The 71,439-nt window shown below is 43.7% G+C and overlaps 6 protein-coding genes and 2 pseudogenes across 7 annotated transcripts; 3 read left to right on the top strand and 5 right to left on the bottom strand.

Moving 5' to 3' along the window:
- Positions 1-16,744: 16,744 nt before the first annotated feature.
- Positions 16,745-20,830, bottom strand: LOC125542262 (beta-glucuronosyltransferase GlcAT14A). 2 transcript variants are annotated; one of them, XM_048705222.2, is made up of 4 exons: positions 19,959-20,828; positions 18,071-18,146; positions 17,886-18,001; positions 16,745-17,794 (listed from the first exon to the last, which is right to left on the bottom strand). In XM_048705222.2, exons 1-4 carry the CDS (start codon positions 20,458-20,460, stop codon positions 17,280-17,282), a joined length of 1,209 nt encoding a protein of 402 aa, XP_048561179.1. In that variant the 5' UTR covers positions 20,461-20,828; the 3' UTR covers positions 16,745-17,279. The 2 variants fall into 2 exon arrangements, with proteins under 2 accessions (XP_048561179.1, XP_087402078.1); XM_087545952.1 differs by having other exon boundaries at positions 17,886-18,146; positions 19,959-20,830.
- A 2,180-nt stretch (positions 20,831-23,010) lies between these two features.
- Positions 23,011-28,458, top strand: ABCG7 (ABC-2 type transporter family protein). The gene is made up of 11 exons (XM_048705384.2): positions 23,011-23,375; positions 23,913-24,103; positions 24,185-24,335; positions 24,499-24,631; positions 25,265-25,466; positions 26,112-26,388; positions 26,844-26,975; positions 27,122-27,342; positions 27,469-27,681; positions 27,773-27,857; positions 28,102-28,458. Exons 1-11 carry the CDS (start codon positions 23,157-23,159, stop codon positions 28,276-28,278), a joined length of 2,001 nt encoding a protein of 666 aa, XP_048561341.1. The 5' UTR covers positions 23,011-23,156; the 3' UTR covers positions 28,279-28,458.
- Positions 28,459-33,540: 5,082 nt separating this feature from the next.
- Positions 33,541-34,961, bottom strand: LOC125547602 (acyl transferase 15-like). Its single transcript, XM_048711422.2, has one exon. It carries the CDS (start codon positions 34,941-34,943, stop codon positions 33,663-33,665), a length of 1,281 nt encoding a protein of 426 aa, XP_048567379.2. The 5' UTR covers positions 34,944-34,961; the 3' UTR covers positions 33,541-33,662.
- A 3,815-nt stretch (positions 34,962-38,776) lies between these two features.
- On the top strand, positions 38,777-40,285 carry LOC125547601 (tryptophan decarboxylase 1 pseudogene; annotated as a pseudogene).
- Positions 40,286-44,938: 4,653 nt separating this feature from the next.
- Positions 44,939-45,719, bottom strand: LOC125547600 (uncharacterized). The gene has a single exon (XM_048711420.2). It carries the CDS (start codon positions 45,564-45,566, stop codon positions 45,069-45,071), a length of 498 nt encoding a protein of 165 aa, XP_048567377.2. The 5' UTR covers positions 45,567-45,719; the 3' UTR covers positions 44,939-45,068.
- LOC147977777 (uncharacterized) lies at positions 45,669-49,297 on the top strand (annotated as a pseudogene).
- A 3,534-nt stretch (positions 49,298-52,831) lies between these two features.
- Positions 52,832-53,714, bottom strand: LOC125547599 (uncharacterized). The gene has a single exon (XM_048711419.2). The coding sequence runs from the start codon at positions 53,473-53,475 to the stop codon at positions 53,011-53,013; it is 465 nt and encodes a 154-aa protein (XP_048567376.2). The 5' UTR covers positions 53,476-53,714; the 3' UTR covers positions 52,832-53,010.
- A 5,494-nt stretch (positions 53,715-59,208) lies between these two features.
- Positions 59,209-59,942, bottom strand: LOC125547598 (uncharacterized). The gene has a single exon (XM_048711418.2). The coding sequence runs from the start codon at positions 59,940-59,942 to the stop codon at positions 59,478-59,480; it is 465 nt and encodes a 154-aa protein (XP_048567375.2). The 3' UTR covers positions 59,209-59,477.
- Between the last annotated feature and the right edge of the window lie 11,497 nt (positions 59,943-71,439).

Genomic DNA, 71,439 nt, shown 5'->3' with positions numbered 1-71,439 from the left:
CCTTTAGTATCTTTTAAGTCCAGGCATTGATACAAAAATCATCGTGATGTGTGAGATGAGAGTTCGAACAAATAACTTATTTGAATGATGCTAAATTGAAATCAGTTAGCTGGAAGATAGCTAGGGTGTAAAGTTACCAAGACAAAAATGCGGAAATAATTCTATGCAGAAAAAATAAGTGGATTATGGGTCACCAAAAAGAAGTGCCTTTTATGGAGCAACTATGTCTTTCTTGACATGAGACGGAATGCATTGTTACCTCAAGGTTGGTTTTAGTAAGCGGACCCAGTATTGTTCATGTGTTAGTTCTTTCTTTTTTATTTACATTTCATAAACAGAAAAATATTTTACTTAATTTTAGAAATAGTCATCTGGCATTAAGAAAATGTTCATGCAGTGTAAAAATATGTCAGCGCAACTTTTAACAAATGTTGATAGAATTCCAAAAAAGGTTCATGGCATTTAAAAAATATGTTCATGATATTTTTTAAACAATTGCTAATATAATGTTAAAAAAATGTCCACATAAATTCGAAAAAATGTTATCTACCATTTAGAAAAGTGTTCATGTATTTCAAAAGTACGCTCGTGCCATTTTCAAAAAAAAATGCGTAATTAAAAAATGTCTCATACTATTCAAACAATTCGTAACATTTTAAGAAATGTTCATGCATTTCAAAAATATGTTCATGATTTTTTTAGAAAATATAAAATGCTTAGAGAATTTAGAAAAGTATTTCATACCATTCAAAAAACCTTCAACATGTGTTTGAAAAAATGTTTATCATCTATTTGAAATATGTTTAACATACATACAAAAAATTATACCTCATATTAAAAATTAAAAAATACACATGTTTGCTTCTGCGAGAGGCACAGTTGTGTCTCTCAAAAAAAGGAAAAAAACAATCTTTTATGAGGGGCACAGATTTACTTCTTGTGGTTTGTGGAGGAACAGGTTTACTTTCGTATGAGGCACTTTGCCTCCCGGAATGGGAAAAATATGTTTTATTCTCTTTTTTCTTCCATGAGAGGCACAAATTTGATTCTTGTATAGGCACAGGTTTGCTTCCGCGAGAGTTGTGCCTCTCGAAAAAGGAAAAAAATGTTTTTCTATCTTTTCTTAAACAATCGTCAAAATATATTAAGATGAGATCTAGTTTCGAAAACCTCGACGTGAGGAATACAATGATGAAAATGGTTCGGGATTCGGACACATGGTACTATTATGTTTTCAAAAACAAATCTAGGGAAAAAAATTGAAAAACTCCGGCATTAGGGTTCCTGCACGCACCATCACCAACGGACTGAGCGGATTGGGGTTCTTGCACGCACACTGGAGCGGGGGGCAGGCGAGTGGGGAGGAGGGACGAGCCAGAGCAGGGTCGTTTGGCGCCGGACCTGCGGCTTCAGGCTGGTTGGCGCCGGAGCTGAGGCGTCGGCGGCCCAGCCAACGCCGATGGGCAGGATGGATGGGCGCCGGGCTGCCCAGCCACGTGACCAGCGAGGAGAAGCCCGGGCGGCGGAGGAGGCTCAGGGATGGATAGCGAAGAGGATTAGCTAGAGGGAGGGAGGAGATGTAGGGAGGCGCCGACGAGGGTTGCGTCCTTGCGCCACCATGGGTGCCTGTTAGATGTGGGAGTGATACATCTCCGTCGAATCTACTTTTCCAAACACTTTTGCCCTTGTTTTGGACTCTAACTTGCATGATTTGAATGGAACTAACCCAGACTGACGCTGTTTTCGGCAGAATTGTCATGGTGTTATTTATGTGCAGAAACAAAAGTTCTCGGAATGACCTGAAACTTCACGGAGACTATTTTTGAAAATAATAAAAAATACTGGCAAAAGATCAAGACCAGGGGGCCCACACCTAGGCCACGAGGGTGGGGGCGCACCTGCCCCCCTGGGCGCGCCCCCTACCTTGTGGGCCCCCTGGAGCTCCTCCGACCTCAACTCCAACTCTATATATTCACTTTCGGGGAGAAAAAAATCAGGGAGAAAGATTCATCGTGTTTTACGATACGGAGCCGCCTCCAAGCCCAAAACTCTCTCGGGAGGGCTGATCTGGAGTCCATTCGGGGCTCCGAAGAGGGGAATCCGTCGCCATCGTCATCATCAACCATCCTCCATCTCTAATTTCATGATGCTCACCGCTGTGCGTGAGTAATTCCATCGTAGGCTTGCTGGACGGTGATGGGTTGGATGAGAGTTATCATGTAATCGAGTTAGTTTTGTTAGGGTTTGATCCCTAGTATCCACTATGTTCTGAGATTGATGTTGCTATGACTTTGCTATGCTTAATGCTTGTCACTAGGGCCCGAGTGCCATGATTTCAGATCTGAACCTATTATGTTTTCATCAATATATGAGAGTTCTTGATCCTATCTTGCAAGTCTATAGTCACCTACTATGTGTTATGATCCGGCAACCCTGAAGTGACAATAATCGGGACCACTTCCGATTATGACCGTAGTTTGAGGAGTTCATGTATTCACTATGTGTTAATGCTTTGGTCCCGTACTCTATTAAAAGGGGGCCTTAATATCCCTTAGTTTCCGCTAGGACCCCGCTGCCACGGGAGGGTAGGATAAAAGATGTCATGCAAGTTCTTTTTCATAAACATGTATGACTATATTCGGAATACATGCCTACATTACATTGATGAATTGGAGTTAGTTCTGTGTCACCCTAGGTTATAACCGTTACATGATGAACCACATCCGGCATAATTCTCTATCACCTATCCATTGCCTACGAGCTTTCCATATATTGTTCTTCGCTTATTTACTTTTCTGTTGCTATTGTTACAATCACTACAAAATACCAAAAACATTACTTTTGCTATCGTTACCTTTTGCTACCATTACCACTACTATCATATTGCTTTGCTACAAAATACCTTGTTGCAGATATTAAGTTTGCAGGTGTGGTTGAATTGACAACTCAGCTGCTAATACTTGAGAATATTCTTTGGCTCCCCTTGTGTCGAATCAATAAATTTGGGTTGAATACTCTACCCTCGAAAACTGTTGCGATCCCCTATACTTGTGGGTTATCAAGACTATTTTCTGGCGCCGTTGCCGGGGAGCATAGCTCTATTCTTTGAGTTACTTGGGATTTATATCTGCTTATCATTATGAAGAACGTGAAAGATCCAAGAACCAAGATTTATCCCTCAACTACGACGGGAGGTAAGGAACTAACATCTAGCTCTGCACTTGATTCACCTTCTGTTTTGAGTAAGCTTGCGACACCTAAACCTGCTTCTGCTATTGATTCTGATATGTCGCATATTATTGATGATGCCACTTCTGCTATGCATGATACTTATGATGAAACTACTTCTATGCCTGATACTACTATACCACTCGGTGAATTTCTTGATGAACAACTTGCTAGGGCTAGAGAGAATGAAATTATTGAAACTGATAATACTGATGAAAGTGATTATGAAGGCTCTCCTAATAAATATGAATTACCTTTTGTGCCTGAGGGCTATGTTATGGATGAAGAAACTAAAAGAGACTTTCTTGCTTGCAATGATAGAAGTGATCTTAAGAAATTATTAGCTAAGCTTAAACAAAAATACTCTGAATGCTAGAATGAAATATGATCCTGCTTATGCTACTTCACCTATCTTTGTCACTGATAAAGATTATGAATTCTCTATTGATCCTGAGATAATTACTTTGGTTGAATCTGATCCTTTTTATGGCTATGAATCTGAAACTGTTGTGGCACATCTTACTAAATTAAATGATATAGCCACCCTGTTCACTAATGATGAGAGAACTCGCTACTTTTATATCCTTAAAATATTTCTGTTCTCATTAAATGGTGATGCTAAGATATGGTTTAATTCTCTTGATCCTGGTTGTGTGCGTAGTCCCCAGGATATGATTTATTACTTCTCTGCTAAATATTTCCCTGATCATAAGAAACAAGCTGCCTTAAGGGGTATATATAATTTTGTGCAAATTGAAGAAGAGAGTCTCCCACAAGCTTGGGGGAGGATTCTCCAATTACTTAATGCTTTGCCTGATTATCCTCTTAAGAAAAATGAAATACTTGATATCTTTTATAGTGGACTAACCGATGCTTCCAGAGATTACCTGGATAGTTGTGCTGGTTCTGTTTTCAGGGAAAGAACGCCAGATGAAGCTGAAATTCTTTTAAATAATATGTTGACTAATGAAAATAATTGGACACTTCCTGATCTAACTCCTGAGCCTATTCCTAAACCAACTCCGAAGAAAAGAGGTGTACTATTTCTCAGTCCTGAAGATATGCAAGAGGCAAAGAAATCTATGAAAGAAAAGGGTATTAAAGCTGAAGATGTTAAGAATTTACCTCCTATTGAAGAAATACATGGTCTTAATTCACCGCCTATTGAAGAAACGCACGGTCTTGATAACCCGACACAGGTAGTGAAGGTAAATTCTCTCTATAGATATGATAAAACTGAAATCCCATTTACCAAGTTTGCTAGCCCATGCTTAGATGAGTTTGAAAAATTTATGGGTAAGCAAGAAGACTTCAATGCTTATTTTGGTAGAGAATTAAAACACAGTGTTGATATGCTTGAACACTTGGGTAATTATATGGCTAATGTCAAAGGTGAACTTAAACTTATTTGTAAACATGCTTCTATGGTTACCACTCAAGTAGAACAAGTACTTAAAGCTCAAAATGATTTTCTCAATGAATTGAATAGTAAGAATAAGGACTATGTTGTTAGAGTGGCTACTAGAACTGGTAAAATGACTCAGGAACCTTTGTATCCTGAAGGCCACCCTAAGAGAATTGAGCAAAATTCTCAGAGAAATAATATAGATGCACCTAGTCCTTCTAAAAGGAAGAAAAAGAAAAATGATAGGACTTTGTATGCTTCTAGTGAACCTATTGCTGAAACACTTGAGAATCCAAATGATATTTCTATTTCTGATGCTGAAACACAATCTGGTAATGAACCTGAAACTAGTGATAATGTTAATGATAATGTTCATGATGATTCTCAACCTAGCAATGATAATGATATAGAAATTGAACCTGCGGTTGATCTTGATAACCCACAGTCAAAGAATCAACGTTATGATAAGAAAGACTTTGTTGCTAGGAAACATGGTAAAGAAAGAGAACCATGGGTTCAAAAACCCATGCCTTTTCCTCCCAAACCATCCAAGAAAAAGGATGATGAGGATTTTGAGCGCTTTGCTGAAATGATTAGACCTATCTTTTTGCGTATGCGATTAACTGATATGCTCAAAATGAATCATTATGCTAAGTACATGAAAGAAATTGTTACTAATAAAAGGAAGATACCAGAAGCTGAAATTTCCACCATGCTTGCTAATTACACTTTTAAGGGTGGAATACCAAAGAAACTTGGAGATCCAGGAGTACCCACTATACCATGCTCCATTAAAAGAAACTATGTTAAAGCTGCTTTATGTGATCTTGGAGCCGGTGTTAGTGTTATGCCACTCTCTTTATATCGTAGACTTGATTTGAATAAGTTGACACCTACTGAAATATCTTTGCAAATGGCTGATAAATCTACTGCTATACCTGTCGGTATTTGTGAGGATGTGCCTGTTGTGGTTGCAAACGTTACTATTTTAACGGACTTTGTTATTCTTGATATTCCCGAGGACGATAGTATGTCTATTATTCTTGGAAGACCCTTTTTGAATACTGCAGGGGCTGTTATTGATTGCACCAAAGGCAATGTCACTTTTCATGTTAATGGTAATGAGCATATGGTACATTTTCCGAGGAAACAACCTCAAGTCCACAGTATCAATTCTATTGGAAAAATTCCATCGATTATTTTTGGAGGTTTTGAATTTCCTCTTTCTACTGTCAAGAAGAAATATGATATTCTAATTATTGGGGATGTGCATATCCCCGTTGAGGTAACCTAGTGTTATAGGAAATTTCTCCGGTTCCATGTTATTCGGAATGGGTTTGTTAACAAGACTTGATCAACCTTGTTAATGGATTCCATTTGATGATCATGAGATGGATCAAGTTAGAAAGCACAACCTTCTATACCCTCCTTTTACTTTCTGTTATTTAGCCGAAATAAAGTAAAAATAGTATTTTCTGTGTGTTATCTGAATTATCCGTGCAATATAAAACTACCCTGAAAATAAAAGTTCTCCAAATGCCCTGAAATTTAAATATGATTTTTTCTAGAATATTTGGCACTGAGAACACAGCAGGGGGCATCCACCTGGCCACGAGGGTGGAGGGCGCGCCCCCTGCCCCGTGGGCCCATGGTGGCCCTCCTCCACTTATTCCTGCACCCACACACTCCTTCTTCCTCCCACAAGCACCATTATCCAGCTCAAGCACGAGTTCTAGCTCATTTTGCTGCGATTTTCAATCTCTTTGCTCAAAGCACCTCTCACAAAACTGCTTAGGAGGATTGTTCTTTGGTATGTGACTCCTCCATTGGTCCAATTAGTTTTTTTTCTAGTGCTTTATTCATTGCAGATTTGTGCTGCCTAGGTGACCATGTTCTTGAGCTTGCATGTCAAATTTATATGGTTCCAAGTAGTTCTAATGCATGATATAGGTTGTAGGCACTCATAGGAGTAGTTGCTATCAATTTTGTTAAGTTTGGTTTACTTTTATTTTGAAGTTATTAAAAATTTCAGAAATTTTTCAGAGGAAGAAATATGTTTAGGAAAATGTACCAAGGTGGTTCTTCAAGGAAACAAGGACACAGGCTTGCAATGCGTGATGCTGATGATGAGCCACCAAGGGACGCTCCAGTGCGGTCTTGTGAATGGCCTTCAGAGGACTTTATGGATCGAGTAGGAATTAAGGAAGAATTTAACGCGTATTTGCGTAATGCTGATCTTGTGAGCTTCGAGGCATAAAAGTGCTATCAGTACCACTATCTCACTAGTTCCTTTGTGAGGAGGTTTGAATTTTCATCTTCACGCAATTCTCAAACTGTCATGTTTGATCTTTATGAAAATTCTTACACTATGGACTTAGAGGACTTTACCACTGCTTGCAAACTTCCACAATGGGGTAGTGCTAGTGAACCTCGCAAATCTGAATTTAGAGATTTTCTTGCCAGTATAACTGTGGGGGAATCTAGAGATATAGCACAAGCTACCATGGGAGCATTCACTTTCCTGCTATACATTATTTTGCTCTCTTCATAGGTAGATGCATTAACGGTAAATATGAAGCATGTCACATGTGTGTCCCTGACCTCAGTATTCTTAGGAGTGCTGTGTTAGGAGATAAATCTTATAATTTGGGAGCCATTGTTGCACGTAGCTTGCATCTTAATAGATTTAATGGAAAATTCTTTGGTGGAATTTATGCAACCCGCATAGCTAATTTTCTTGGTATAACCATACATGAGGATGATATTGAGTTGCCTCCTGCTTATTTGGATTATGAGGCTATGGTTCGTCATCAGTTTGTTGAGAGGAACGATCAGTTCCTCCAGTACCGACTAATCTTTGACAGACGACGCACCTATCACGTCGCTCTCCCTGCTTCTACTTTCTTTGATTTTCAGGCAAAGGGGAGATATTTTATAACCAGAGAGGAGGCGGAAGAGTATAAGAAGAGGGCTGAGATAGCTCGCCTCCAAGCTGCAGCCCACGATGCAATGACTGTTGCATCTCAGTACGACCCCAACTACAACTTTGGATATCCGCCAGGCCATCCATGGCATTAGACCAACTTAGGCCAAAAGCCTAAGCTTGGGGGAGTACGTATTTCTCACCGACATTATATTCTTGTTCACACACTCATTGCTAGTTGTCAGTGCTCATACTTTTTCATTGTAATATCCATGCTAGTTTATTTTCTTTTTTATGCTTTCTTCTTGTGTGTTTAATAAACCTTAAGAAAAACACAAAAATTAGTTGTAGCTTTTAGCTAGCTTAATTTCCACGCTAGTAGTAGTAATTAAAAAGAAAACCCAAAAATATTTCTTATTCTTCTTTTTGCTTGTTGGGAGCTTTCCCGTGTAAATAGTTTTATTTCTTTTCTTTTCTTTGGGGGTCGATAGGAGAAGACCATAATTAAATTGTTGAAGTGGCTCTTATATGCATTATTGTTGATCTGACAAAAGAGCCCATATTGCCTTGTCTTCTCCTGTTTATTGAATGCTTGCAGATTCCAGCTTAGTCCAATGCACGTGCACTATTATCATTATTCACATCGTTCGGTCGTGCAAGTGAAAGGCAATTATGACGATATATGATGGACTGATTGAGATGAGAGAAGCTGGTATGAACTCGACCTCTCTTGTTTTTGTAAGTATGATTAGTTCATCGTTCCTGATTCAGCCTATTATGAATAAACATGTTTGCAATGACAATTAGAGATCATAGTTTCTTATGCCATGCTTAATTAGCTAGGAGCTTATAATGGTTTACCTTGCGTGCCAACATTCTATTAAAATGGTTGTGATGTGGTATGATAGGGTGGTATCCTCTTTTGATTGATTTAAGTGACTTGACTTGGCACATGTTCACGCATGTAGTTGAAACAAAATCAACATAGCCTTCACGATATTTATGTTCATGGTGGATTATATCCTACTCATGCTTGCACTCAATGTTCATTGACTTTAATGCATGTTCATGGCTATTGTCGCTCTCTAGTTGGTCGCTTCCCAGTCTTTTGCTAGCCTTCACTTGTACTAAGCGGGAATGCTGCTTGTGCATCCAATTCCATAAACCCCAAAGTTATGCCATATGAGTCCACTATACCTACATATATACGGTATCTACCTGCCGTTCTAAGTAAATTTGTATGTGCCAAACTCTAAACCTTCAAATAAATATTCTGTTTTGTATGCTCGAATAGCTCATGTATCAACTAGGGTTGTCCGTATCTTCCATATTAGGCGGCTTATTATCAAGAGGAGTGGACTCCGCTCCTCACTCACGAGAAAATGGCTGGTCACCGGGATGCCCAGTCCCATGCTTTATGCAAATCAAATCAAAATTTGCAAACAAAACTCCCCTTGGGACTGTTGTTAGTTGGAGGCACTCGTTGTTTCGAGCAAGCCATGGATTGATGCTTGTTGGTGGGGGGGGGGGTTATAAATTTTACCATTCTGTTTGGGAACCACCTATAATGTGTGTAGCATGGAAGATATCGCCATCTCTTGGTTGTTATGTTGACAATAAAAGTATACCACTCAAAATATTATTCATCTCTATTTCAAAACCGAGCTCTGGCACCTCTGCAAATCCCTGCTTCCCTCTACGAAGGGCCTATCTATTTACTTTTATGTCGAGTCATCCTCCTCTTATTAAAAAGCACCCCCTGGAGAGCACCTCTGTCATTTGCATTCATTACTGATTAGTTTACATTGAGTATGACTTGACTGGATCTCTTTTACCATGAATTACAATGTCTAGTATGTCCTTGATCTTTACAGGTGCTCTGCATTTATGTTTTGCGGTCTCAGAAAGGGCTAGCGAGATACCATCTTGTTATATCATATTATGATTGTTTTGAGAAAGTGTTGTCATCCAAGATTTATTATTATTGCTCGCTAGTTGATTATGCCATTGATATGAGTAAACATGAGACCTAAGCGTTATTGTGAATATGGTTAGTTTATAATCTTTGCTGAAATCTTGAATGCTGGCTTTACATATTTACAACAACAAGAGCAAACCGAGGTTTGTAAAAGTTTTTTTCTTTATCACTTTCAGTTTGTCAACTGAATTGCTTGAGGACAAGCAAAGGTTTAAGCTTGGGGGAGTTGATACGTCTCCGTCGTATCTACTTTTCCAAACACTTTTGCCCTTGTTTTGAACTCTAACTTGCATGATTTGAATGGAACTAACCCGGACTGGCGCTGTTTTCGGCAGAATTGCCATGGTGTTATTTATGTGCAAAAACAAAAGTTCTCGGAATGACCTGAAACTTCACGGAGACTATTTTTGGAAATAATAAAAAATACTGGCAAAATCAAGACCAGGGGGGCCACGCCCTAGCCACGAGGGTGGGGGCGCGCCTGCCCCCCTGGGCGCGCCCCTACCTCGTGGGTCCCCTAGAGCTCCTCCGACCTCAACTCCAACTCTATATATTCACTTCCGAGGAGAAACAAATTAGGGAGAAAGATTCATCGCGTTTTACGATACGGAGCTGCTGCCAATCCCTAAACTCTCTCGGGAGGGCTGATCTAGAGTCCGTTCGGGGCTCCGGAGAGGGGAATCTGTCACCATCGTCATCATCAACCATCCTCCATCACCAATTTCATGATGCTCACCGCCGTGCGTGAGTAATTCCATCGTAGGCTTGCTGGACGGTGATGGGTTGGATGAGAGTTATCATGTAATCGAGTTAGTTTTGTTAGGGTTTGATCCCTAGTATCCACTATGTTCTGAGATTGATGTTGCTATGACTTTGCTATGCTTAATGCTTGTCACTAGGGCCCGAGTGCCATGATTTCAGATCTGAACCTATTATGTTTTCATCAATATATGAGAGTTCTTGATCCTATCTTGCAAGTCTATAGTCACCTACTATGTGTTATGATCCGGCAACCCTGAAGTGACAATAATCGGGACCACTTCCGATTATGACCGTAGTTTGAGGAGTTCATGTATTCACTATGTGTTAATGCTTTGGTCCGGTACTCTATTAAAAGGAGGCCTTAATATCCCTTAGTTTCCGCTAGGACCCTGCTGCCACGGGAAGGTAGGACAAAAGATGTCATGCAAGTTCTTTTCCATAAGCACGTATGACTATATTCGGAATACATGCCTACATTACATTGATGAATTGGAGCTAGTTCTGTGTCACCCTAGGTTATAGTTGTTACATGATGAACCACATCTGGCATAATTCTCTATCACCGATCCATTGCCTATGAGATTTCCATATATTGTTCTTCGCTTATTTACTTTTCCGTTGCTATTGTTACAAGCACTACAAAATACCAAAAACATTACTTTTGCTATCGCTACCTTTTGCTACCATTACCACTACTATCATATTGCTTTGCTACTAAATACCTTGCTACAGATATTAAGTTTCTAGGTGTGGTTGAATTGACAACTCAGTTGCTAATACTTGAGAATATTCTTTGGCTCCCCTTGTGTCGAATCAATAAATTTGGGTTGAATACTCTACCCTCGAAAACTGTTGCGATCCCCTATACTTGTGGGTTATCAGGGAGGCTGGAGACGGATGCGGGAGGATGGATACGATAGGGTTGGGAGGAGGGTAATTTTGGAATAGGAAAAAGCTGATGTGTTGCCAACGGTTTGACTAACGGCAAATGTTTGACAATTAACGGAAGTGCTACTTTGACGATAAAAACTGAGAAGACAATAGCAAGAATGCCACTATGAGAAGCCGAACTTGCCAAAATACCACTATGAAAAACCAACTTGCCGATATAGCATTACTTTCAGTTTTCTCTAGCCAATATACCACTAGTGCCTAACTGAGACTAACACCATCCAAAAAAGACTTGTATACCCTTACCTCTTCACAGCCCAAGCATACATTTCCGCAACAAAAAAGCAGCTATAGTGCAACATTTCAACAGCCAATTGACATGAGAACATCACCAACTCAACAAAATCTTACTTTGCATCATCCAACAACAATAAGCAACATTTCAACAGCATTTTAACAAATTCCAGCAGCATTTTGACATAAAAACATCACAAATTCACCATAATCTAAGTTCACATCGTTGAGCATCAATATAACAACATTTCAGCTGCATTTTGGCAGTATTTCAGCAGCATTTGACATGAAAACATCATCAATTCAGCATAATCTCAATTTGTATCATTGACCATCAATATAGCAACATTTCAACAATGATACATAATGGTTCGAAATAAGATAACATCAGCAGATCACTTGAACTTCTCCTCCACAACTTCCTTTATCCGTGCCATAGACAAGTCCCGACCGACCATGAAGTCCCATGTTTTGCCCCTTGTGTACACTCTTTTGTCGTCTACAATTGTCAAGTAAGATTGAACATCTATTTCTACTTTGTAATCGCCCATCAAATCGACTCTGAAACACACAAAGACAGCAAATTCACCTAATGAAAAAAAATCATGAACACAGGGGGGAAATCGTACCTTCTGCTATTGTAGATGTAGTGGCAGCAAGTTGGTGCACGCAGAGGAGCCGGTCGAGGTCGACTATCGGAAAGTGCATGTAGCCTCGCAGTTCAGTGCTGCTATTGCACGCATGAGCTGTTGCCTGACTTCGATTCTTCTTAGGACGTTGATTTTTGTGTGCATCTTGACAATAGAGATTATTATTGATTTGCATTGTTAACCAAATTGTAAGAAGCGTTGCTTGCTTAATTTCTTGGGTTGGTCGCGACACAAATGTGATGAAACTAAAAGTTATACCAAAACCCTTCAAAACTCTTGTATCTACAAGAAATTAGCCTTGACCCACCATTCGACAGATCTCGTTCACCAGAAGATCCCAACACAGTGCCCTGATTAATCATCAAGGCGCGAGGAAGGTCCCCATGCAGCTAAAGAAATCGAGAAGGTTTCGGTCCGGCGGGTTTGGAATCTGACCTTGCGGTGAGGAGTTAGGCGGTTGCACGTCCATCAAGGGATTTCACGACCGCACCAACCACGGAATCTCGCAGATGACAAAGACAACAGCGGGCGACGGCTGAACAAAATAACGAAAGAGTCGGAGAGTATGTGTGGCGTGTATATTCACCGATGTTTTATATTTACAGAAAAATATGGAAAAGAATAAGAATAACTTGGCTAGAGTAGTTGGGTAGCAATAAATTTGGCTACAGTAGCAGTTAAAAATTATCTGCTATATAATAATTTCTGTGCATCTTAGTCCTGGAAGTTATCATCGATTTGTGCTATTAACCCAATTCTAAGAAGTATATGAAACTTTTTTCTCCTGATTTCCCCAAGCAGTAGCGTCACTAATTGTGAGGAAACTAAAAGCTACACCAAAGCCTTCTCAAGCCGCTCTCTCGTGTGCATGGTGTAATGAAACATACGAGGTAATTCGGTAATGGCAACCATTTTCAGCTTTCCACCCATGCAATTTCGAGGTCTCTCTCATCGTGGCAAGAAGGCGCATGTTTATTTTTCAGCCTCGTCGCAAGAGAGGTCATTGCTCCACCTTGGTTACCGACGCCTCCTATTCCCTGCCAATATTCTCATTTGTCATTTTTTGGCTTCGCTCATGTTATCCTCTGTTGTTTATGTAATTGGCACATAATTAGTGAACTAAGCTAGTGCTGCTGACAAGTTATAACAAAGCGAAACAACCTCATGTTATCTACTCTCATGACGACCGAAGAGATAGTGTTATATATGAAGGAAAATAATCAAAAAAAATCATGCATATTAAAGTTGGTGGAGCACTTATTATTTTATCTATATGTGATGAATTTCCTTAAATTATGATAGGTGTGTTGTTAATTCACATATACGTTGTAGGCCTCCCAAAAACTCGAGTTAACGCGATAAATGGCTAAGATGCAGCGTACATCACCCTACAACATACACAGGTGTAAGACGGGAGATTGATCGAATAACCCTAGGTGCCAAACAAGCGGTACATACATTAGTATGATCGTTTGAGAGAACTAAAAATGAACATGACTAGGGAGCAGGTCAATCCCTACCAACCCAACCATTGGATGGACTGTCTTGGTCATTTGGATTAGTACTGGTGATGTGCACAATTTCTTCTCCCTGTAGTTTCATCTTAAGCTCCCAAGATGAGCCTCTCACCAATTACGAGTGTTTCAAAAAATAAGGTCTTCAAAGCATTCAAAATAATAGTTACAATTTCATTTATTCCTTACTCTTCTGATTTGATCTTCTCTTATTACTGAAAATATATAAAATTCTCGGTGCTACAAAAAGTTGCTTCCATTTATCCTTCTTCCTCCTGCAAACACGAAGCCACACATAGGCATCAGTTTTCCAATTCGGTACCAGTTAGATTTACATTATTTAGTACTCCCTCCGTTCCACAATGTAGTGCGCTCGTGCTTTCCGAGATTCAACTTTGATCATAAATTTAACCGACGAGAGTGACTGCGGCGGGAGCAAAACTTATACCACTGAATTCGTATTTTTGATATGAATTCAGTGATATAATTTTTGGTCCCGCCACAGTCGTTCTCGTTGGTTAAATTTATGGTCAAACTTGAATCTCGGGAAGCGCGGGTGCACTACATTGTGGAAGGGAGGGAGTATCTTTTAAGTCCAGACATTGATACAAAAATCATTGTGATATGTGAGACATTGAGAGTATTGAACAAATAATTTATTTGAATGAAGCTGAATTGAAATCAGTTACCTGGGAGATAGCTAGGGTGTAAAGTTATCAAGACAAAATACGGAAATAACTCTATATATGCAGAAGAAAAAAAGTGGATTATGGGTTACCGAAAAGAAGTGCCCTTTTATGGAGCAACTATGTCCTGCTTGACATGAGATGGGATGCATTGTTGCCTCAAGGATGGTTTTAGTAAGCGGACCCAATATTGTTCATGTGTTAGTTCTTTCTTTTTTATTTCCATTTTGTAAACAGAAAAATATTTTACTTAATTTTAGAAATGGTCATCTAGCATTTAGAAAATGTTCATGCAGTGTAAAAATATGTCAGCGCAACTTTTAACAAATGTTGATAGAATTCCAAAAAAAGTTCATGGCATTTCAAAACTATGTTCGTGATATTTTTAAAAAATTGCTAATATAATGTTAAAAAATTTCCACATAAATTCGAACAAATGTTATCTACCATTAAAGTGTTCATGTATTTTAAAAGTATGCTTGTGCCATTTAAAAAAACAATAAAATTTTGCGTAATTATAAAATGTGTCATACTATTCAAAATATTCGTGACATTTTAAGAAATGTTCACGCATTTCAAAAATATGTTCATAATTTTTTTAGAAAATATAAAAATGCTCAGAGATTTTTGAAAAGTATTTCCTACCATTCAAAAAACCTTCAACATGCGTTTGAAAAAATATTTATCATCTACTTGAAATATGTTTAACGTACATACAAAAAATTATACCTCATATTAAGAAAAAAAAACATTTACTCCCTCTATTCCTAAATGTAGTGCGCATAAAATTTCATAGAAGTCAAACATTGTTTACTTTGACCAAGTTTAGTGAGAAAAGTATCAATAGAAACAATACCAAATAAATATAATATAAATATATGATTAATGATGTAACTAATGATATTTACTTAATATTATAGTTGTACATATTTGTCCTCTATAAATGCAGTCAAAGTAGGGGGAGTTTGACTTTTGAAATTTTCTATGCGCACTACATTTTGAAATTTTTCCCGGCTATTTAAGTCGACCTGCGGCACCGAAAGCTTATCATCTATACATATTTTCCTCCTCCTCCCGTTCGTCCCCGCCGTTGCTTTCCAATCCACCCGTCCGCCTAGTAGCCATGCCCCCACGCCGTTGGGTGAGGAGCGAGCCTTTTCTGACACCAGAGCGCCGACTCGAGCTCCTTGAGCAGATCCGGGCTAGGCACGAAGCCCGGATCTCTGCGGGGCTACCTCCGGATGCAGTGGATCCAAAGAAGGAGGAGGACGAGGAGGAGGAGGTTGAGGAGGAGAAGGGTGAGGAGGATCTACAGGCGGAGCAGCAGGCCATTTCGATTTCCTCCGCTGTCGCCGACAGGAGATGGAGGCGCAGGTGGAGATGCTCACCTACATGGATGAGGTCGAGCAGGAGGAGGATGAGTCGGAGGCCTCCTACCTGTCCGTCTAGCCGGCCCAGCACCAGATATCTCCGACGACGAAGCCTAGCTAGGATAGTACGTAGGATTTCTTTGCATGCTTTGTATGGATCTAGGGAATAAAATATGAGAGAGACGGATGCAGAGTTGCTAATTTGAGGCGTGACCGGTCATTGTCCGTGGACAAGCCCGGTCGTGTCTGCGGGTGTTTAAGAGGCCAGATTTACCAAATCCGGCTGTCACCCCCATCAAACCAAAACAGATTCTAAACAGAGCCAACGAGGCAGAGCAACCAATCTTTCTAAAACTGTACACATCATAGTAATAATTGTCCTAAAGTTTGCTACTTCCTCCATTTCTAAATATAAGACTTATTAGAGAATTCATACCAAAAATGTCAAACGAAAACCGAGCTCCATGAAGATCTTTATTTGAAAATTTCAAAATTCAAACTTTTCAGTTTTAAAAAATTCTGAAAATAAACACATATACTTAGATACATGATGTACATGTGTGGAAATTTTCGGGTCGAAATACATTAAAATTTGAGCTACACAAAAAAGACAAATCTAGGGCTTTTTAGCATATGTACTGTTCATCCTCAAAGTCCATTACTTTTTTCTTTTTATGCAGCTCGCAATTCAAGGTATTTTATCCTGAATTTTTTCACACATACACTTTACATCCTTGCATGCATGTGTATTTTTTCAGATTTTTTTGAAACTGAAATTATTGAAATTTGAATTTTTCCAAATAAAGGGCTAGAACTCGGTCTTCAAAATGCCCTACCCTTTCAATACGAACTACATACAGATATATATAGACATATTTTAAAGTATAGGTTCACTCATTTTGCTTTATATGTAGTGCGTAATAGAATCTCTAAAAGGGCTTATATTTAGGAACAGAGGAAGTACTTGTTTTTTTTGGAGGGACAGAGGAAGTACTTGTTAGATGTATACACATACAGTATTAGATTGGAAAAGAGAAACCAAATGTCAAATGTGGTTGATCGATCATGCATGGGAAATTTGGAACTTCCTCTGCAGTTCGAGAGGAGTAAAAAGAGTCTGTGAGCATTCTGTAAACCACAACAGCTACCAATCCACAACCACAAGGCCAACAAAATTCCCCACCCTTCATGTTTTTTTGCCTGCCTCTCGATTCAATTCCGTATGGGAGCACCAAGAATTCCACCAAAGGTTCTATAAACATCCTCACAAGGTCGTTCGACTGATCGCTACTAATTACACTCCCTACAAGCTCAGGTAAATCCCCCACCGAAAGCTCCCTGGCCTCCAACAATGCTGGGAGCAGTGAGCACTTGAAGCCATCAGAGTCACCAAAAAATCTTGAAAGAATAGGCACGCCCCTCACCTTGGCCCTGTGCGCACAACCCAGCTGCAGCAAAAATGCTCCCACGGGAGGCGGAAATGCCGGAGTTCTGAACACGTGGAGAGCCACTCGATCTGTGCAAAATGAGACGCGCTCGACTGCCGGAAAGTGCATGCAGCCTCGCGGTTCAGTGCTGCTATTGCGCGCATGAGCTGTTGCTTGACTTCGATTCTTCCAGGATCCGGTCCATGTATCTGCGGAACTTCTCGGCTTGGGGGCCGGGTCTTACGATGTTGACGTTGCTCCACTGGGAGCATGGATCGCTGAACCACCTCTTCCTGCCTGTGCACCACGCTCCGGGAACAGGTCTGTGACGCCATCGCTGGAGTATTTTCTCATCAATCCTGTCCAACAGATGCTCTTTCTCTCGGAACTTCCTAGCAAAGGGCACTCCGCTCTCCACAATCTCCTCATAATGTGTAATGTTTAGAAACCGGGGTTCCATCTGAGGTGGGTCGTCCCATGCCACGTACCGCAAGTCATTGTTCACTGTGAAGTTACGGAAGTCCGAGTTGCATGCGACTGAGTGGAAATAACCTTCCAGAGGCAACATCACGTTCGTGAAGTACATGAGAAGGGTCCGAGGGAGGTTCTCCCATCCAAAAATGCAGTACTCTATAAACCTCCGATTCAGAATGACCCAAGGAGAACCTATCACAGATGGAGTACACATAAGGATGTAAAATAATTGCTCGAAAGGAAGGCCAGGGAAGTGGAAGCAGAGGTATAATAATAATAATACCTGTGAAGAATTTGAAACCATCTGGGGTTGCCCGTTTCTCTGTGGATTGGAAGAACTGATTCCTGCCAGCCAGGTATATCCCAGCATCTACTATGACTGGTTGCACTCTCTGAGACCTGCAACAATATATTGGTGAAACTAATACCAGTGCAGCTAAATTCTTAGTAAGTTCAGATAGTACATACTCTTTCCATCCAATATCACTAGTGTGATCGATGAAGTTGAGGTGCCTTGGCACAGACGAGAAGACATGAACCAGGTCTGCAGCAAGCGAAAACATAAAAGACCATAAATACCAGACAAGTCAAGAAACCCCCAAGCTTCACTAATTACCATAAAGCTTCATCAGTTGAAACATATTCACACATGCGCAAAGCTGAAATGTATACATCAAGCTTAAATAACTCCAGACTAACGATAAGTAAGTTTTTTTCTTGAAACCATCTTAGCAACACAAATGAAACCAAACAGAGATCAATAGTGTGGGTTCATGAGGACCTAGGAACGAGAGAATATGACAAGTGGAGCAAAGTGTCGGAAAATTGCATATGCATGTTGGGGCTAGCATGCTACACATATTTTCAGCAGGAAATGATACATGAGATTTATCATATATGGAAAGACAAAATATATGATGAGGTCCAGGCAAGGATGACCGTAGTCTACATACTGTACTATGTGTCAGAGCAACAGCAGCACATAACTTCTAAGTACCAGATTATTATTATGTTAAAGCAAGCTAACCCTAGAAAAATTATGGACAAGCTAGGGAACAAGTATATGAGTGAGAGAGCAACAGCAGCACATAACTTCTAAGTATGTAGTGAAATCTATGAGAGCTGATTTTCACTTTTAAGCGACTGTCGCATTTCCACAATGACTTTGGAATTTCAGAGCAGGAAATCTGGAGACGAAGACGTGGGCATGCGACCACTTTGGGAGGAAGGAACACGAGAAGGAGACTCTCAGAAGTCAATTAAGCTAGGGAACAAGTATAAGAGTGAGAGAGCAACATGACCACATAACTTCCAAGTATGTAGTGAAATCTATGAGTTGAGTTTCAACTTTTTAGTGACTGTTGCATTTCCGCAATGACTTTGGAATTTCAGAGCGGGAAATCTGGAGATGAAGATGTGGGCTCGTGGCCACTTAGGAAGGAAGGAACACAAGAAGGGACTCTCAGGAGTCAAGAGTCAATTAAGTTGTTGTGTCTTTTGTCCGATCCATCAGTCATGTTTGCTTAAAATTTAAGGTTTCCTCATGCACAACTCATGGATTTTGGGATTAGGAAACACACAAGATTCATTTCTCAACTGAATGCTGATATTTTTTTCCTCCAATTTTTGTAATTCCTGCTTATTTATACAATTTCACCAAAGACCCCCTTATTTGTTAGAGACAACTTCCCCTAGACAATCAGCATAAATGAAACATGAATGCAGCTAGATGTTGTCAATTAGCATTTGGTCATATGCTCCGTATAAAACGGGTGATTGCTACATGCCCGAAACAAAGCTACAGCTAGAGTATAGAGTGTTGCGTAGAGCTAACAAGTTTGATGAGCTTCGATATGAAGAGAAGAACGGAGATAGGTAATTCAGTGGGTTTGGGCTTGACAAGAGGAAGCAGGAACACAGCAATTGACGAAAACAAGATGCCAAACTATATTTAGTAGTAATATATGTTGTGGTATACTACGTTCCTGTCAAGGGCAGCTTTCGTACCAGTGCCTAAAAACATTGTAAACAAGTACTCCGTTGTTACAAGTCAGCCAAACCTAACAGCAGCAGCAATACTCCTATTAGTCTACAAAGTATAATGGGACAGCAAGCATTAAACAGCACTTAAAACAAAGCAGCATCACAAGACAGATTTAATTCCGGGGGCTACAGCAACAGCTCAACCGAACTGCCGAAAATGTCCCTCTGCAGCTCGACAATTGAAGAAAGAAACGCCTCCCGAATCCCCAAAGCAAGGCACCAACCAGATTTGTGCTGCTAGATCCGGAGAGCGCAGGAAACTTCCCAAACTGATTGTGCTAGATTGGGGGAGGACGGACATTTGGAATCTTACCGTCCTGGGTGAGGAGGGGGTAATCGGCGGCGCTGAGCGTGACGAACCAGTCCCACTCGGCGTCGAGCCGGAGCAGGGCGGCGGCGGCGCGGAGCGTGGCGGCGAGGCCGGAGGAGCCCATGGGGGTGCCCGCGGCGGGGCGGCCGACGACGTCGACGTTCCCGAAGGCTGTGATTGCGGGGGCGGCCCGCGCGACGGCCGCGGCGAGCTCGAGGCGCTCCGACTCGGGCGCGTCCGCGGAGAGGTGGAGCAGGTACTGGTTCCGGGGGTGGTAGACGGCGAGGAGCAGGCGCAGCAGCCTGCGGCCGTCCCCGCGGCCGCCCGAGAGGAGGTACGCGAAGGAGGGGGGCGCGGCGGCCCCGCGGCGCACGTAGGAGGGCGGCGGGAGGCGCGCGAAGAGCGCGGAGGAGGCCGAGTAGCCCGAGAGCGCGGAGAGGAAGAGCATGAGCGAGACGAAGGAGACGGACACCAGCGGCAGCAGCCACTTGTCCGCTGCCCCCATCGCCGGCCCCGCCTCCGAGCCGAGCAGGGAGGAGTTGCTCTACGAAGCAGCAGGAGCAGCGCCGAGCTGCAGCTAGTCGGCCGCGCGCGGGAGCGGGCAGGTGTCGGCGTCAACGCCCGGGGCTAGGAGGACTCCGGCGACGGCCGCGGCCGCGGCGGGGTGGCGGCGGTGCTGCTGGTGGCGCGCGGGATCGCTGCTAGGGTTTGGCGGCGAGATCGCATCGGGGGGTGGGAATGGCGGGCGAGATCGGGTGGGCGCAGCAGCAGCTCGATCTCCTCTCCCTCTCGCGTACGTCTCTCTCTCTCTCTCTCTCTCTCTCTCTCTCTCTGCGCCTGCCAGGCCTCGCGTACGGAGGTGGGAAGGAGGGGAGAGAGAGCGTGAGGCGCCTGTCGCTATGTACCGGCGCCAACGCGAGGGGGACACGTCGACGGCACTGCTATAGCTCCATGACATGCCGGCCCTAAGCGTCAGGGCCCGCTCATCAGCCGGGCAGGGGCAGCTGGGTGGGGTTCGAACTGGGTCGCGTGGCGATGGGGACGGGGCGGGCGGGCCCCGCCGGGCAGAGGGAGCGGGGAGTTGTCGGATGGGGCGAGCGAACGGCGCTTGCTTCGGGCCGACGACGCTGGCGCGTGGGCCAGGTCGGGGGTGCCGCCACCGCGCGGTAAAGAATCGAGAATCCATCGGGTGGGGGTGGGTAGGTGGTGGCGAGTAGCGGGATGGTATCCATGGACCGTGGCCCGCCATGTCAGTGAGAGCTTCGGGGGGTGTTATAGTCATGGGCCCGGGTGCAAGTCAGCGAGGAGTGCAAATTTTAAATCTAGTTTTTTGCGTCGGATGGGAGGGGATGCAAAACTTTAACCGCAAGCGTTTGTCCCGCACGCGCGTGCATTTGACGTAAGTACGTACGTACGTCTTTGCTTAATTAGTGTAACTAAGACGACTTTGCCTTGTTCCTCGGCCTAATGTGGCCGCTAAAGTATATACTACTCCTACTACTAGTGCAGGCGATCTCTTTCTCCCTTTCGACCGAAACTCTACCTCCTTTCCCCCCTCTTTTCAAATCGAGTCTCTATCGCTTTGCTGCGAGCAGCTGCGTGACATCAAGTTAGCTGAAACGACCCCTGCCAACCATCCCTCCCATCTTGGATGAACCCGTCACGCTCAAAGCTCCGCTGGATCCTTTTCCTCCCCTCGCGCAAAGCCGGCTAGGGCAAAGTCCTCGCTCAATCGGATGGCGGCATTTCATCGTCAAGTTGGCATTTCGATCTTTGATCCTTCTCGAATTCGTCCATCAAAGCGGAGCCGACGGAGCCCCGGCGTAGATTTCCCCTACCTTCATGGGGCGCCGAGGTTAGGGTTTCTCTTTGCGCGTGCGCGAGAATGAGAACCGGTTGGTGTCAGACGCTTTAGAGATCAATTCAAAGGTTTCTTTGGGATGCGTGCGATAAGGCTTCTCATCTGTCATCGACAAAGTCAGGACGGCTCCAGCATGGGAACAGTGAAAGGGGCTCATAGAAGGCTCGTTTTGTTGATCATCCAGTGGTACAGGGACCTCGATGTTATTTTTATTTTTTTAGGGTGATTTATACATTTGATGAACTTTTTCTAATGGATCTGTGTATTTAGACCTCATTTTGTGATTTTTCTTCTTGCTGTTAAACAAACAATTTGAGGTGGGAAGGGGGATCTACGTTGACTAGCCCTCGCTTTAGAAATCTGATTTGCCACTAGTCGCTCTATCGCACAGAGTTCTGAGTGTGTTGGCAGTTGACACTTGCTATCTTCGGTTTTTATTTTTTATGTTATCTTGTGCCAGAGTAGGTATGCTAAAATTAAGACACTTATTTTAAAACAAAGGTACTCCCTCCGTTCAGAAATATTTATTCTAAAAATGATTGTATGTATATTTGTTTTAGTTCTAAATACAAACATTTTTAAGACAAGTATTTTCAAACGGAGGGAGTAGTAGTTAATTGGCCGTCTGTCCCCATTTACCTTGGAAAGATACCGCTAAAAACATTACCTTGGAAAGATCAACTGCTAATTTCTTGACACGGAAAACACCATGTCCGGTTTTTGTCAGTGAAGACGGCACATGAGTAGAGGGAGACGGTTTGTAATTGGATGGATCCTGTCGCAGATAGGAAGTACTAGTAGCACATCTCCATTCTGTAATCAACGTCACCGAATCACGGCTTGTTCTTTTGCGCGGGGGCAACGGCTACTCCACTCCACTCCACTCGCAGACTCCAGAACTAGCTGGTGAGTCAGCCTGTCGTGACCACGACGATGCTACTACTCCTTCACGGGTCACCCGCCACATGGGCCACGACGTGGATCCGATCTTCCTTTTCTTTAAGATGGGTCCGATCTTTTTTTTTCTTTGAGAAAAATTTATTAGGGGTGGACCCGATCCCTTTTTGTTCGAACCTGTCGTCCGCTTCGGACGACACGGCCCAGCGTGACAAACGTACGTTTCCAAGGCCCCGCCGTCCAGACGACCGGCCCAGCGGCGGCCCAGGTCGCCGATGGCAAGGCTCACTCTCTCTCCCATCCCATGCCACGCCGCAACAAACTAACCACCACCACACAACGCGCCTCGCTGGAGCTGGACGAGGAAGGACGGCGAGGCTTAAGCCTGAGGGCGCGACTAAACCCCTCCCCGTCCTCCTCTGCTCGTCGCCGGTCGCCGCGGGATGGAGATCAAGGGGCTGGGGCAGCTCCTGGCGGCGCTGGCCGCGGCGCTGTTCCTGCGGGTCGTCGCCGCGGGGGCCGGCCCCGCCCTCCTCCCGCCCGCGGAGGATGAGGAGGGGGACGTGGAGGCCGGCGAGGGAGGAGGCGGCGGCGGGGTGCGGCCGGTGACCATCCGGTGGGCCCGCGTCACCTGCGCCCTCAAGAACAAGCGCGGGGACATGGTGAGTCGCTCTGGTTGACGCCGCCCTCCCTCTCAAGTCTCTCTTCTCGCCGGAGCCCCGTGGCCGAACACCTTGCGCGCGCGCGCATTGGTCTTGTCTCTCTCTATCTCGTGCTAGTACATGGGTTGGGGGCGCACGATAGCGAGGGGCCACGTTCGGCTGGTCCGAGTGGCTGGCGCTGGGCCCTGCTGGGGCGTTGACTGGTTGACCCCGCGATGTGGCAGTGGCACTCGACAGTGAGGCCATACTGTTAATGCAGGTCAACCTGCATAATTTTGCGTTGTCTGAATCTTCCAGAGTATGCACACCCTACATTGTTCATCAATGTGCTGCGTAATTTTGCATCAGACAACGATTCAGAGTATGCACACCCTACATTGTGACCCCCGGGATGTAGCAGTGGCAACAGTGAGGCCAAACTGTTACTGCAGGACAAGTTGCATAACTTTGCGTGGGCTAATCCTTGTCTGAATCTTCCAGAGTATGCAAACCCTGTATCTATGTATTGTTCGTGATGTGCTGCGTGATTGTTTGCAGGCAAGGTTCCTGCTGTCGAATCTGTCCGGGGAGGCGAAACCAGGGAGGCTGCTAGCACTCATGGGGCCGTCAGGGTCAGGCAAGACGACTCTGCTCAATGTGCTGGCAGGGCAGCTCACGGCATCACCTTCCTTGCACCTCTCGGGCTTTCTCTATGTCAATGGCCAGCCTATGTCGCAGGGCGGTTATAAGTAAGCTATGCTAATTCACCTTGTGGTCTTAGTTTTCGCAAACATTTGTGGAAGAGAACTGATGTGTATTTCTTTCTGTAGGATCGCTTATGTGAGGCAAGAAGACATCTTCTTCTCACAGCTCACGGTGCGGGAAACACTCTCACTTGCTGCTGAACTCCAGCTTCATGACACCATGTCTCCCGAGAGGAAGGAGAAGTATGTTAATGATCTTCTGTTTCGCCTTGGATTGGTAAGTCATCATTGATTGATCAATAGCAACACACTTCTTTTTTCAATTTATCAGGGAATCTAACCTACATGATTGTTGGATGATCGATATATGTTACTCTCAGTTCATTCTGATTTGAGTTTTATTGTACTATAATTATGTATTCCTCTCTTTTTAATGAAAGGTCAACTCTGCTGATTCTATCGTGGGTGATGCAAAAGTACGTGGAATTAGTGGTGGTGAAAAGAAGCGCCTCTCGCTTGCATGTGAACTGATTGCAAGCCCTTCAGTCATCTTTGCGGATGAACCAACAACAGGTATTTTAGCCAATTCACCATTTCCCCCCGTAGTTTTGAATTAGCCTTTTATTTTACTTATGTATAGTTATTGTAGTTAGATTTACTTGCATGACTACAAGTGCTCGAGTCTCTTCTTTATGTAGCAAGTTAATGTAAATAGATAGTAATATACAAGAACTTAATAAAAAAAGTAGTAACACATAAACCTACTTCACTCAAATAGAACTATAGAAGGTTAACTAGGATTTCGTGGCACCTTGACAATGTCATTGCACTCCCAAAGGGCAGGGAGGTTGCCGTCCTCGTTATTCCCGTAAAAAGTACATAATTGTAATACTGTAGAAGTACAGAATCCCTGGTTGTAGTGTGGCAGTTTGTGACCAACCTAGGGTTATCTCAGGCAAGACAATCCACCCAAGTATCGCCCATGGTCCCATGAAGAAAAACGAGACAGACTGTTCTTGCAACTTACCGTTTTAAGTGGGATCCCTTATTGAAGTTTTGAATTTTCACATGGATCAGTTTTTTCTCCTGAGATCCTCTTGTGAATATTAGCCATGGAGTTTTTTCAATTGCCTGGTATGCCCAGCTGTAAAATATGAACTGGTTGATAGCACATGAACTTTGTGTATGTTTATTACTCTCTTTTAGGCCTTGATGCATTCCAGGCAGAGAAGGTGATGGAGACTCTTAGACAGCTTGCAGAAGATGGGCACACTGTGATATGCTCTATACACCAGCCAAGAGGTTCAGTCTATAGCAAATTTGATGACATTGTGCTACTGTCAGAGGGAGAAGTTGTATACATGGGGCCTGCAAAAGAAGAACCTCTGAAATACTTTGCATCATTAGGGTTGTTATTCTGCCATCACTTACGTTCCTTTCTGGCATTCAATGTTTTCTGGAACATAATATTTTCATGATTTCCACATATCTCAAATTCAAATGTATGCACTGCAATTGCTTTTTCTATAATACAGTTAGCAGGGTTAAGTTAATTACCCAGGCATAGATTGGATTTTGGTAACACATCCCAGTCATTTTGTATTTGACACCCTAGCATGTCACGTTCACTTTGTTATAGACATGGATATGGTGATGTGTCAACATTTTAGTAATATTCATTTGGCCAACACGGTACTGAAGCAAGTGTTACATAAGTAGGCATATAGGGAGGTACTCCATCCCTAGGCATACATTAGTCCTTCATGTTTTCAGCAGTTAAGGTTCTATTGTACATTTGATTTTTCGCACTTGCTTCAAACTTAAGTAGTTTACCATTTGGCTGTATGTATCCTTGTTAGGAGAGCCTTGAAATTGAACATTCACAATGTTGGAATTTTTGACACGATGACTGATGTTTGTTTAGCTGTTTACGCCATGAAATACTTCAGGCCTAGTTTAATTAGCTGCTTAAGTTTTGGCCCGTATCTCAATTCTGTTTATTCTGCACCTGTACTATTACTGATTAATAATTTGAGTTTGTTTACTTCATCAGGTACCAGTGCCCAGATCATGAGAACCCTGCTGAGTTCTTGGCTGATCTCATATCCACTGATTATAGCTCAGCTGAAAGTGTACAGTCATCACAGAAAAGGATTGAGAACCTAATTGATGAATTTGCAAATAAGGTTCTAATTACTGAATTTAACAGCCCAGTAACACAATCAGAGGGCTCTGAAATTTCTACCAAACTTGCTCAGAAGTCTACTAGAAAGCAAAGACGTGGTTGGTGGAGACAATTTCGTTTGCTGTTCAAGAGAGCATGGATGCAGGTTTTTTCACTAAACCTTCTTTGATAGTATCTTCCAGCTTTTGACCCTTTAATATGATTTTCCTACTTCTGCCTTGACATACGGTGATAGGTTATTTTGGCGTGTGTGTTTAGCTTAAAATAGACTGGACCTATACTGTACCAAATTCAGGGGATCTATCTTTTCAATATTTACTGTAAGTTGACGCTTGGTGGCATGATGTGCTTTCACCAACTCTGTGGCTCATGTAGCTGCAACACATAACTACTGCATGAAACATGTAAGTACTCAAGAAAAGGGCTCTTGATGCGAACAAAATAAATTGAACACTTCTAGATTGGTTATTTTCTGAATTTCGAATCTTAGCGTGGGTAGCTTCGAGATATCTGAGCTTAGCTGCCTGAAATCTAAATGGGTGTTTTACCTGAAGATTGACTATCACTCTGCCTATTAGTTGATTACGAGAAGTATTTCAGGCTTTTCGTGATGGACCAACAAACAAAGTGAGAGCAAGAATGTCCGTTGCTTCAGCAATTATATTTGGATCAGTGTTCTGGCGAATGGGAAAAACTCAAACTTCCATACAGGATAGGATGGGACTTCTTCAGGTAGAATATCTTGAATCTATGGGAGATACACATTCTGATATTTGATTTATCTTATAACTGTTCCCATTTTGTCTTAAAGAACAGTTTTCCTAAAAAATGCCTAAGCACCTCCTCATATTGTTCTGTTTTCTTTCATTTCACGTTAGGTGACTGCCATAAACACTGCAATGGCTGCTCTGACAAAGACAGTGGGGGTTTTCCCGAAAGAACGAGCTATAGTAGACAGAGAACGAGCAAAAGGTTCCTATGCACTAGGACCATATCTCTCATCTAAGCTTTTGGCGGAGATTCCGATTGGAGCAGCATTTCCATTGATATTTGGATCCATTCTATATCCAATGGCTAGACTTCATCCTACAGTTTCTAGGTCAGTATTATCCCCACATCAAAGCTTAAAGTGTTGCGCTAAGCCATAGTACATGCCATATGGTAGTATTTGGCATTGGTTTGGCTTATGCATATTCCTAACAAATATTTCATGTGCCGTATTTAGATTTGCCAAGTTCTGTGGCATCGTGACTGTTGAATCATTTGCGGCATCAGCCATGGGTCTTACTGTGGGAGCAATCGCTCCTACAACCGAAGCTGCGATGGCTCTTGGGCCATCCCTTATGACGGTGTTCATCGTCTTTGGAGGATACTATGTGAACCCTGATAACACCCCCGTCATCTTCCGCTGGATCCCAAAAGCGTCTCTGATCAGATGGTAATACTTATTCTTGTGATACTTAGTGGCTCCTGGCATAATAGGGTGGGACAGCTAACATCTAGATGTCTCTTTGCATTTATATTTTCAGGGCCTTTCAAGGACTTTGCATCAATGAGTTCAAGGGTCTGCAGTTTGAGCACCAGCATTCTTACGATGTTCAAACCGGAGAACAGGTATGGTCCATTCATGTGAAAGGCAGTTTCACTGCCACCAAATACATAACTTTGTCAAGGAAATATTGTTTAACCAGGGATGATATTTGAGTAATGATGTATGCAAACGAAGAAAAAGCTCATATGCTCTAAATATATACAAGTACTGGATGGCTACTTATAGATGTCAGGCTAATAGCTCATTCTCAACTATTTCTACCGGAAGATAAATACGGCTGTTTGAACACATGCTTGTCTGTGACAGGCCCTTGAGAGATTTTCGCTGGGAGGGATCCGCATCGCCGACACGCTGGTTGCGCAGGGCAGGATCCTGATGTTCTGGTACTGGCTGACCTACCTCCTCCTGAAGAAAAACAGAGCGAGGTACCAGCAGCTCCTGCCGCCCTCCGAGGAAGATCAAAGTAAGCAGCAGACGGAGTAGGCGTAATCATAATTTGCGTCATATTTATTCTGTGAAGACATCATGGCAGGGCAGGTCGTGTGTTGTAGCCAGTTTCCTTTTTTTTCTGCTTCTGTGACACTTTAAGCATTCCTCTTTGGAAGAATCAAGAGAAATAAAATCATGAGAGAACCATCACGTGGATGATTCTTCTTCCCTTTAGTTGGAAAAGAAAAACCCAGACTGGCCGTCTGTTGCAAATGTTGGGAAAGCGGCTGTAGCACGTCGGGAGGGGCGGACACATCGGAGACTTAATAAGGGCCAACCGGCGGTGGTCCGGCCCAATGCACTCCTACAGGCCCCATCGGCCCAGCGTAATACGGGCCAACCCGTATGCCGCGAACCGTTAGCGTGATTAATAGTACCGTACCGCTAATTGATGAATCAGGCCCTCAGCTTATTAACTGGATTGATGGCCTATGCTCTGCGCCTCCACGGTTTGAAGCACGGCTGTCAGCTGACCGAAAATAAAAAAGGCCTTTGCAGCGAGATTGCCTCTCGGTTCTAGGCCGCGTTGCCTCACCCAGTGTATAAGTCCACGGGCCGAAGCCGATGCACACGGTCGAAAAAACAGATATGTACATAAATAAAAAATCTGTATGCTCACCATGGAGCGCGCTGTGCTAGACAGTAGCACAATGCTTTTTTTGGCATGCCATTTGTTAGAGTTTTTTTTTTGAATCAGTTTTCGTTTTCATTCATAAAAATATTCATGTATTCTAGTACTACAAAAAAAGTATTCATAGCTTGTAAAAACATATTCATGTGGTTATGAAAATTTGTATGCATCACCGTGGAGCGTGCTATTGTCTAGAAAATAGCATAATGTTTTCTAATAATTTTATTTGAGCATTTCAAACAAGACATGTTTTTTTGCTAAATTATTGATAGCTTCCAAGAAAATATTCATGTAGCCCATGAAATTTGTTTTGACCCCGCATAAAATGTTCACTCACCTCTCAATAATTGTTTCAAAAAATTTACAAAAAAAAATTTTCATGTGTCTAAGAAAAGTTATTTTGTAATTACAAAACCAATCAAGTTTCATTGTTCATTCACATTTTTTTTATCTATGTCATCATGAAAATATTTCCTCTTGAGAATTATATATTTTCAAAGCAAAAGGTGAATACGTCACAAAATACAATGGTTGACGAATTTTTTTGTTGGCTTCAAATCAGCTGTATATACATCTGATAAGGGCAAAAATGGACTCCCTCCATTCACAAATATAAGATGTTCTAACTTTTTTCTAAATCAGATGTCTATATGCATCTAATTCAAGAAATATATACTCATGTTTGTTCACTCATTTCAGCCCGTATGTTATTGAAATGTCCAAAACATCTTACATTTGTGAACGGAGGGAATATGTCTGAACACCAAAAATTTTGGTGAGAATTGTTTGGTAAACTTGATTCTCAAATCAACACGACACTTTTATTGTCAACTTAATGCCTTATTGTCTTATCTTTTGCTGTTCCAACATGGTGCTTTATGATGCTCGAATTTTGGGAGAAACATGTGCATTAATGCCCAAATTATTTTTACAAACTGTTTTTTTTACGTGACAGCATCATGGTTATGCTTAATTTTTAGTTAGATACGGTCATACAATTTGCATATCATATTTTTTCCCATGAGCAGCTATATTTGTGAATGGAGGGATTAGTATTTTGTACAGTTTACACCAATGAAAACACGAGTACATACATAGACTTCTTTAATGGAGGGGTTAGGTTCTTTGTGATGGAACCAGCTCACCCAGATTCAAATCCTAAACTTGACGTTGGTGCTCGTATTTTCTTGGATTTATTTCAGACTTTTCTGTATTTAGGCTTTTCAATCCTAAATCTTTTGTCAAACTCAAAATGATGTACCGACCTAGTCTCTCGAAGATGCTCATATAAGTTGGGTGTGCATGCGTGTGTTCGTAGTAGTGAGTGTATGTGCATATGTACGACAGTATGAGGGTCGGCACTGTGTTGAAACAATTGGATCACGCCCTGAAGGAAGCGGCTGATCGGACACACCCTGGGCAATCTTGGCAAAGCATCCTTGGGATATCATTTTATTCTCTTTCCTTTTGCTGAAAAAGGGGGCAATTTGACAAGCTGCTCTTTCTTTGGCTCGCTGACTTTGCATCGCCGAAACCAGGGCATTGTTGCGTATATGCACACACCGGCGAGCTAATCAATAAAACGGATCCTGTCGCTGCCCGAGGTGTAGCGCAGCGACGCCGAAGACCGGCACACCGGCGAGCTCCAGGGTGACGAACTGCAGTGCGCCGGCCAGGGGCGGACGCGCCGGAGAGCTTCTCCCATCGAGAATCCCAGCCGATGACGAGCATCTGCTCGTCGGGTGGCTCTGCCTGCCCGGCCTTCCTGTCTCTCGCCCATTTCAGCCCAGCACGATAGGGGCCAAACCGGTGCTTCAGCCGACGGCGCCAACCAGGCCGTCATTAGCGATTAGTGCCCTAAAAAATCATTAGCGATTAGTACCATACCGGTTAATTAGGAACCAGGCCGTCATCTTATAAACTGGATTCACTGCCTTTGCCTCGCGCCCCACGGTAGATACACGGCCGTCAGCTGAGAAAAAAAAATAGGCCACATCAGCGAGACTGCCTTCTCGGTTGTAGGCCCGTGGCTGCATCAATGCAAAACGCGTCCCTGCATTGATCAGAAACCATGGGCTGAAGCTGACGCATACGGCCGAAAATCATATATGTATCACCGTGGGACGCACTATGTGCTAGACACTAGCACCATGCTTTTTAACATTTTTATTTATGCTTCCGTCCTATATATGTGCTTTGATTTTTATTTTTATTTTAAAAAATATTTTAAAGTTTACAAAACGCGTCCAAATTTATTTAGAAAACTATTTATAACTACAATATTAAATATATAAACATATTTAATGGTTTTAGTTCGGTATTCTAGGTATTCATACATTTTTATATAAACTTGATCAAATTTTACAATGATTAATACACGCTATATTTTAAGACGACTGGATCACATATTAAATATTCGAAATCACGTCATTTTTTTTATCATAAGCTAGATCTTTTTTTTCAGGTAATAAGGTAGATCTTTAAAAGAGACCACAAGAATTTTTAATTTTATCCTAGAGATCACAATAAAATGTTTAGGTATCCTACGGAAGTTCTTGATAGCCAATGAAATGAGTATTATGCGATTCATGTGATTTGTTCTAAATTCGCATAAATGCATATACAATAAATTGTATGTATCACTTTGGAGAACACAACATTATTTTTCGTGAAAGAGGATTTGTATTACTCAATCAAATGATTATAGTCTGAAGTACATATATCTATTGCATTGTCTAGTCTAGAACCTAACTAGATTGCGGTATTACTACCTATACAAATGTTTGACATATGATGAAGTGCTAACTATTAGTAATACAAATTTTTACGGTTCCCTCTCATAATCTCCTTTATTTCATGCACGAAGAAAGAGTGACGTGATGGTTCATGCTTCGAGCTTTGAATCATCTTCATGCCTTCTTGATATTTATTGGTGTAAAAATTAGCACCATGTTTTTTTATATATATTTATGTATAAATTAATAAAAATGTTTTCGGAAATCCAATTCGGCTCCTAGGTGTTGGGGTTGAATCCGGCGGATATTCGGTAGGGGGTTCCGAGCTGGTGATTTTGGCTAAATGGTAACATGACAAAGATGGACATGGGCTTTTAACAAGGTTCAGACCCTCTCGAAGAGGTAAACCCTACGTTCTGCTTCTATTGTATTGATTTTGGTTGGAGTACACAGTACAAGATGATCTACCTCGAGACCGTATGTGAATGAATCTGACCCTATGGTCTGAACCCCTTGCTTATATAGGCACCGGGGGTACCTAGGGTTACATGTAGCTAGGTCGGTTACATTGAGGGATAAACATGACGACGATTTAAACGCGACGCGGAGTATGCGCCAAGTCTTCGGAGGATTCCATCTTGGGTGCGCTGTGGGGCATGGCAAACATGGCCCACTCGTAGATTGTCTAGGAGTCCCCGACCTGGCCCATGATTGGGGGGTCGTGGTGGTGGTTAGCACCCGTTAGTCCATGACACCGTACCAGGTGCACATGCTCCTCGTGTGGAAAATGATTTTAGAAATTTCAAAAATCCAAACAAAATTTTAATATGTTCATAGTCACATGCAAATGCTACCTGCAAATTTTTAGGAAAAAGGTTAAGAATTTTGGACTGAGAAAAAAACAAATTGATCACCAAATGTCACCCCCAAATTGTTGCATCTAAATTTGTTTTTTTTTCACCAATAAAGCACTGCTACTCTATTTCGCATGAAAATTGTCAAGCATGCTTCCGACACTAACACAAAAATCTACAAAAAAGAATCATGTTTTTTAGTACTTTTATTTTACTATTCATCTAGGAGAAAATGCACCCGAGAGCCAAAACGCCATCCCCAAATGCACTACAATCTTGTTGTTTCTATAGAAACAACTATTGAGAGGGGGCATCTTTAGCAATTTGGTTGCTATTTTTTCGGAACAAAGACACCCATAGGGCATCTTAGACCCGATTAATATCAAGAAAAACAAAAGCCGGTATAAAGGATTGACAACTGGACGTAGAACAACCAGTAAATAGTAAAATTAAATTTAAAAATATACTAGTCATCTTCTTCCTCTAATTGTACATCCATCTTTTTTTGTTAGTTTGATTCTTTGTGCAGGTGAAATTTTTAATCGACATCATGATGAAGGTATAGTGATTCAACAGCCTGTACTTCTAGGGGATCATCCCTGGTCCAAAAAATGTTTATCGATCAAGGCTTCTCATCCTTTTAGATGGACGACTTGAGGCGTTTTCAAAAACCATTATTGATAATGTTTTTGCTGGTGAAAGAATGGCAACATCGTTGCCCCAATCTAATTTTGCAGCCTCTTTACCGTAGTCTTTGGTGTATTTCTTCAAGTAGAGATTGATACCGCGAAGAAGGTGTTTACAAGAGATTTCGTTGTAATTCTTAGTCGTAGGAGTTACTTTGTATTTTTTTGAATCTTAAGTTGAAATAAGTGTACCTGTAATTGTTATGAGTATGAATAAAGTTGCATGTGTTTCTAAAATAAAAACAAAAACAAAGGCTTATAACATTCTTTAAATAAATTTATTGATTATAGGGAAACAACAAAGAAACTCTAAAATGCAATTTCGAGTGATACAATCGAATATTCTCTGCATTTCCAGTTCAAACTTAAAGCTACCTTTTGTTTTTATACTAGTAGAGCACTAGGACCAAACATTACAGCTCCCAGGCATGCAGATAGATTTTGCACCGGTCGATCCAAGGCACGCGCGCGGTCAGGTGAACTTGGCCAGCTCGGCGAGGAAGGCGCCGCCGTGCTCCTCCTTGAGAAAGCGGGACAGGACGTTGGCCCCGCCCTTGCCCCTGCGCGGCAGGCACGCCACGCAGGCCGGCAGCGACTCCGGCCCCGGGTGGCACATCACCCGCGCCGGCGTCCCGCCGCCAAAGTCCGTCGCCTCGAAGCCCAGGTTCCGCCAGCTCGTCACGAACAGCGCGCTGTACCCGAACAGCGTGTCCTCCACGCATGGCAGCAGTGGCACGCCTTCTTCTCCTTCTCCGGCGAAGGTGGCCGGTATCTGCTCCTTGCTGCTCCTGATCAGCTTGACCACGTCTTTGATGTCCCCTTCGACCACCTCACGGATCGTCGGAGGTGGCGCGATTACCTGGGTCGTGACGCAGTTGCTGTAGTAGCCCTCGGCGGCGCCGACGGCCCTGCGCGCGTCGGCCGCGAACACGAGCGGCGCCGGGTTGTCCGGGTCGTCGTCCGGCATGATAACGCGGGAGCGGCACTGCCACATGACCGCCGTGACCGCCTCGAATACGGTGCACGGCGCGCCTAGCTCGTTGCCCAGCTCGGCTTTGATGCGGTCGATGGTGCTCATCGGCACGGTGATGTCGAGGTAGGCGTAATCCTTGGGCTTCAGCTGGCCAACAATGGTCTGCTCTATGGCGGCGGCCAAAGGCGGGAGGTCCGGCAGGAGCTGGTCGGCGCAGGTGACCGGAGGGACGGACGGCTGATCAAACCCGCGGGCGAGCTCGCCCACTGCCCGTAGGAGCAGCGCGATCCCTGTGCCGTCGGCGACGACGTGGTTCCACGTGACCCCGAGAACGAACGCGCCGCAGGAGAACTCGGTCACCTGCATGAGCAGCAAGGGATCGGCCACGCGGCAGCTGGCCTCCGGGTATTCCACGGCGAGGTCTTTAAGCAGCGCCGCGAATGCCGGGTCGAAGAGCTTGACGTCCACTAAGGCGCAGCTGGCCGTCGCGGCCACGAACTCGACGCCCTCGCCAGTGCATGCGATGCAGAGATCGCCGTCGTCGTCTCCCACGACGACGCGGCCTGCAATGAGGCGGAAGTGGTCCAGAGCGCGGGACAGCGCCCTCTTGATGGTCTCGGCGGGCTCGTGGATGGCGCGGTCGAAGACGTGGAACGACGAGAAGGAGGAGAAGGCGAGAGGCTTGTCGAAGGAGGAGACTTTGATGTGGTCGGCCGGCGTCGACTGCTCCGTCGACGGGCGGACCAGCAACGGACTACACTTGGACACGATTACCCTCATTTCCAATAGGAATCTCAAGTTCTCAGCTAAGTGGTATTGCCTCCGCTGGGCATTTTGCCCCGGCTTATATACAAGTGCTTGTCTACTTTTTTTTAATACAGCACAATCAAAGTCGCTCATATACATGAGTAAACATTCACCTCTATAAACGCATGCACGCACACACTGTTTCTACGAGCATCTCGGAGTGATTGAACGGCGGGTGGAAGAGCTTGACGTCCACCAAGGCGCAGTTGGCTGTCGCGGCCACGAACTCGACGTCCTTGCCGGTGCATGCGATGCAGAGATCGCCGGCGTCGTCTCCCACATCATAGGATTTTTTTCATTAAGTAGGAATAGGAAAGAAGATATCCTTTGTTTCACATTATAGGATTTTTTTTCATTGAGTCTAGGCTAATGTTTATTTTTTTATGAAATGTGGAGAATATAAAGATTTCCTTCGTAGAAATAGGATTCCATTCCTACGAACCAAATAGCTCCATAGGAATTTTTTCTATAAAAATTCTATCTATAAAATTCCTACAAAATTCCTCCAAACCAAAAGAGGCCTAAGTGATAACGCTTTCTTTGGGCACTTTGGCCTGGCTTAATTATACGCACAAGGCCCTGATTCGGTTCTTCAAGTGAATCTCCTCCTGACAAAACAAATCCTTGGGTCCGCATGCATGACGCCTCGCGCGCATGTACGCCTTCTTCTTATTTCTTCGATTCGATTCGATTCCTTCTCCACTGCTGCTGCTTTTTTTTTATTGAGAAACGATCGAGTGCTGTTTTTTCTTTTGCCAAATTTCTTTATTTATTACCCTACCTTTCGAATCCAATGCCTTGATGGATGGATGGAGAGACCAGACCACGACCGGTCATATTACTTCCTCCGTTTTGAAATAGGTGACTCAACCTTATATTAATTTTAGTACAAAGTTAGTATAAAATTGGATCATCTATTTTGGAAAGGAGGGAGTACGTGTGTCGGTGCGTGCGTTTGTTCCAGCAAACCTACGTCTACAGCCACCCATGCCACGCATGCACGCACACACTGTTCTGTGAGCACCTCGGAGTGACTGAGCTGGCGTAACATCTTGAGATTGACGAAATCGCCACAGACATCTCATAATCGACGGGAGTGTCTCATCCTACAGAATGAACATCGCCCTGAAATAAATGCAGAAAAATACGGACATCAATGTCAAGTCTAGTACTTAAACCTCGATGGATTGGGATGCCATTGTTCTCCTACATCCAATTTGTTGGCACTATCTTCAATGTACGTAAAAGTTGATGGCTTGTTATTTGGTTCTCCCCTTAGAGGCAACATGGAGGAAAGAATTCTAGTTTAGAAAGTTATCTGAATGTTTATAGATTTTTCGTAGGTCTAGAATTATTGAACGACATGGCTGGCAAAAATGCTTGACGTATAGGCTTTTACGGGGATTTTATAGGCTCCTTAAGAACTTCCGACCATCCCCTTCCTGAATTCAAAAGGGGTGGGCCGTGCCTCTACTACTGACTAATTAAAGGCTGCCATAACATCCAGTAATCCCCTTATCCCTGTAACACCTTGTACGTGTAGCAAAGCTCCGTGCCCGGTTCTCGACGATTTGTTATCAGGAACACAATTTGGATGAGCAATATAGGATTGGGTCATCAAGGAAACAATTTTTTCATTACTTTAAGCTCCGCTCTGGGCCTTCCGGGTGTTACTCTTCCGTGACTATTGCTCAATCCATTGAGAAATAGGAAAATTCTTGAGCCGACTAATAGTCAAACATTTTTTTTGGACGAAACATTATTTCTTAATAAGAGATATACTCATAAATTGGCACACACATAGAAACACAAATTATTCTAAATAACATAAAATAAGGGCATTGATATTACCCTAAAGGAAGAAAGATAATGGGATAAAGAATAACAATAGATAAACAATTCACAGTTCCACAATATGGAAAAAAAAACGTACACTTTTCAGACAACGATGTGATTTACACGCCAATTTTTGCATGACGCGGCATATGGGACATGGCAGAATCCATAAAATCATCACATTTAGTTTAGCAGTGGATCTAAAATGCCTTCCATACTCATTAGACCAACTAGGCGCTGACAAGACATTCTACACCAACATGACACCAAGCGAAAATGTTATTGAGAGTAATGAACCAAATTTTTGTAAGACAAACAAAAATGCATTTGGTTGGTTACTTAAAACTGAAGGATCTTGCCTTGCCAACATTGTAGGGAAGACACAGGGACCGGGACATGCATGCATGCATGCATGCAGGCCAAGATTAGGAAAGTGGTTTCGTGACTAGAGCATGCCCTACCCATCCCACCTCTTATGCTTTTCCTTTTGATTGTAAATTATTTGAATCTATTATACCTTTTGAATTGAAATACCATTTTATATTTCATTCGCATCTTCGTTTTCCTTGTAAAAAGGGCTGTGAAATAAACCCACTTTCGAATACATTTTGACTAGTTTCAAAAACTTCAGCAAGTTTCAACTACTCTCTTCATATCAAAATATAAGATGGTTTTTTATACTCCCTCCATATCAAAAAAGGTCTTATATTTTGATACAGAGGAGTACTAAAACTTAATATAACAAATTATAAATTCAGCAAGTTTCAAAACCTAAAACTTAAATCCTAAACCCTAAGCCCTAACCATCGAAACCTAAGCCCCAAGCTCTAACCTTAAACCATAAACCCCCAAAAGAAAATGAAACTTGGTGAAATTTGGTGAAACTTTGTAGATCTTAACATCACGACTATGGAGTTTAAATATTTGACTCTTGGTAAAATTGTAAAAAAAAGGGTGTCTAAATGTATTCAAAATTGATATTGTTCGAAAGTATACTCGTTCCAACGAACACAATATGCAAACAAAACTTAATTTAGACTTGTTAAAAGATAAAATAGATTCAAATTTTGAGATGATATGAAAAGGCATGAGAGGTGGGGTCGGTGGCTCATGCAACTCTGCCAAAAGCTGGCATGCATTGAACCCAATGCAACAATTAAGGGCTAATGAAATAAACTAGTGCATCAATTTTTAAGCAAATGGATTGCCGTATGCATGTGTACGTGTGTGCCCCTGCGAATTTTCAAACATTGTAAGCACTGTCAATAATTTGGCACCAAACAAATGGAGTCCAAACCTTTTAAACTTGCCAATATATTACCTTGGCAGAAGGTGGCTTCAAACCAAGCAACCCCTTCATATACGAGGCATCCAACTAGTTTTTGTTTTGTTTTCTTCCTTGTTTTTTCTTTCTTTTTTGCAAAGAAGAGCTTTGGATCTAACTAGCTGAGTCGAACATGCTGTACTTTTTTGCACTGTTCCTTGGTTGCTTCGGTGCCTCCCTTTTTTCTCCGTCGAGGAAGGGACTTGGTGTTGGATCATGGCTTTTGGGTCTCCGTCAAAATCTAGCTAGCTATCTTCATCCAACTGTTATGGCCTTTTGGGCCTTGGCTTTTGGAGAGAGTGGGTCCAAAATTAGGAAGATAATTTCGGAGATGTTAGGTTAAGTGTTTTTGCTGGCTCTGGCTCAAGGTTCATGTTAGCCTGTGGTAACAAATTAGGTGCCAACCTGGGACATAAACATAATTTACATTTGTGGATAGTACCAATGAGATGGGGTGCCTTGTTTACAACTCGGCTCAGTGTTGCTTCTGCTGTGAGGTCAGTTGCTATGTATGGAGTCCTTAGTCCTTACTAGTTGTACTACTCTTTTTTTTTTTGCGAGAACTAGTTGAAGTACTCTATAATAGAGAGGTACGTGTTGGTGTTAGTACCAATCAAGGCACCCATCTCATTGGTACTATCCACAAATGGGCAGCATTCCTGCAAGAAGCAATCCCGCCACCGCCTTTGGTGAGCTGCCACCCTTCCAGCCACTCAACGACGATGACATACGCTCCTACCTCCACAAGGCCGTCGACTTCGTTTCTGACTACTACAAGTCCGTCGAGTCCATGCCGGTGCTGCCCAGCGTCAAACCTGGCTACCTGCGGGATGAGCTCGGAGCGTCTCCACCGGTGCACCCAGCCCCTTTCGACGTCGCCATGAAAGAGCTCAGGGCGTATGTGGTGCCTGGTATCACACACTGGGCCAGCCCAAACTTCTTCGCGTTTTTCCCGGCGACCAATAGCGCGGCTGCTGTCGCCGGAGACCTCATCGCCTCCGCAATGAACACCGTCGGGTTCACGTGGCAGGCGGCTCCTGCTGCTACGGAGATGGAGGTGCTCGTGCTCGACTGGCTCGCGCAGCTTCTGCACCTTCCAAGGAGCTTCATGAACCGCACCGGTGCTTCCCGGGGGACGGGCGGCAGCGTCATTCTAGGGACGACGAGCGAGGCCATGCTCGTCACGCTTGCCGCCGCCCGTGACATAGCGATGCGCCGGAGTGGGGCCGGGATTTCGAGCCTCGCCGTCTACGCCTCTGACCAGACCCACACCACGTTCTTCAAGGCGTGCCGGCTGGCGGGCTTCGACCCTGCAAATTTCCGCTCCATTCCCACCAGGCCAGAGACTGACTACGGCGTCGACCCGGTGAAGCTACTCGCGGCCATGCAGGCTGACGCCATGGCCGGCCTCGTGCCGACCTACGTTTGTGCCACGGTGGGCACGACGTCCTCCAATGCTGTTGACCCCATAGGTGACGTCGCCAAAGTCGCGGCTATGTTCAATGCGTGGGTCCATGTCGATGCCGCCTACGCCGGCAGCGCGTGCATTTGCCCAGAGTTTCGGCACCACCTCAACGGCATCGAGCGCGTGGACTCCATAAGCATGAGCCCGCACAAGTGGCTGCTCACGTGCCTGGACTGCACCTGCCTCTACGTGCGTGATGCAGACCGCCTCAGCCAGTCGCTGGAGACTGATCCCGAGTACCTCAAGAACGAAGCTAGCGTGTCCGGCGACGTCACTGACCTCAAGGACATGCAGGTCGGAGTCGGCCGCCGCTTCCGTGGCCTCAAGCTTTGGATGGTCATGCGCACCTACGGCACCGCCAATCTCCAAGAGCACATCCGCAGAGATGTCGCCATGGCCAAGATGTTTGAGGACTTGGTCCATGCTGATGATCGGTTCGAGATCGTCGTGCCGAGAAACTTTGCTCTGGTCTGCTTCAGGATCAAGGCGACTGGAGTTCGGGCCGCCGACGAGGTGAACCGGTTGCTCATGGCAAACGTGAACAAGACCGGCAAGGCGTACCTTACGCACACAGTGGTAGGTGGCAGGCTCGTCCTGCGCTTCGCCGTGGGATCGTCACTTCAGGAGGAGAGGCACATTTTGAGCGCTTGGGAGCTCATCAGGAAGACAGTCAGTGAGATGATGAAGTGAGTTCACTATGGACTATCCAGCCGTGACATTACATATCTATGGTTTTCATTTATTTTTCCAAATAAATATGAACATTTTTTTACAAATATATATATGAACATTTGTTGCGACTCTTGATGGATATATAGCTACGTGGTGATTTTGTGTTCGCCCAATTGGTTGTAAAAGAGTGGTCATGAATAGTTAGTACACGGTAATACTTGGTGTCTGATGTTCACTGAGCTGTTACTGCATAAAGGGAATTCTATTAATCTGTCACAAGATTATTATTTTTTTGCGGAGAAATCTGTCAATATATTATTGATGACACGTGTTGCCGCGACGCCGTATTGCAAGGGAGTGATGCAAGTATATGAAGAGAAGCCATATTACTTTGTAGTCAAATTGGCATGAAGTAATATCTACATATTTGTTATGACCTTTTGAAGTAATACGATTTCATATAAGAAGTAGACGGTTAATATTGGAATGTTATGTTTCTGGTGAGCTACTATAGGAGAGTTTATCCATTACTATGTCGATACGTTTCATCGTGCATTGTTTACCCCCTGTCTAATCTACTTTCGATGAATTACCCATAGTTGTAGATAGCTTGCTAAGGATCTTAGCGGCAGACCTCTTTTAAATCCTATAGTGGGCTATTTAAAATGTGTCTTCATGTGTTTGGATCAAAGACTCTTAGCGCATGACCTCTTCTAAATGCTATAGCATGCTATAAAGGAGCTATAGCGAGCTATTTTAAATCATGGAATTACCTGAGGTTGCAGTGGTGTGGATTCAATCGTGTATCGGAGCATAGTTGCAGAACGACCATGTTTCGTGATCACATTGCAAACATAATGCAGCCTTTTATTCATATATTTTGTGCGAATCACGACTCTTTTTCGGCCCCAAAGGACTGCTACTTTGATGAATCAAGCGGTATTAATTCCTAATGCTACTCCTACTCAGCATTATAGGACAGAGTCGTTAGTAGCAGTTGCCTGAGTTTTTCCACTTTCTTTGGTCTCCTCCAATTCAACTCTTTTAGGGAAGGCTATTTACCAAATGAGTCCGTGCAGCTTGCTACAAAACATAAGAATCACTATGAATACAATTTGCACCCGTATCGGCTTCTTTTGAACTAGCAAATAAACTTTCAAAACATTTTTCCAAATAACTTTGAATATTTAAAAAATATACGACCACTGTCTAAAATATGTTAAAAAATCATGACATATATTTTCATATTTGTTCTTTGTTTTCTACAAACGAAACAAAAAAAGCGAAAAACGGAAAACAAGAAAATAGAAAAATACTAGAATAGAAAAAGAAAAAGGAAACTAATATAAATAAAACAAAATATATAAATATGAATATATATATATAAAGAAATGAAATTGTGGAAAAAATAAAAGCACAGAAAAAGAGAAAACATTGGCACAAAACCATGCAGCTCCACAAAAGGCATATAAAAAACCATCGGAGTCTATGGCTACTGGGCTGGCCCGGTGGCATTGCCCATTAGGGAGCGCAGTGTATGGGAGCAACTAATTAGGAGTTACTAGCAAGATGCCCGTAGCACGGAGGAAGTAACAAAAGATCGGGTGGACATTTGTTTACTTAATAAGTGGAGCCTGCTGAACAATAAAAGATGCACCAAGATATCAATGAAAGTGATGCCATATTGTTGCTAAGTACATATCGAGGAAAATCAAACATATGGTTTCCTGATGAACCCTGTTGTCTAAGCCAAATATTTTCTTCTCAATTTTCATCTTGCAAAAGACTTGTTATTCTCCCTACCTAGCTTTCTCATTGCTCTCGACAAAGAGCATGGGGCAAATGAAAAATATGTTCACACACATTTTGGCAATTGCGACGACGCCAACCACCTTTTGTTTAACACATGCTTCTGTAGTATATTTAGGCAAAGGAAAAAATAATAGACGGCACCTGCAGTACATTTTGCATGGGGCAAAGAAACAAAATGTAAGTAAAATATGCTCCTGAATCATATGTACTCCCTCCGTAAACTAATATAGGAGCGTTTAGAATACTAAAATAGTGATCTAAATGCTCTTATATTAATTTACATAGGAAGTATATAGAAGGGGTGAGTGCACATACACGTACGTACAAAAATATTAGTATTGAATTAATTCTAACTTTCTTAAATTTGGATGTACTTCCTCCATTTGTAAATACAAGTGCATTTATAGAATCTAATATGGGCTACATACGAAGCAAAATGAGTGAATCTAAATTCTAAAATACATCTATATTTATCTGTATGTAATCCATATTCAAATCTCTAAAAAGAATTAGTATTTAGGAACTGAGGGAGTGTACTTTCTAAATAGCCCCAGAGAAATCACCACTGATGTTCTGGTAGGTGGTTTCGGAAGCTACTGAAGGACACGAGGAGCCGACCGACAGCACGCGTTCGCACTGTCGCGTTAGCACAACCTCGTGGAGATCATATACTACTCCAGCCTCCAGGGATTTCGGCTCTCGCAAGCACTTCGTGGTGTGCAGCTGTGCGCGGTGTTGCAGTGCGACAACTTCAAGTACCACTCCCAGGAGTACGCGGTGACGCCGCCACCCCTGCCAGCGGCGGACGACACGCTGCTCGCCTGCGTCGGCGGGGTATTGTACTGGATGAGCGACCCGCCAGCAGGCTGTCGTATTCCTTCGTCCCGCACCAGCCGTTCTACCAGACAAGACGGAGGACAACAACATGAACACCAGAGCATGCGCGCAGCAACAGCGACCGGTGCCCATGTCCGAGCGGCCGGAGCCGCCGGACCTTGTCAACCCAATACGCGTGCCCCATGGCCAAACGGGTCTTCGCGCCCGCGTCGAGGTCAAACTTGGACATGGCAGCAACCACCGCCATGTTTCCTTCTCCAACAGCCAGATCTAGAAGGAAGGAGTGATGCTGGAGAAATATCAAATCCAAATCTGCTTTATTGAGACCGTAACTACACCTAATCTATACAAGAGACATGAAACTCCGCCCAACTCAACTCCGGCGGTCGCGGGAAGAGAGGGGAGGGGCCAACAGCGTGAAAATTGGGAGGGAGAATCTGTTTCGCCAGGGAAGGAGAAGCCTCTAGAGACCCGGCGGTTGGCTCGGCACAACACATCTCAATCCCAATCTCAGCCTTAGATTACAGATTAGACGGTTCATATGGCTCAAAGACAGACACATCATCACTATCAACTCATATTTTTATAGGAGTAGAGATCCCTTGTAGGGCTCGCGTAAAGATCAGTATCTAGACCTAAAAGCGTGTGAAATGATGTGCTTCTCAAAAAGTAAAAAAAAGAAAAAAAACTGGCTATGCTTCTGCAAAGCACAGTCTGTCCTACCCAAAAAGGGAAAGGCAAGATGTGCTTTTCGAAAAAGAGAAAAGCACAACCGATGCTTTCATGAGTAGTATAATTTTGCTTTCCGAAAATGGAAAAAACATAGTCTATGCTTTCGTAAGAAGCACAGTCTGTGCTCCCCCCCCCCCTCCCAGAAAAGGTGAAAAGCACAACTCTGCTTCTGGGTTCTGGGTTTTTTCCTTAGGTTTTCATTTGTTTTTTCAGGTTTTTAATATTTATTTATTTTTTGTTCAAAAAAGTCATGGAAACACTCCTAGGTTGCCACAAGTGATACACATGCACTTGTCACAATGAATAAACGTGGGAGTAACGTTCGCGAGGGATGCCCCCTAACTATGGATTTTTGCTATATATCACTCGTAGCGCCCCGACAGCGAAAGCCGTCGTCCCTCGGGTTCGGCCCACCTATCCTCCAGCCCATCATCGTACGGGCCAATCATTCGTTCCAAAAAAATTAAGTGGTAAATACATGCGAGCGCTATGTCTCGCATTAAGCGAGACGGTAGCAACTCTCGCTGAAGCATTTTCTCCCCTTGTGTCGTATTGGGTCAGCCCATTCATGCGCGCATAATCGTAAAAAGAGCAGAGGTAAGGTGAGATGAAGGGATCGGTCCCTTGTCTCCAGGGAGATCGCACGCTGCGCTAGGCACTTGTTCAACATTTGATTAAAAATATTCAAACACTTGTTCAACATTTTTTCAAATGCTCGATTAACATTTTATATATATGATCAAATGTTTTCATCATTTATTTAATACATGGTGAACATTTTTTCTATACACATTTAACATTTCCCATATGCTTGACTAACATTTTTCAAATACTTGTTCAACATTTTTTTAAATGCTTGATTAACATCTTTATACACATGATCAACAAAATTCATCATTTTTTTAAAATAAGTGATCAACATATTTTATATACACGTTCAACATTGTTCGAACACTTATTCAACATTTTTTTAATACTTGTCCAACATTGTTTAATACCTATTCAACGTTCCAAATATACTTGTTCACCATTTTTCAAATATTTTTTCAATATTTTTCAAATGTTTTTTGTAGAGTGTTTTTCGTGTTATATATATATATATATATATATATATATATAATATTTTAACATATAAACAAAAGTAAAAAATAAAGCAAAAAAAGAGCATTCCGCCTGCCGCGCGCGTGGGCCGGTCCATTTTGGTCGACTCGTTGAAGGGCGAGATGGACGCCAGTAAATAGGCGCACTGCCAAGGAAAAAAGATACTACATACACCGAGGGTCACAAAACTTACGCCGGATGGTCAGTTTGGTTCATAAACCTAGTAGAGAATTACATATCTCCGTTGGATTGTCTATGTATAGACTATACACACAGCTGAGAGCATACATTGCGTACAAATGAATAATGAATCAATCAATCAAGAAGCATGGTGCATAACGGATCCCGCCGCCTGACCGAGGAAGTGCAGGACTGCGAAAGCGGAGACCGGCACGCCGGCGAGCAGCATGGCGACTACGGCCGCAGCGACGCCAGGCCTGGTGCCCATGGCCAGCAGCTGCAGCGCTCCGGCGAGCACGGACACGTCGGAGACGTAGGCCGGGTAGTAGCGCTTCTCCCAGTCCGCCCACCCCGGCGGCGCCTCGTAGTTTGTCTCCGCCATCCGCGCCTCCCGGATCCTCCGCCGGAGCACCGCCATGCCCTCGTCCACCAGCGCGCCCCCGTAGTGGTGGTCCTGCCCGAAAGCGGCGCAGCGCCTCGTGCTCGGTCGCAGCGCCAGCAGACCGTGGCACGGCACCGACTGCGGCCTCCTCGGTGGCAGCACCGGACAGCGGCGCGGCGGCGACCCGTAAAGCTGGCGCCCAGGCCCGGAGGATGCCGGCCGCACCGTCGCCGGTAAGGAGAGGGCGGACGACATCGATGGAATCGAATCGGCTGAAGAATGAGCCGAACGTGTGATCTGTCAGACACGAAGATGAGACAGCAAGAAAGCGATGGAGGGAGGAGCAGGAATGAAGCAATGGAGGGAAGTGAATGCTGAATAATGGCGAGAGATGCAGCTCGATCGAGTGGGTGTCGTTGCGTCTTATAGGTAGTGGTAGAGAGAGCTCACGCGGTTTCATGGACGGTCATCCTTGGCGGGTTTTGGCCGGTGATTTGGAATCTCGTTGTTTAATTGTGGTTTGGATCCAGCTGACGATGGATGGAGCGGTAATCACCTAGCTAGCTCGTTAAGCAACAACACGACAACCACGAAGGACCATGGATTCCAACTAACACCTGCCTGCCTACCGCCTCTCAGTTTCATCGATTAAATGATCAATCATCGATGAGTTGAATCGTACTCCTACCAGAGCGCCAGGTAATTAAAAAGAGTATATATGTACGTACATATATACTGTTTTCATATGAGTTGAACTGGTAGTGCCTCGGTAGCCTGGGCGGCGGGTTATTTATTTTAAGGAAAAAAAGTCCAAGCAACATGTTCTCTGGATGGGTATATGTACTTAGTACTAAATTAATTTGTATGATCAACCACCCTTCAAAAAAGAAATTGTATGATCAAAGACTATGGTTTTTCCACAACGAATTTCTGACTTTATTTATAGAGAGTGAGATTGATTCATTTTCTCTTTATTGCCTTCTATTGGAAGGAACGCAGCTGACCAGGCATGCTGAATACACCAACTTTTTTGCATTGAACTGAATTATAAATAGTCAGCGAAGGAAACATGCGCAGATGATCATAATCATCGCATATGTCACCAACGTATAGTGCCGGTCCATCCCAGCACCTTGGGTCGAACTACTCTATCATTTTCCCGTCGTAGTGTATTAGTCTCTTCGTATTTTATGCCAAATTTTAAACATAAATCTAACTAACAAAATGTTAATACATGTCACCAAAAAATATATTGTTGGATTCGTTTTTTAACATAGTTTTCTACAATAATAATTTTGCTATGCATACCTTATATTCTATTAATTAAAATCATGGTTAAAATATGACCCTAAATATGGTTGAGACTAACAAACCGGGATGGATGTACAATAGTACCTCGAATTCAATTAGATCATAGTTCCACCCGCAAAAAAAAAAAATTAGATCATAGTTCATCCAAGTATCCTACTAGTACAGTAGTACCTCGAATTTAATTAAATCATAATTCAACCAAGTATCCTACTAGAAAAGGCTAATTAGTTCATTCATCCATGTGCATTGGTCTCTCTATAACAAAATATTGCAAGAAGTTTTGTTGCCCTATGCAAAATCAAAAACATCTTACATTTTGATACAGAGGGAGAGAGTATAATGCTTCTAGCTACCATAGGATAACACATCAGAGACGTCTATATACACCAACCTGTCTTTGAAGGTAATCCACGGTTTTCCAGTGATCAATGTTGCAGAGGGGAATACCTAATGTGTTCTCTGTTGGAAGGAACATGCTATGCATTCTGGATCGACTACTTGAATTCTTTTTTTCAGCCGAATAAGATATTAATAAACACGTGCATATTAATTAATCGTCGCATACATCACGAGAACATGTGCTGGCCGCGGGTTTATCATTTTTCTTTCTCTGATTATCTGTCACCGTCTCAACGCCTAGCTACCTCGAGGCTCTTTTCTAGGTTATTTAATTGATCCATCCACGAATTAGTCCTAGGCCCAGAAAGAGCTCCAGGAAAGTCTACGGGCAAGCAGAGACGTCCATATCGACCAGCTGCTATCAATCGAATCATCCATTTGCAACTCTCATATCCACTTGAACACCTCTGACGATGATCGATCACATGGTGTGAGTAAGTGCGACGCGTTGTGTGAGTAATTCACGCGCCATTTAGCCAGACGGTGTCCACCCAATGTTACCTATAGAGAAAAATTCACTACAGGCCCTATTACTTGCGCTGGCGTTAGCTTTAGTCCCTATGATTACAAATACCTAAAATACAGTCATCAAAGTTGCCCTAGAGGGTCATCTACGGTTCATTATATGGTTTGCTATACGTATTGGCTGACCTGGCCCGAGTCAACAGCCGCCAACTGTGCGCTGACTGCCACATGTGCTAGGTTGGCTTGAATACGCGCTCGTAAGGTTTTTTTTTTTTTTGCAAAGTTGCGTGCGTCACTCATCAACATCACCGTCAAGATCGACCCCACCGCCGAGAGCAGACCAGCGACCTGCAAGGACAGGATGTCGTTGGCGTACACTACTTACAATTACAAGGAGCAGTCGCTGTGCAAGACGTACTAGACGGCGGCGGTGTGCACGAGACGGCGGCAGGGAGCACCCGTGGTAAGAAGCGGCAGCAGCAGCAACGGACGGCGGGCTCCAGGCTCCTCCGGCTGCTGCTTTCCAAGCTCCTCCACGGCAAGGCGGCCAACCAGAAGCCCGCCGCCCTGCAGTGCTCCGAGTCCTTCAAGAGGGTCGCGCCGTCGCTGTTGCCTTGCTCCAAGCATCTCGACGCCGTAAAGCTTAGGACCCACGCAGATGTCGTCGGCGACCAGAAGGAGACGGAGTATTCCGACTCCGAATACGACGACGAGAAGCAGCAGAGCCGTTTTGAAGCACTCCTGTCCACGGCCAGAGCAGGTTCTCCTGCGTGCAAGGCTCGCCCAAGAACGCAATGGCCATCGTCCGGGAGCTCCTGCTCCTCATGGAGATGGAGACAGCGTACACGCCTGCGCTGCGCACCCAGTTGTTCGCAAGTCTGAGGACCTCATCAATGACGCCAACGATCTTGCCGGCCACGACGGCGACGACGACTACTACTATCGCACGAGCCCTAAGAACATCCACGAGGAAGACGGGACCACGGCCGCCGGAAGCCCCTCCACGAGCGCCGCCTACTGGGCGACGCACCGAGCTGAGCTGGCCAGGGTGTCCGAGCTAGTCTCCTCAGAGGTGCCGAGGTCGAGACTGGACGCCGCTAGCGTGCAGGCGGAGCGACGGGACATCAGCGCCGACATAGAGACCGCCTTGCTCGATGCTTTGGTGCTGGAGTTCGTCATGGATCTCGGTGGCTGCTAATCGATGGCGCCCAATCCGCCATTGTAGCGTGTAGGTGCAGGACAAAGAACAGAGCGGTGACCTCTGCCTTGCTCTGTTTTTGTTGAGTAGTTGCTCATAGGTCGGGACCTAGTGCTCAGTGCCAAGTGGAGGCCTGTATCGCCCTCCCAAACGTCGGTTCCCTGCCCCATGCTACCACCTCGCTCGATGTCATGCGCCATGACCACCTTCCTGCCCCACGCCGCCGGCAGCGAGCACGAACGCTGCTACCTCCACATGTCGTTCCGCCGCCACACACAGCTTCGGCGAGCCCCACTCCTCCGCTCTTCCCAGCTCCCCACTCACCTCCGTCGCCTCCCCACAGTAGCGCTGCACGGTTTGGCTGTCGGAGGCGGTGACCCGAGCACTGCGTTGTAGCAAGGCAGAAGGAGGAAGAAAATCTTGATGTGGCATTGTCCAATGGCTTCTTGATGACACGCGGTTTCATAGGAGGTGACGTCGGCCTCGGGGCGCGTCGGACGGCGATCAGTTTGGCCGGGAGGCCGACGGACAGAGGTGACGAAGACGGCAAGGGCGTCGGCGTTATAGGTCGTCTTGCTCTAATTAAAACATCAGAGGAAGAAACGGGGACCCTGGCAAAACTCTTTGACATGGTGGTGCACCATGGGATGATCTCCGGCCACGCTACGCAGGGCGACGTCCATGGCACGAGCTTGGCCACTGGACAGAAGGGGGGAAAGAGCATGTCAGTGGTCAACGCTGCCACTTTAAAATGCGGCGACACGTGTGTACTTGCCGGCGAGGGATCGGCCTCGCGCTGGAGAAGCGGAGGCTGGTGCGGCCCTGGTGGCTTTGGCGGTCATGGCCGAGGCGAGCGGGCGCCTCGAGCGGAGCTCGGCCAGGAGGAGGAGAGGGTGGAGGGGAAAAGGAGGACGGTGCAGGTGGCGAGGCTCACCCGACCGGCGGCGGGAACCGCCGGGCGCGTCGTGAGGATCGCGTGCGAGCGTCTTTCGCGGGGACCGCTCGGGCTGCTGGGGCTGTGCGTTATGAGGACGAGACAGGGGTGGATCGGTCGGACCAGGGGGTGCGCTCGGTCCGACCAAGGGGGCAGATCTTTTAATAACTGGCAACTTTGCAAAAAGACCCTTGCGTGCGCGCGTATTCAAGCCAACTTAGCACATGTGGCAGTCAGTGCACAGTTGGCGTCTGTTGACTCGGGCCAGGTCAGCGAATACGTATAGCAAACCATATAATGCCAGGCACAGAAAATCAACCAGATTGTGTCAAGATTCGTGCATATAGTACTGGACGATGATGGATGCGTGTGGTCGAGATGATCAACGCCCACACGTGTGGGCGTTAACATTTCCGAATAACTTTGATAACTGTATTTCGGGTATTTATAATCACAAGGACTAAAGCTAACGCCAACGCAAGTTACATGCCCTGTAGTGAATTTTTCTTATATATACCACAAGTATGTGGTATATGTATAGACGGTTTAAGGGGAAAACTTCCATTCACGGGATTCCTGAAACACGGGAGAAATGACACTTAATAGAGATGGGAATAGAAATTTTGATTTGCAGAGGAGATCCTCTGTAAATCCTATAACAAGGGAAGTGGCCTCAACTTCAATCACAAGTTCAACCTCAAGTTGAAGAAAGCCCAGCACACATGGAACATTGAAGTTGATGTCCATGACGTTGCTTCAAAAGCTGACTTCCACCAGAATATTCGCCACACACACCGTGGTGGCAGGAGAGATCACATACGCCATAGTGTTGTGCCGAGGCAACACGAACAGTTCCAGCTCACAGCACATGCGTCAATGAAGCTCTCCAAGAGGCATAGTTGTCTGTGGGCACATAAGTAAGTGATCATCATTGACATGGTGTGCAATCTTAAACTTTATGTCAAGGTAATTAATCGGGCATCTCATGTGCATAAGATATTAGCGGAATAGGATGGTAATGTTATCGTGCGGTGCACTTATTACTTGTTCAACAAACATGCCCTCAATATGTCCGAGAGTTCGCCACTGCAGTTGAGGAGATTGAGGATCATACCAACTGTCTACACGGCCTATGGTCTGGCGCACTGCATACCAGGGTTGACACATGCAAATTGTACCTATTGTCAGGGGCGGAGCCAGGCTAACACTGCTCCCCGGGCCTGCTTCGTCGCTACAGTGTTAAACAGTGTCCAAACAGTGCAAAATCACTACAGTTAACAAAGAAACAAAACTTCACGCCCTAGGCCCAGGCCCCCCCGGCCTGGGTCCTGTCTCCGCCACTGCCTATTGTCTCGAGGACTTGAGTTCTATCAGCAGTTTCACTAGATGACCAAGTGTGATGCTTGCAACGCCGTGATGCTGCTACAACTTGCACTTGCACAAGTTTTTTTCCAGTGAGTCAATGTAGCAACTGCCCACATTCACGGCCAACACACTCAAAGGTAAGCGCCCCCAATAGAGTTTCCGAAAAAAAATCTATAATACTAAATGCGTGCATGTTTTGATGTTGGCCTCTCCTTGTTGTTGCTCAACCATGGCCTCAAAAATACATTTGCTAAGATTTTAATTATGATCAGTAAAATGTAGATGTGATTTTTTTTACAAACACGTGCATCTAATAACATGAAATGCTCCTCCTCTAGGATCCGCTGCTCTGGCAGCCTCACACACCACGAACCAAGAAATAAGTAAATATAATGGAAGAGGTACGTAGCAGTGAGAAATCCATTGTCCGCCAGTGCTTCTAGATTGGTGCGGGTGGACCCGATGCAATTTCATTTCCACCTCTGTTTCTAGAATACAAAATCTATACAAACAGGAATGCGAGATGGATCCCCGCGAGAGAGAAATATCCACCCATCCACGGTGTTGTCCCTCTCCCACATCCAGCTCTCTTTCGTGGAGAGACACACTAGATCCGCATGGACGATTACTCCGGCGCAGACCACGGCGCCGAGCACTATCATTGACTCCTCCCCGGGATCTCTAGAACTCTCCGGTGAAGGAAAATTGACATGCACCGCCACCCCCAATCATATCCAGATAGTACGGAATTGTTCAAAAATTATAAGCCCTTTTCATCAATTTTCTATCTGTCATGTAAAATATACATAACCATTGTGGTTTGGGACATTTGTGGATTACGGTTTGTGGAATTTATTAAATGGTATGTGAAATTTATATTCGTGAAGATGATTTTGATTAAACTCATTTTGGTGATGTGTGCGACATATATGCACAATATATGTGAAACTCATTTGAGTGGTGTGTTGTTTGTGAAATTTGTGACTTGTGAATGCGTGATTCGGTGGAATCTGTGAAATTGATGAAAAATAACATAAAGTGATGCTTATGACATGTGGAATATGTGATTACAATTTGTGAAACTGAATGTGGTGGAATTTGTTTTGCAGTGTGTGAAAATGTTATGTCAATCTATGGAATTGGTTATTACAATTGGTGAAATTGGTATTTCAATCTATGAAATAGCTTAAATAACCTATTGCAATTTGTGAAGTTGGTATTTCAATCTATGAAATAGTTGAAATTACCAGTTTTGAAATCGGTTTTATTTTGGAATCTGTGAAATAATTTGAATTTGTGATCGTTCAAGCCGGACCTAACTTGGACATCCGGCTAAATTACCGCCAACCCTCCTCATGCCGGCTCATAGCGCATTAGGTTTCCCATGAGTTGCACGTACAAGCAGAGTGACGCGCGTCTGGTTCGTCTTCTAAATTTTAATAGGTTATTGATCTTCAACCCCAAAATGATACAAGGCAATCTTTTTTTTTTGAAGGGTACACAAGGCAATCTTATGATGTAATGTAACTGGTGTCGTTATCACATTCCACAAAGCATTTGACTTCGGGTCCACTCTCTCGGTGGTGTTGTAAACTTCAGGCTTCAGTTTTAGAACCGGGCAATCGCGTCCTTTCTAAAAAAAATGTTGGGTCGTTGAAGCCAGCAATTTGACAAGTTGTCTCATTGACTTTTTTTGCATAGTAATATGTGTCTCATTCATGTCAAAAAGGTCAAAGTACAAATCACGTAAGGACCGGCATGACAAAATTGAAAAGATAGCAAAACATCTCTGAGCTTGACACCAATTTCTGTCATTTACCTTCGGCACCACCGTAGCAGCCACCGAAGAAAAAATTGACGGATCACCTTCGCTCGTTGAAACCAGTGAAATAAGAAAAGAAAATACATATTACTCTACGTTTATACTGCAGCTAAAACCAAAAGAATTACATATCTCCATTGCACTGTGTATCTAATTATCTACGGACACAGATAGCACACGCTGCCGGCGAATGAATGATAGTCAATCAAGAAACAAGGTGCAAAACGGATCCCGCCGCCTGCCCAAGGAGGTGCAACGCGAAGACGGCGGACACCGGCACGCCGGCGAGCACCAGCGCGGCAACAGCAGCCGCGACGCCGGGCCTGGTATCCATGGCCAGCAACTGCAGAGCGCCGGCGAGCGTGGACACATCAGAGACGTACGCCCGGTAGTAGCGCTTCTCCCAGGCCGCCCACCCCGGCGGCGCCTCGTAGTTGGTCTCGGCCATCCGCGCCTCCCGGATCCTCCGCCGGAGCACCGCCATGCCCTCGTCCACCAGCGCGCCCCCGTAGTGGTCCCGCCGGAAGGCACCGCAGCACACCGTCGCCACCGCCCGCGGCCTCCTCGGTCGGAGCAGCGGACCGTGGCAGGGCGGCGACCCGTGCAGCTGGCGCCCAAGTCCCGGGGCTGCTGGCCGCATCGTCGACTGCAATGAGACGGCGGACGACATCGATTTCACCGAATCTGCTAACGAATAAGCCGAGCGTGTGATCTCCTGAGTCAAGAAGATATGGTAATAGATAGCAGTGCACAACAAGGAAGCGGTGGAAGGAGGGGCAGGAAGCGATGGAAGATGCAGCTTGAGTGGGTGTGCTTCTTATTCTTATAGGCACTGACACCTGGGGTTCACGCGGTTGCATGGACGGCGGCTTCTTGCCGGTGATCTGACGTTGTTTATGTGGGTTGGATTCCAACTAACACCTGCTTGCGTGCCTGTTGGTCTCATCGATTAATTGATCAATCATCGCTGGGTTCAATGGTACGTAGCACAGTGCCAGTTGTGATTAATTAAACAACGGAATAGCTATGGTGAACGTTCGCCGCCACAGCCGTCGGACGGTGGCAGTTTTTTACAACTAAAACTCCCGCGATTTAAACAAACTGCCATGGCAGTTTTGCAATTTGCCATCTCCCACTGCAGAAACTGCCAGCCACGCCGTTCGCAAATGCCATCATGGTTGACGAAATTGTATATTTTGAGATGAGTTGAACCAGTAATGCATGCCTGGCCTGGGCGGCCGGTTTATTTATTATTAGAGAAAAAAGTGCAAGCAACAGGTTCTCTGGATGTTGGTATAGTATACAACATACTTCTCAATTTTTTATATGAAGCTCTGATCGACCATGTCTTTTTTGGATCGACGATGGTTCTTCATATTTGTTTTGTTATATATGTTGTTTTCTGTTGGAAGGAACGCCGCTGATCGACCCTTGAACATACACCAACTATTCAATGTTGATATCTAAATATTCTTCTTTTGGCCGACGAACAAAGAAAATAAACATGTGCGCATTGGTCATACGTCACAAACGTTTAGCGCCGGTCGAGCGCAGCACTTTGTTTTATCATATTAATATTTTCTCCGCTCTTTATCATTGGACAAGGTATAATCACTCAAAATCATTACAGTTGAGGTTAGGATAACAGATTGGTGCCGCTTTTGAGATAACTCACAGCGAACCACTATTTCTTAGGCTAATCAAAGCAATGATGACCGTCTGAGCTTGTGAAAACAGCGAATCCGCCAGGTATGGCCCACCTGTTGGGCTGATGTGACAAAGACCAAGCACAAATACTTTAACCAGCTGAGATGGCAAATAAGAGGTGTGTAATGACTGAATGTTTATCTTCTTCCAATTGGGCATTTTCTCAAGCAGCTTCCGGACGCGTGGCGGCAAGCCCGTGGGCGTTGCACGTGATCCTGCCGTCTAGCATGGGTTTTTTTTCTTTTGAGAAATCTCGCTGTCTTTATTGATACATGACAATATTCATAGGTACACGGCTTAGGTCATGAGGGGTGCCCAGCCAAACATGTCTACCTACATCTAGATTACAAGCAAACTTAGCGAGATTATGAGCTTCGAAATTAAAATTCCTCCGCTCAAACACAAAAGAGCAAGAAGTAAAACTATCCTTGCGGTTCGTTATTTCATGTATAACAGCCGCATTGGGGTCAGCTGTCCCTTCATTGATGTCCTGCACCACACCTTGGCAATCCGATGCCACCCTGATATTCTGCCCATGGAGATCTTCAGCCAACGCTAAAGCCTCCCGACACGCGTATGTCTTCAAGATCATCAGGTCGCGTACGCCCCCATAGACCACCGCCGACGCGCCAAGATAGTTGCCGTTTGAGTCACGGCAGACTGCGGCAGCAACTCCCACTCGCCTGTTTTTTGATAGTGCCCCATCCACGTTTATCTTATTTGAGCCACGCGGAGGTGGAATCCAGCGCCGTTGTTGCTCCCTTGCCACCTGAACTTGTACCCTAGGTTCACAAGCGATAGCTTGATGTAGCTCTTGAAGATAAGAGTCTACAAAGGAAACAGTCTGGTGTGGGTTTTGAAAAAGAGATTCATAAATCGCCTTGCGCCTTGCGTACCACACGACCCATAATGTGACACTCATCCTCGAGAAGCTCGCATGGTCTAGTGCCTCATAAAGCTCAAAAAGCCAATTCTTTGCACTTGGCTCCGTACTCGCCGTCATCTTGGACACAATGTTGTCATCTGTTAATGCCTAAACACATCTCGATATCGTGCAAGACAGGAGCGCATGTCTCCAAGAATCTTGGCAGCCACATAGAGGGCAGGTACTTTGAGTTGCCATATTTCGTCTCTAAAGAACGTTCGTAGTTGGTATGGAAAGACGTGCTAGACCCCACAGAAAAATTCTCACCTTTGATGGCACTTTCAGTTTCCATAGATTGCTCCATGCATCCTCTTCTTTGGAGTTAGACGATGCACCTCCTCTTCCTTCTAACCAAGCTTCTCTCTGTAACTTTGTTGTGACAAGTAATTTGTACGCCGAGCTTACCGTGAACTTACCCTTCCTGTCAGGATTCCAAGCCCAGAAGTCCTCGGTGTTGCGGGTGCACATCGGTATCTTCAAAATAGCCTCAGCATCAAACGGCGGAAAAACTGACCGTATTAGGGGTTCATTCCATGCCGCCGTAGCTGGGTGCAATAGGTCAGATACTCTCTTCGGCGGTGTCTGAACCAGCGACGTGATCGGCCTCGGTGTTGTTTCTTTGGGTATCCAATTGTCCTCCCAAATATTAGTGGATCGTCCGTTCCCAATCCTTCTGATAACTCCTTGCTGCAACACATCCCGGCCCTCAAGGATAGCCCGCCAGATCTGTGATGGCCGAGACCCTAGCTCCGCCTCAAGGATTGTAGAGCTTGGGAAATACGATGCCTTCAAAATGTTTGCACTTAAAGTTTCTGGATTCTGAAGGATTCTCCACGCTTGCCTAGCAAGTAGTGCTAGATTGAATAGTTCAAGATCTCTGAAGCCTAAACCTCCCAAGAATTTTGGCCTGGTCATTACATCCCATGATACCCATGCTGGTTTGCGCTCGCCTTGTTTGCAGCCCCACCAAAACTTCCTGATGATAGTTTTTATATGATCACAAAGGCCTCTTGGCAATTTGAAACAAGACATTGAAAATACCGGAATAGCTTGTGCTACAGATTTTATAAGCACCTCCTTTCCTCCTGCCGACAAGCACTTGCTCATCCAACCCTTCACCTTATTCCAAACCCGATCACTCAAATATTTGAAAGTCCCCTTTTTGGAGTGCCCCACATCAGATGGCATACCCAGATATTTGTCATTAAGTGATCCATTGGGAATTTGCAAAAAACCCTTCACGGCATTTCGAACTATTTCTGAACATCCTCTACTGAAGAAGATCGATGACTTGTCCCTGTTAATTCTCTGTCCTGATGCCAAACAATATTTATCCAATAGATTTGAAACCGACTCCGCTCCGCTGATACTTGCCCTGAAAAACAGCAGGCTGTCATCCGTGAATAAAAGGTGGTTCACCGGTGGAGTCGATGGTTCCACCTTAATGCCGCTGAGCTGGGATGAGTCGTTCTGAGATTTTAATAGGCACGAAAGGCCCTCTGCTGCCAACAAGAAAAGATACGGTGAAATCGGATCTCCCTGTCGAATACCACGGGTAGGCTTAAACACCTCTGACTTAACCCCATTAAACATCACTGAAAAAGATACTGAACTTATCATGCTCATGATAATCGTTACCCACTGTGGAGCAAAACCCAGTTTCCCCATAATAGCACGCAGGTAAGTCCACTCCACCCTGTCATAAGCTTTCATCATATCTAGTCTTAACGCGCAATAGCTATTAGCTTTGGATCTGTTCCTCTTCATAAAGTGAAGGCATTCATAGGCTGAAATTATGTTATCCGTGATTAGCCTTCCAAGCACAAACGTTGATTGCTAGTCAAGCATGAGTACGATGGTGGTGGCACGGGAGAGCCTAGCGGCGGTGTTGTTGGGCTTGAGGTGGGCTTCTGGTCCTTATAGCCCTCGCAGGAGCAAGCGAACTTGCAGGAGTCGAACACCATGCGAAACTCTGGGATGGGCGTGGTGGCTGGGTTTGGTGCAGAAGCAGGCATAGTCGACGAGGTACACGGGGCGCGGCCACATCATCAAGTATAGAGTGGCCACGTCGGCCAAGAGAAATGCGACCAGGAAGACATGCACGAGCCAGAGGGCATGTAGCCTGGCGAGAAGCTCCAAGGGCCTGACGGGCACGTCTCCGTAGCCTTGCCGACGCTATTTGACGAGGAGGGCCTGATGACCCATAAGTATAGAGGATCAATCATCGTCCTTTCGGTAAGTAAGAGTATCAAACCCAACGAGGAACAAAAAGAATTGATAGGCGGTTTTCAGCAAGGATTTCACTTCAAATGTTGTAAGATGGTTTTGATAGATAGTTTGATAGCAAGATAATTTATAACAAGGTAACAAGTAACAAGGTAGCAAGATACAGAAAGTGGCCCAATCCTTAATTGTGCTAAGGACAAGCTAGTGATATTTCTTATAGTGATTAAAACGCTCTTAAGGACACACGGGAATATCACCAAGTTACATTCACCATGATTCATTGACTTACATTCATTGCATTGATAAGTGTTATGTGGGTGGACCGGAGCTAAGATATTGTCCTAACTTGAACATATACCTACTTATAAGTATACTCTCTATGCAAGCATCCACAGCTACAAGAGGTAATTAAGATAAATCTAACGATAACATTAAAGAGTTGGATCCAAAACAGCCCCTTGCGGAATAATTCACAAATCAGGGTTTAGGTTTCTATCACTCCCGCAAACCATGATCCACAAACTAATTTCACAATGCACTCCCCAAGGACCAAAGATGGCGAATGTCATGTAGTCGACATTTACATGACACCACTAGAGGAAGAACAACACAGCATAATATCAAAACATTGAACGATCATCAACTTCACATGAGTAACAAGACTTCTCTCGTGTCCTCAAGAACTAATGGAACTACTCACACCTCATCATATTGATCATGATCAGTGGTTACAAATATATGATTACCAATCTGAAAATAATAGTCTTCCACCAATTGAACTAACAAGCATCAACTACAAGATGTAATCAACACTACTAGCACCCCCAGGTACCAATCTAAGGTTTGATACAAAGATTGATCACAAGAGATGAACTAGGATTTGGAGATGAGATGGTGCTGATGAAGATGTTGATGGAGATGATGATCCTCATGATGAATGGAGTGTTGGTGGTGAAGTTACCCCGGCAGAATCGCCATTAGTACTAGTGGCGTGAAATAGCTGAAATAACCTATTACAATTGGTGAAGTTGGTATTTCAATCTATGAAATAGTTGAAATTACCAGTTTTGAAATCGTTTTTATTTTGGAATCTGTGAAATAATTTGATTTTGTGATCGTTCAAGCCGGACCTAACTTGGACATCCGGCTAAATTACCGCCAGCCCTCCTCATGCCGGCTCATAGCGCATTAGGTTTCCCATGAGTTGCACGTACAAGCAGAGTGACGCGGGTCTGGTTCGTCTTCTAAATTCTAATAGGTTATTGATCTTCAACCCCAAAATGACACAAGGCAATCTTATGATGTAATGTAACTGGTGTCGTTATCACATTCCACAAAGCATTTGACTTCGGGTCCACTCTCTCGGTGGTGTTGTAAACTTCAGGCTTCAGTTCTAGAGCCGGGCAATCACGTCCTTTCTAAAAAAAATGTTAGGTCGTTGAAGCCAGCAATTTGACAAGTTGTCTCGTTGACTTTTTTTTGCATAGTAATATGTGTCTTATTCATATCAAAAAGGTCAAAGTACAAATCACGTAATGACCGACATGACAAAACTGAAAAGATAGCAAAACATCTCTAAGCTTGACACCAATTTCTGTCATTTACCTCCGGCACCACCATAGCAGCCACCGAAGAAAAGATTGATGGATCACCTTCGCTCGTTGAAACCAGTGAAATAAGAAAAGAAAAATACATATTACTCTGCGTTTATACTGCAGCTAAAACCAAAAGAATTACATATCTCCATTGCACTATGTATCTAATTATCTACAGACACAGATAGCACACGCTGCCGGCGAATGAATGATAGTCAATCAAGAAACAAGGTGCAAAACGGATCCCGCCGCCTGCCCAAGGAGGTGCAGCACGAAGACGGCGGACACCGGCACGCCGGCGAGCAACAGCGCGGCAACAGCAGCCGCGACGCCGGGCCTGGTATCCATGGCCAGCAACTGCAGAGCGCCGGCGAGCGTGGACACATCAGAGACGTACGCCTGGTAGTAGCGCTTCTCCCAGGCCGCCCACCCCGACGGCGCCTCGTAGTTGGTCTCGGCCATCCGCGCCTCCCGGATCCTCCGCCGGAGCACCGCCATGCCCTCGTCCACCAGCGCGCCCCTGTAGTGGTCCCGCCGGAAGGCACCGCAGCACACCGCCGCCACCGCCCGCGGCCTCCTCGGTCGGAGCAGCGGACCGTGGCAGGGCGGCGACCCGTGCAGCTGGCGCCCAAGTCCCGGGGCTGCTGGCCGCATCGTCGACTGCAATAAGACGGCGGACGACATCGATTTCACCGAATCTGCTAACGAATAATCCAAGCGTGTGATCTCTTGATGCAAAATGGACGTATTAGGGCTCTGGTGTTGTCTTGTGCTTGAATCAAGCCCAATTAAGGGGAGGCATTGGAGGACGATAGGATGAGGTTTGCCGGGTGTCTAGCTGACCATCGTCGTCGACGTTGATGCGGTCGTAGTTGGTGATAACCCACAAGTGTAGGGAATCAGTTGTATCCCTTCCGATAAATAAGTGTCAAACCCAATAAGGAGGCAAAGGTAGAATTAATACTCCCTCAAGTTCTATCGACCATCGATACAACTCTACGCACACTTAATGTTTTCTTTACCTAAAACAAGAAATAAAACTACTCTATAGGTGTAATAGAATAGGTTTGCAAGATAATAAAGAACATGAAAATAAAAGTAAAGTGTTGTTTTAATAAAGAACAATAAAGTAAATATAGTGAGTGTGGAAAAGTGGTGGTTCATACGTCTCCGTTGTATCTACTTTTCCAAGCACTTTTGCCCTTATTTTGGACTGTAACTTGTATGATTTGAATGGAACTAATCCGGACTGACGCTGTTTTCAGCAGAATTACCATGGTGTTGTTTTATGTGCAGAAAACAAATATTCTCGGAATGACCTGAAACTCCACGGAACATCTTAGAAAAAACAATAAAAAATCCTCGCCAAAGATGAAGACCAGGGGGCCCACACCCTTCTCACGAGGGTGGGGGGCGCCCCCCCCCCTAGGGCGCCCCCCCTACCTCGTGGGCCCCCTGTTGCGTCTCCGACTCCAACTCCACCTCCATATATTGAGTTTCGATGAGAGAAAATTCAGAGAGAAGAAATCATCGCGTTTTACGATACGGAGCCGCCGCCAAGCCCTAAAACCTCTCGGGAGGGCTGATCTGGAGTCCGTTCGGGGCTCCGGAGAGGGGGATTCGTCGCCGTCGTCATCATCAACCATCTTCCATCACCAATTTCATGATGCTCACCGCCGTGCGTGAGTAATTCCATCGTAGGCTTGCTGGACGGTGATGGGTTGGATGAGATTTATCATGTGATCGAGTTAGTTTTGTTAGGGTTTGATCCCTAGTATCCATTATGTTCTGAGATTGATGTTGCTATGACTTTGCTATGCTTAATGCTTGTCACTAGGGCCCGAGTGCCATGATTTCAGATCTGAACCTATTATGTTTTCATGAATATATGTGAGTTCTTGATCCTATCTTGCAAGTCTATAGTCACCTACTATGTGTTATGATCCGGCAACCCCGAAGTGACAATAATCGGGACCACTCCCGGTGATGACCCTAGTTTGAGGAGTTCATGTATTCACTATGTGCTAATGCTTTGTTCCGGTTCTCTGTTAAGAGGAGGCCTTAATATCCCTTAGTTTCCAATAGGACCCCGCTACCACGGGAGGGTAGGACAAAAGATGTCATGCAAGTTCTTTTCCATAAGCACGTATGACTATTTACGGAATACATGTCTATATTACATTGATGAATTGGAGCTAGTTCTGTGTCACCCTATGTTATGACTGTTACATGATGAACCGCATCCGGCATAATTATCCATCACTGATCCGGTGCCTACGAGTTTTCCATATACTGGTTCTCGCTTATTTACTTTCCCGCTGCTACTATTACAATCACTACAAAATACCAAAAACATTACTTTTGCTGTCTTTACTTTTGTTGCCGCTACCACCACTATCATATTACTTTGCTACTAAACACTTTACTGCAGATACTAAGTTTCCAGGTGTGGTTGAATTGACAACTCAGCTGCTAATACTTGAGAATATTCTTTGGCTCCCCTTGTGTCGAATCAATAAACTTGGGTTGAATACTCTACCCTCGAAAGCTGTTGTGATCCCCTATACTTGTGGGTTATCAAGACAAATTTCTGGCGCCGTTGCCGGGGAGCATAGCTCTATTCTTTGAGTCACTTGGGATTTATATCTGCTGGACACTATGAAGAACTTGAGAGATCCAAAACCAAGATCTATCCCTCAACTACGAGGGGAGGTAAGGAACTGACATCTAGCTCTGCACTTGATTCACTTTCTGTTATGAGTAAGTTTGCGACACCTACATCTGCTTCTGCTATTCGTTCTGATGTGTCGCATGTTATTGATGATGCCACTTCTGCTATGCATGATACTTATGATGAAACTGCTTCTATGCCTGATACTACTATGCCCCTTAGTGAATTTCTTGATGAACAAATTGCTAGGGCTAGAGAAAAAGAAATTATTGAATCTGAATACGATGATGATAGTGATGATGAAAATATGCCTGTTATTCATGAGGGCTATCTTTTTGATACGGAATCTTTTGCCGCTATTTTTGCTTGCAAAGATAGATATGAGCTTAAGAGATTATTAATTAAATGGAACAAAGAATCACTTAGAGATAAAATGAGACCTGACCCTGCTTTTGCTACTTCACCTATTTGTGTCCCTGATAAGGATTATGAATTCTTTGTTGATCCTGATATAATTACTTTAGTTGAATCTGGTCCGTTTTATGGCTATGAATCTGAAACTGTTGTGGCACGTCTTACTAAGTTAAATGATATAGCTGCCCTATTCACTAATGATGAGAGATCGCGTTACTTTTATATACTCAAAATATTTCCGTTCTCATTAAAGGGCGATGCTAAGATATGGTTTAATTCTCTTGATCCTGGTTGTGTGCGTAGTCCCCAGGATATGATCTATTACTTCTCTGCTAAATATTTCTCTGCTCATAAGAAACAAGCTGCTTTGAGGGAAATATACAACTTCGTGCAAATTAAAGATGAGAGTCTCTCACAAGCTTGGGGGAGGCTTCTCAAGTTACTTAATGCTTTGCCTGATCATCCTCTTAAGAAACCTGAAATACTTGATATCTTTTATAATGGACTAACCGATGCTTCCAGAGATTACCTGGATAGTTGTGCTGGTTCTCTTTTCAGGGAAAGAACATCGGATGAAGCTTAAATTCTATTGAATAATATGTTGACAAATGAAAATAATTGGGCACCTCCTGAGCCATCTCCTGCTCCAATTACTGAGCCTATTCCTAAACCAACTCCGAAGAAGAGAGGTGTTTTATTTCTCAGTCCCGAGGATATGCAAGAGGCAAAGAAATCTATTAAAGAAAAAGGTATTAAAGCTGAAGACGTTAAGAATTTACCTCATATTGAAGAAATACATGGTCTTAATATACTGCATGTTGAAGAAACTTATGATCTCAATTCTTTATTTACTGAAGAACCTCCTGATCCCGATATCCCGACACAGGTAGTAAAGGTAAATTCTCTCTATAGATATGATAAAGCTGAAGTCCCTCCTACTAAAATTGCTAGTCAATGCTTGGATGAGTTTGATAACTTTATGTATAAGCAAGATGACTTCAATGCTTATTTTGGTAGACAATTAAAAGAAAATGCTTATATGATTAGACGCTTGGGTGATTATATGGCTAATATTAAAGGTGAACTTAAACTTGTTAGCAAACATGCTTCTATGGTTACCACTCAAGTAGAACAAGTACTTAAGGCTCAAAAAGAAGTACTTGATGAAATGAATAGTAAGAAAAATGATTATGCTATTAGAGTGGCTACTAGAACTGGTAAAATGACTCAGGAACCTTTGTATCCTGAAGGCCACCGTAAGAGAATCGAGCAGGATTCTCAAAGAAATAATATTGATGTTCCTAGTTCTTCTAAAAAGAAGAAGAAGAAAAATGATAGAACTGTGCAAACTTGTAGTGAACCTATTGCTGAACCACCTGATAATCCAAATGATATTTCTATGTCTGATGCTGAAACACAATCTGGTAATGAACATGAACCTAGTAAAAATATTAATGATGATGTTCATGATGATGCTCAACCTAGTAATGATAATGATGTAGAAATTGAACCTGTTGTTGATCTTGATAACCCACAATCAAAGAATCAACGTTATGATAAAAGAGACTTTGTTGTTAGGAAACATGGTAAAGAAAGGGAACCTTGGGTTCAGAAACCCATGCCTTTTCCTCCGAAACCATCCAAGAAAAAGGATGATGAGGATTTTGAGCGCTTTGCTGAAATGATTAGGCCTATTTTTTTGCGTATGAGATTAACCGATGTGCTCAAAACAAATCCTTATGCTAAATATATGAAGGATATCATTACTAATAAAAGAAAAATACCGGAAGCTGAAATTTCCACCATGCTTGCTAATTACACTTTTAAGGGTGGAATACCAAAGAAACTTGGAGACCCCGGAGTACCTACTATACCTTGCTCCACTAAAAGAAATTATATTAAAACTGCTTTATGTGATCTTGGAGCCGGTGTTAGTGTTATGCCTCTCTCTTTATATCGTAGACTTGACTTGAACAAGCTGACACCTACTGAAATATCTTTGCAAATGGCTGATAAATCAACTGCTATACCTGTCGGTATCTGTGAGGATGTGCCTGTTGTGGTTGCAAATGTTACTATTTTAACGGACTTTGTTATTCTTGATATTCCCGAGGATGATAGTATGTCTATTATTCTTGGAAGACCTTTTCTTAATACTGCAGGGGCTGTTATTGATTGCAACAAAGGCAATGTCACTTTTCATGTTAATGGTAATGAGCATACGGTACACTTTCCGAGGAAACAACCTCAAGTTCATAGTATCAACTCTATTGGAAAAATTCCATCGATTATATTTGGAGGTTTTGAATTTCCTCTTCCTACTGTCAAGAAGAAATATGATATTCTTATTATTGGGGATGTGCATATCCCCGTTGAGGTAACTTAGTGTTATTCGAAATTTCTCCAGTTTCATGATTATCGGAATGAGTTTGTTAACAAGACTTGATCAACCTTGTTAGTGGATTCTTTTTGATGAGCATGAGATGGATGAAACTAGAAGCACAACCTTCTGTACCCCACTTTTACTTTCTGTTATTTATATTAAATAAAGTAAAATAGTATTTTCTGTCTGTTTCCCGACTTATCTGTGCAATATAAAAATATCCCGAAAATAAAAGTCCTCAGAATGCCATGCCAATTTAATATGATTTTTTCGGGAATATTTGAGGATTTACTGTGCAAAAATTACGGCGGGAGGAGCTGCCACCTGGCCACGAGGGTGGTGGGCGCCCCCCCCTATAGGGCGCGCCCCCTGCCTCGTGGGCCCATGGTGGCCCTCCTCCACTTATCCCAGCACCCATCTTCTTCCTCTATCTCACACAAACCCTAAAAACCAACTCAAGCACAAGTTCCAGCCACTTTTGCTGCGATTTTCGATCTCCTTGCTCAAAGAACCTCTCGCGAAACTGCTTGGGGAGATTGTTCCTTGGTATGTGACTCCTCCATTGGTCCAATTAGTTTTTGTTCTAGTGCTTTATTCTTTGCAAATTTGTGCTGCATAGGTGACCATGTTCTTGAGCTTGCATGTCAAATTTATATGGTTCCAAGTAGTTCTAATGCTTGATATAGGCTCTAGGCACTTGTAGGAGTAGTTACTATCAATATTATTGAAGTTGGTTCACTTTTATTTTGAAGTTACTAAAAATTTCAGAATTTTCAGAAAATGATGAGGAGATTATTGAGGGGCTCATCGAGCCAAAGCTCGAAGGAGAAGACACCGAAGCCTAAGTATAATTTGCCACGCACCGCGGAGATTCGGGCGTGTGAATGGCCTTCTGATGATTTCTTGAGAGCAGCCGGTATCTATGAAGATTTTCATGAATTGGCTCACAATGCAGGCCTCACGGCTTTCCTCCATGACCAATGCGATCAGTATCTCTTACTCACAAATACCTTTGTGCAAAACTTTCATTTTCATTCTAGGAACTCACCACCTACGGTGGAGTTTCATTTATATGATGAGCATAAGGAGATGTCACTTTATGATTTCTGTCGGATTTGTTTAGTCCCTTTTGAGGGCAAGACAGAAGAACCACATCATGATGATGTGGCTGGGTTTATTGATAATATCACTATAGGAGAAACCAGGAAGGTTTCCGACGCACGAATCACTAGCATACATTTCCCTGTTTTGCGTTACTTTGCATTATTTGCTAGTCGATGTTTAATTGGATGCGGAAATTCTAGAAACCTTAGTATCCCTGATTTAATTATTCTGCTCCAAGGTTTATACAGTGATAACACTTTTAGTTTGGGCGGTATTATTGCTAGACGGTTAAATATGAACCGTACTAAGGGCCCCATCTTTGGAGGCATCTATGCCACACACCTAGCCGCACATTTTAACATACCTATTAGGCATGCTGAGAAGGAAGAAAAGGTGCTGCCCCGTGTTTATCTAGATCATAAAAGTACGGTGGCACATGATTTTATTATTAAAAATAGGGCAGGGGAGCTTAAATATCAATTATTCTTTAATAAACATCATCCTGAGACTATTATCTTGCCCGCTCCTTCTTTGTTTGATTTGACTGCAGGCACGTACCTTGTTCCGTTGACGGCTATTCACGCCTACCGGAACCCTGCACCAGTCGAGGAGACAGAACAGGAACCACAAGATGAGCCTCCACGACAATCTGTTTATTCTTGGGATCCAGAGATGACTGTCAGCCAGTGGCAGTCAGAGTCTTCTTCTTCATTACAGTACGACCCCAACAACTATTATTATGGATATCCGCCAGGCCAGCCGTGGCCATAGACCAACTTAGGCCAAAAGCCTAAGCTTGGGGGAGTACGTATTTCTCACCGACATTACATTTATGCTCACACACACTCATTTCTAAATGTCGGTGCTCATACTTTTTCACTGTAATATCCATGCTAGTTTATTTTCCTTTTCCTGCTTTCTTCTTGTGTGTTTGTTAAACCTTAAGAAAAAACCAAAAAAATTAGTAGTAGTTTATTTTTCTGTTGTAGTAGTAATAATTAAAAAGAAAAACCAAAAATATTTCTCGTTCTTCTTTTGCTTGTTGGGAGCTTTCCCGTGTAAATAGTTTTATTTCTTTTCTTTTCTTTGGGGGTCAGTAGGAGAAGACCATAATTAAATTGTTGAAGTGGCTCTTATATGCATTATTGTTGATTTAACCCAGAGCCCATATTGCCTTGTCTTCTCCTGTTTATTGAATGCTTGCAGATTCCAGCTTAGTCAAATGCATGTGCACTCTTATTATCATTCACACCGTTCAGTCGTGCAAGTGAAAGGCAATTATGATGATATATGATGGACTGACTGAGATGAGAAAAGCTGGTATGAACTCGACCTCTTTTGTTTTTGTAAATATGATGAGTTCGTCGTTCTTGATTCAGCTTATTATGAATAAACATGTTTGCAATAACAATTAGAGATCAGAGTTGATTGTGCCATGCTTGATTAGCTATGAGCTATAATGATTTACCTTGTGTGCCAACATGCTATTGAGATGATTATGATGTGGTATGATGGGGTGGTATCCTCTTTTGAATGATTTAAATGACTTGACTTGACACATGTTCACGCATGTAGTTGAAACAAATCACATAGCCTTCATGATATTTATGTTCATGGTGGATTATATCCTACTCATGCTTGCATCCAATGTTTATTAATTTTAATGCATGTACATGGCTGTTGTCGCTCTCTAGTTGGTCGCTTCCCAGTCTTTTGGTAGCCTTCACTTGTACTAAGCGGGAATACTGCTTGTGCATCCAATCCCTTAAACCCCAAAGTTATTCCAGATGAGTCCACCATACCTTCCTATATGCGGTATCTACCTGCCGTTCCAAGTAAATTTGTATGTGCCAAACTCTAAACCTTCAAATAAACATTCTGTTTTGTATGCTCGAATAGCTCATGTATCAACAAAGGCTGTCCTTATCTTCCGTGTTAGGCGGGTTATTCTCAAGAGGAGTGGACTCCGCTCCTCACTCACGAGAAAATGGCTGGTCACCGGGATGCCCAGTCCCATGATTTATGCAAACTAAATCAAAATTAATTGCAAACAAAACTCCCCCTGGGACCTGATATATGTTGGAGGCACTCGTTGTTTCGAGCAAGCCATGGATTGATGTTTGTTGGAGGAGGGAGAGTATAAACTTTACCATTTTGTTTGGGAACCGCCTATAATGTGTTTAGCATGGAAGATATCGCCATCTCTTAGTTGTTACGTTGACAATGAAAGTATACCGCTCAAAATACAATTTATCTCTATTTCAAAACCGAGCTCTGGCACCTCTACAAATCCCTGCTTCCCTCTGCGAAGGGCCTATCCATTTACTTTTATGTTGAGTCATCACCCTCTTATTAAAAAGCACTAGTTGGAGAGCACAACCGTCATTTGCATTCATCATTGTTAATTTATATTGGGTATTATTATGATTGGATCTCTTTTACCATGAATTACAATGTCTAGTCAGTCCTTGATTTTTAAAGGTGCTCTGCATTTATGTTTTGTGGTCTCAGAAAGGGCTAGCGAGATACCATCTTGTTATATCATATTATGATTGTTTTGAGAAAGTGTTGTCATCCGAGATTTATTATTATGACTTGCTAGTTGATTATGCTATTGATATGAGTAATGATGAGACCTGAGAATTATTGCAAATGTGGTTAGTTATGATCTATGCTGAAAACTTGAATGCTGGCTTGACATAGTTACAACAACAAGAGCAAACAGAGTTTGTAAAAGTTTTTCTTTCTTTCTTTTAGTTTGTCAACTGAATTGCTTGAGGACAAGCAAGGGTTTAAGCTTGGGGGAGTTGATACGTCTCCGTCGTATCTACTTTTCCAAACACTTTTGCCCTTGTTTTGGACTCTAACTTGTATGATTTGAATGGAACTAACCCGGACTGACGCTGTTTTCAGCAGAATTACCATGGTGTTGTTTTATGTGCAGAAAACAAATATTCTCGGAATGACCTGAAACTCCACGGAACATCTTAGACAAAAAATAAAAAATCCTCGCCAAAGATGAAGACCAGGGGGCCCACACCCTTCTCACGAGGGTGGGGGGCGCCCCCCTAGGGCGCGCCCCCTACCTCGTGGGCCCCTTGTTGCGTCTCCGACTCCAACTCCACCTCCATATATTGAGTTTCGATGAGAAAAAAATCAGAGAGAAGAAATCATCATGTTTTACGATACGTAGCCGCCGCCAAGCCCTAAAACCTCTCGGGAGGGCTGATCTAGAGTCCGTTCGGGGCTCCGGAGAGGGGGATTCATCGCCGTCGTCATCATCAACCATCCTCCATCACCAATTTCATGATGCTCACCGCCGTGCATGAGTAATTCCATCGTAGGCTTGCTGGACGGTGATGGGTTGGATGAGATTTATCATGTAATCGAGTTAGTTTTGTTACGGTTTGATCCCTAGTATCCATTATGTTCTGAGATTGATGTTGCTATGACTTTGCTATGCTTAATGCTTGTCACTAGGGCCCGGGTGCCATGATTTTAGATCTGAACCTATTATGTTTTCATGAATATATGTGAGTTCTTGATCCTATCTTGCAAGTCTATAGTCACCTACTATGTGTTATGATCCGGCAACCCCGAAGTGACAATAATCGGGACCACTCGCGGTGATGACCCTAGTTTGAGGAGTTCATGTATTCACTATGCGCTAATGCTTTGTTTCGGTTCTCTATTAAGAGGAGGCCTTAATATCCCTTAGTTTCCAATAGGACCCCGCTACCACGGGAGGGTAGGACAAAAGATGTCATGCAAGTTCTTTTCCATAAGCACGTATGACTATTTACGGAATACATGCCTACATTACATTGATGAATTGGAGCTAGTTCTGTGTCACCCTGTGTTATGACTGTTACATGATGAACCGCATCCGGCATAATTATCCATCACTGATCCTGTGCCTACGAGTTTTCCATATACTGGTTCTCGCTTATTTACTTTCCCGCTGCTACTGTTACAATCACTACAAAATACCAAAAACATTACTTTTGCTGTCTTTACTTTTGTTGCCGCTACCACCACTATCATATTACTTTGCTACTAAACACTTTGCTGCAGATACTAAGTTTCCACGTGTGGTTGAATTGACAACTAAGCTGCTAATACTTGAGAATATTATTTGGCTCCCCTTGTGTCGAATCAATAAATTTGGGTTGAATACTCTACCCTCGAAAGCTGTTGCGATCCCCTATACTTGTGGGTTATCAGTGGTAGGATGTGTGAAATTGTCCCTAGTCAATTGATAACTAGACCAAATTTGATGTACTTATGACTGGAACTATTTGCAAGCATCCGCAACTATTAACTTGTCCATTAAGGTAAACCCAAACATATCATTAAGATAAAATTGGCCCCCCTTCATCCCATATGCAACAAAAAACCAAATAGTGTTTAGGCTTCTATCACTCTCGCAACCCATCATAAGCAAATTACTCACATATTGCAACACCCTATAATATAATACATATAGCGTGCGTTCATATATATAATGGGCACCAAAGGACAACAACAAAATAAAACATGCAACTCAAGCCAATCATGATCACCAATCAATCCATACGACAAAAGTGATCTACTCAACCATAATACGATGACACAAATCATTGGGTACTAACTCATAGCACCAAAGACCATGTTCAAGTAGGGGATTACAGTGGGTCATGGGAGAGTCGACCGCTGATTATAGAGAGGCTATGGAGGTGTTGATGAAGACGGTGGTGTTGATGGAGATGGTTGTCATAATGATGGTTCCCCCAGCGTCACTCCGGCACCACCGAGAGAGAGGGGGAGAGGGGCCCTCTTCTTGCCCTTGCTTGCCTTCCCCCTAGATGGGAGAAGGGTCCCCACCTCTGGTCCTTGGCCTCCATAGTCCCCGAAGGGCGGGAGCCCCTCCGAGATTGGATCTCTCCTCCTCTTTTTCTCTAGGTTTTCCTCTCTATTTCGATATTGTTTTCGGGTCGAACGCCGTTTCTTAAATAACTAGAGTTTCTTAACTCCGAGTGGGATGAAATTTTAACACAAATTTTTCACTAAATTAGTTTCCTTGTGGCCGAAGGAGAGCTCCATCCGACTTACGGATCCCCCACAAGCCCTGATGGCGTAACTGATGTCGCTTGAAACTGTGTCGGTATTTCCCCAAAGAGGAAGGGATGATGCAGTACAGCTACGGTACGTATTTCCCTCAGTTATGAAACCAATGTATCGGTCCAATAGGAGAACCAAGCAACACTATGTAAATGGTACCTACACACAAAGAACAAATACTTTCAACCCGACGCGTAAGAGGGGTTGCCAATCCCTCCTCGGGTAAAAGATAGATTGGTTTGTATGATTTTGCATAAATAGATCTCACAAAAACACAAAATAAAATAAGTAAGTAAAAAAGGCAGCAAGGTATTTTTGGGTTTTTGGAATAATAGATCTGAAAATACAAGTGGCAAATAATAGATCGGAAAGAAAATATGATAAAGATTAGACCGGGAGGCCGTAGATTTCACTAGTGGCTTCTCTCAAGAAATAGCACACAGTGGGTAAACAAATTAATGTTGGGCAATTGATAGAAGATCGAATAATTATGATGATATCCAAGGCAA

Source organism: Triticum urartu, chromosome 3A, assembly GCF_056163025.1.
Source record: "Triticum urartu cultivar PI428250 chromosome 3A, HENAU_Tu73, whole genome shotgun sequence".
NCBI classification, from domain to species: domain Eukaryota; kingdom Viridiplantae; phylum Streptophyta; class Magnoliopsida; order Poales; family Poaceae; genus Triticum; species Triticum urartu.
The sequence above is the reverse complement of the archived record's forward strand: the minus strand, read 5'-3'. Positions and strand labels throughout refer to the sequence as shown.

Bases quoted from the DNA above. Each gene is read 5' to 3' on its own strand.
- LOC125542262 (XM_087545952.1), bottom strand. From the start codon at position 20,460: ATGGGGGCAGCGGACAAGTGGCTGCTGCCGCTGGTGTCCGTCTCCTTC. The intron at 18,147-19,958 runs GTAAGATTCCAA...CGCTTGCTGCAG, and splicing joins CCCCCTCCTCACCCAGGACG to ACCTGGTTCATGTCTTCTCG. The intron at 17,795-17,885 runs GTATTATTATTA...CATCTGTGATAG, and splicing joins TGGTTTCAAATTCTTCACAG to GTTCTCCTTGGGTCATTCTG.
- ABCG7 (XM_048705384.2), top strand. From the start codon at position 23,157: ATGGAGATCAAGGGGCTGGGGCAGCTCCTGGCGGCGCTGGCCGCGGCG. The intron at 24,104-24,184 runs GTAAGCTATGCT...TTCTTTCTGTAG, and splicing joins ATGTCGCAGGGCGGTTATAA to GATCGCTTATGTGAGGCAAG. The intron at 27,858-28,101 runs GTATGGTCCATT...TGTCTGTGACAG, and splicing joins ATGTTCAAACCGGAGAACAG to GCCCTTGAGAGATTTTCGCT.
- LOC125547602 (XM_048711422.2), bottom strand. From the start codon at position 34,943: ATGAGGGTAATCGTGTCCAAGTGTAGTCCGTTGCTGGTCCGCCCGTCG.
- LOC125547600 (XM_048711420.2), bottom strand. From the start codon at position 45,566: ATGTCGTCCGCCCTCTCCTTACCGGCGACGGTGCGGCCGGCATCCTCC.
- LOC125547599 (XM_048711419.2), bottom strand. From the start codon at position 53,475: ATGTCGTCCGCCGTCTCATTGCAGTCGACGATGCGGCCAGCAGCCCCG.
- LOC125547598 (XM_048711418.2), bottom strand. From the start codon at position 59,942: ATGTCGTCCGCCGTCTTATTGCAGTCGACGATGCGGCCAGCAGCCCCG.